General features: G+C 38.7%; 2 protein-coding genes across 2 annotated transcripts; both read left to right on the top strand.

Annotated features, from left to right (window-relative positions):
• The first annotated feature begins 46,346 nt into the window (after positions 1-46,346).
• LOC138868382 (uncharacterized) lies at positions 46,347-49,478 on the top strand. The gene is made up of 4 exons (XM_070145933.1): positions 46,347-46,767; positions 47,230-47,799; positions 47,989-49,111; positions 49,292-49,478. The coding sequence occupies exons 1-4, from the start codon at positions 46,347-46,349 to the stop codon at positions 49,476-49,478; spliced, it is 2,301 nt and encodes a 766-aa protein (XP_070002034.1).
• A 1,426-nt stretch (positions 49,479-50,904) lies between these two features.
• LOC138868381 (uncharacterized) lies at positions 50,905-59,819 on the top strand. The gene is made up of 3 exons (XM_070145932.1): positions 50,905-51,197; positions 51,345-51,555; positions 59,778-59,819. The coding sequence occupies exons 1-3, from the start codon at positions 50,905-50,907 to the stop codon at positions 59,817-59,819; spliced, it is 546 nt and encodes a 181-aa protein (XP_070002033.1).
• Positions 59,820-72,089: the final 12,270 nt, after the last annotated feature.

Here is a 72,089-nt window from a genome sequence, read left to right as displayed (position 1 = left end):
GGACTGTCCATCCGTCTGAGGGTGAAATGTTGTACTCAACTCTACCCGAGTACCTAACTCATACTGAACGACCCTCCAGAACCGTGATGTGAACTGAGTACCTCTATCTGAAATGATGGAAACCGGAATACCATGCAGACGAACAATCTCCTAGATATAGATCTCCGCCAACCGCTCCGAGGAATATATAGTACACATAGGAATAAAGTAAGAGGACTTGGTTAGCCGATCCACAATCACCCAAATAGCATCGAACTTTCTCAAAGTTCGTGGGAGCCCAACTACAAAGTCCATGGTGATCCGCTCCCACTTCCACTCCGGAATCTCTATCTGCTAAAGCAACCCACCCGGTCTCTGGTGCTCATACTTCACCTGCTGACAGTTGAGACACCGAGCTACGAATCCAACTATATCTTTCTTCATCCGCCTCTACCAATAGTGCTGTCTCAATTCTTGATACATCTTCACAGAACCCGGATGGATAGAATCCCGCGAACTATGGCCTCCTCTAGAATCAACTCTCGAAGCCCATCAATATTGGGTACACAAATCCGACCTTGCATCCTCAATACCCCATCATCACCAATAGTCACATCTCTAGCATCACCATGCTGAACCTTGTCCTTGAGGACAAGCAAATGAGGGTCATCATACTGTCGCTCCCTGATACGATCAAATAAGGAAAACCGAGAAACCACGCAAGCTAGAACCCGACTGGGCTCCGAAAGATCCAATATCACAAATTAGCTGGCTAAGGCCTGAATATCCATCGCCATAGGCCTCTCTGATGCTGGTAAATAAGCCAAACTCTCCACCCAGCGACTCAAAGCATCGGCCACCACATTGGCCTTGCCCGGGTGCTACAAAATAGTGATGTCATAGTCCTTCAGCTACTCTAACCACCTCCTCTGGCTCAAATTTTGATCCTTTTGCTTGAACAAGTGCTGCAAGCTCCGATGGTCAGTATAAATCTCACAAGGCACACTGTATAAGTAAGGGCGCCACATCTTCAGGGCGTGAACAATGGCATCTAACTCAAGGTCATAAACATGGTAGTTCTTCTCATGTATCTTCAATTGTCTGGACACGTAGGCAATCATCCTACCATCATGCATCAACACCGCTCTGAGGCCAACCCTCGAGGCTTCACAATAGACCATATAAGACCCTAAACCTATAGGCAGTATCAAAATTGGGGATGTGGTTAAAGCTGTCTTGAGCTTCTGAAAGCCCGCCTCACACTTCTCCGTCCACTGAAATGGAGCACCCTTCTGGGTCAACCTGGTCATAGGGGATGCAATTGATGAAAACCCCTCCACAAAACGACGTTAGTAACCCAGCAAGCCAAGGAAACTGCGGATCTCTATAGCTGAGGATAGCCTGGGCCAACTCTGCACGACCTCTATTTTCTTCGGATCTACCTGAATGCCCTCACTCGATACCACGTGGCCTAAAAATGCCACTAAATCCAACTAAAACTCACATTTCGAGAACTTAGCATATAACTCCTTCTCTCTCAGAGTCTAAAGCACAATCCTCAAGTGCTGCTCATGATCTTCCCGACTCCGAGAATACACCAGAATATCATCACTAAAGATAATGACGAACGAGTCAAGATACGGCCGGAACACACTGTGCATCAAATGCATAAAGGCTGTTGGGGCATTGGTCAGCCCAAATGACATAACAAGGAACTCATAATGACCATACCGAGTCCTGAAAGCAGTCTTCGGGATATATGGATCCCGAATCTCCAACTGATGGCAACCTGAGCGCAAATCAATCTTAGAAAACACTCGTGTGCCCTAAAGCTAGTCAAACAGATCATCAATACAAGGCAAAGGATAACGGTTCTTGACTGTCACTTTGTTTAACTGGCGATAATCAATACACATACGCATAGAACCATCCTTTTTCTTCACAAACAAGATACGAGCACCCCAAGGTGATACACTAGACCAAATAAAACCCTTATCAAGCAAATCCTGTAACTGATCCTTCAACTCAAGATGAGCCATACGATACGGAGGAATAGAAATGGGCTGACTGCCCGACAATAGATCAATGCCAAAATTAATATCTCTATCAGGCGACATGCTTGGAAGGCCAGCTGGAAACACATCAGGAAAATCCCGTACTACTGGACTGAATCAACTGAAGGTGTATCAATACTGACATCTCTCACATAAGCTAAATACGCGTCACATCCATTCTCAACCATACGCTGAGCTTTAAGAAAAGAAATAACTCTACTGGGAGTGTGATCTAAAGTACCCCTCCAATCAACACGCGGTACACCTGGCATAGCCAACGTCACGGTTTTGGCGTGACAATCAAGAATAGCATAATGGGCGACAACCAGTCCATGCCCAAGATAATATTGAAATCTACCATGCTGAGCAATAATAAATCGGCTCTGGTCTCAAAACCACTAAGAGCAACCAAACACGACCAATAAATGCGGTCCACAACAAGAGAATCTCCCACAGGAGTTGAAACATAAACAAGGGAACTCAAAGAATCTCGAGATACACCCAAATACGGAGTAAAATAAGAATACACATAAGAATAAGTGGAGCCTGGATCGAATAGAACCTATGCATCTCTGTGACAAACTAGTATAATACCTATAGAATTAGAGGCAACAGCCTCAGTACGGGCAGGAAGGGCATAGTATCGGGCCTAGACTCCCCCTCTAAGGTGACCTCTACCTCCCCGACCTCCACATCTAGTTGGATGAGTAGGTGGGGTAGCAACTGGAGCTGTAACCATAGCCTGAGAACTTTACGGGGCACGCTGTGGCTAAGAAGTTTGTAAGGTGCACCCCTCCCAAGTCTAGGGCAATCCCTCACCACGTGGCATGTGTCACCACACTCAAAACAAGCTTTGGGAGGGCGTGGTGGTTGTGACTGGCTCGGGCCAGGTCTGCTGGACTGACCTCTAAAAGCACCCCGCGCAGGAGGCGCGCTGGAAACCGGAGGTGCATAACAAGGCTCTTGAGGCCTAGGAGGAGCTGGAGCACCACTGGCTGCTAGAAGAGTTGAATAAATGGGGCGACTCATATAACCCCTACCGTGACGACCTGCAGCTAGGGTACAAACACCAGAAAAATGACCCGACTCTCGAGACCTCTTGGCCTCTCTCTCCTCTCTCTCTCTAGAATGCATACCCTCAATCCTTCTAGCAATGCTTACCACCTGCTGATAAGAAATATCCATCTCCAGCTCACGAGTCATGCTAGACCTGATGTTGGGAATAAGTCCCTCAATAAACTGGCGAACCCTCTCGCGGACAGTAGAGACTAAGGCTGGTGCATGTGATAACTAGGGATTTTGATATATTTTATACTCCTTCATGCTTAAGTTTTGATTAGAAATTTGTACAAAATAGTCCCAAAGGCTCACAAGTTGTGCTTGATTGCAGGTTTGATCAACAAGGTGACAAGGTATCAAAGATCAGCTCAAAAAAGGAGGGAAACTTGCACAAGTATCAAGACAAGACAAAGCTCAGCCAAAACAAGGCCAGTGCGACTGCACACCATTCTGTGTGGCCCGCACAAGTGAGGTTTAGAGAGGCTGCTATTCTGGCAAAAAGGCAATGCATCAGCATGAGGTTTTGTGTGATCCATACTGGGATCAATGCGGCCACACTCGATTTAGTGCGGTCCGCAGAGCCAAGGTTCAGAGAGTAGTCGGTTCCAAGTTTGAAGCCCAATGCGGTCCACGCTACATTTCATGCGGACCGCACTAGAAGCCATCGCGGTCGCACTCGATTCTGTGTGGTCCGTATTGCCTGACTTTAGAGAGCCGTTTATTCAAGTTCAGAGCCCTAGTGCGGCCGCACGTGATTTTGTACAGTCCGCACTAATCTCGCAGGGGTATTTTTGTCCAGATTTTTTAGCTTAGTATAAATAGCTTCTTTTCCCATTTTTAGGTCATTAGATAGTTTGTACTGAAGGCTGCTCTTGTGACTTTGATATTTTTAGCTATTTTGAGTAATTTTAGCTTCATTTAAACATTGAATCATCAAGTTTAATTTAGCAATTAATTAATATGAGTTTTTCTTCATCTATATCTTTATTTTCTTCTCTAATTAGGAGTAGCTAGACCCATAAGCTAGGGTTATGGCTCAACCCTAGTGTGGATAATTGATGGGTCTTGTGTTTTAGGGCTTGATTGACCATGGGTGTTTGATATTTGGACTAATTTCATGTTTGATTGCTGAATTAGTGGTTGCAAATACTAGTTTGTGTTTAGTTGATTTTGGCTCTTCTTGAGAAAGAGAGCCTAAGTCTTTGAAATTGGTCCAACAAGGAATTGGGGCGTACTCAAGAGATTGATAGCCACAACTAAAGGGTTAAACAAAGAGAGAGTAATACCCGACTTGAACCTTGATTGCTTGTGCAAATTTGCATACCCAATTGGTCTTGAAAAAGTCAATTCGGGTAAAATCACTCGAACTACTGAGAGGTGTAGAGTGAGTAGAATCGTGCAATGGTTATATCATACACCCCAAATGTGACAATCATGCCTTAGACTCAAGTATCCATCAATTGACCACCTAGGCGAAAGTCACTACCCTAATGCCTTTTATCCATTTGAACAAATCGCAATAGTTTAATATTAGATTATTTTAGTTTAATTGATCATTGTAGTTCTATATAATTAGAAGTTAATCAAAACCCAAAATGTTTAGAAGTGCAATTAAGAGCAAATACACATTTCCACTTTAGATAGACACCCGACTCCAACTTCTAGCTCCCTGTGGAAATCGATCCCGACCTTAATCGGGTAAAAGCTACTTCAACCTCTCTCGCTACTCAACAGTAGTGCGGGGTTGGCTTCGATTAGCATGCCTAACCAAACTGGTGTAACGGGCAGCATACTCTGAGACATTCATAGCACCCTAGTGTAAATGCTCAAACTCGGCACGCCATGCGTCCATGAGGCTCTGAGGAACATACTCTCTTAGAAACAGATCTGAAAACCGAGTCCAAGTCAGTGAAGCAGCCTTATCCGGACTGTCTAACTCATAGGTGCGCCACCACTCATAGGCGACTCCTCGAAGCTGGAAAGTAGTGAAGGAAACCCCGCTCAATCCTGATATACCTATGGTACGGAGAATGCGGTAACTCTCATCTAGAAATCCCAGAGCATCCTCCGATGCTAGACCGCTGAATACAGGAGTCTTGTACCTCTTGAACCTCTCAAGCCTCAGATGCTCTTCCTAGGAAGCCGCTGCCCTGTCCTCGGGCTGAACTAGCACTATAGGCGGTACAGGAATAATCTTAGGGACCTGCTCAACATGCACTCGCTGTTCATAAGTGTGGGCGGCAGGAGTCTGTGCTCTTCCCCTAGCCTAAGATATAGCAACAGCAAAGGGAAGTAACCCTGCCTGAGCCAGAGTGGTGTACAAGCTCATGAACTGTGCCAGAGTCTCCTGAAAGGCTGGAGTAGTAGTAGCAGTAGGCGTGTCAGGTGCCTGGACTCCGGTTGGAACTACTGGTGGTACCTCAGCGGTAGCTCGTGTAGGTGCTCTAGCTACACTATGTGAGCATCCTCGGCCTCTACCCCAGCCCCAGCCTCTAAAGGCTGTAGTAGGGGGTGCGGGTGCCTGATCATCTCGGGTAGCATGTGTCCTCACCATATGTGAGAGAATAGAAGATAGAAGTTTAGAGTTGTGATGTCAAAATATCGCACGACAAGGAAATCAAATGAAGTGAAATTTTCCTAACAGTTACATAGCCTCTTGTAGATAAGTACAGACTTCTCCGTACCGATCATTGAGACTCTAATAAACTGGCTTGTGATCTATGACTCATATGAACCTAGAGCTCTGATACCAACTTGTCATGACCCCGGTTCGCCCTCTGTGAACCATCGTGACAAGGTAAGCCTAAATTGCGGAAGAAAACCAAAATTTGCGGAAAGTAAAACAACTTTAAACAGTAATAAAGTAATAACAGTGTTTAAATGTGCTACTTGGCATACACCATATTCATCTCTCAGTACCAAAACATAAATCCAAGACCCGGAAACCCACTAATCACAAAATAAGAAGTACTACATAGCTCTAACTCCGAAATGTCTAAATAGAGCAGAAAAATACAGAAGGGCTAAATACTAAAAACCAGGAATAGAAAGGGACTTCTCAGTCTGCAGACGCGGCAGATGTACCTCAATGTCTCTAGGGCAGGCGCCTCCTCAAGGATGATAGGCCTAAGTAGCGTTACCTAGATCTGCACATGAAAAACATGCGCAGAAGGGGCATGAGTACACCACAACGGTACTTAGTAAGTGCCAAGCCTAACCTTGGTTGGGTAGTGATGAGGAAGGTTAGGGCCCTACTGAAGTTAAATAAATAATAAGATGACATGATAAGATAAACAGTACAATTGAGAACCTACAGTAAGAATCTACACCGGATAATAAGGAGTACAATAACGGAAATAGAAATAAAGGCAAACACCCGGAAGTACCACTCATAACAAGGATGATAGCCGGAGATCTGTTGGTATCCCGAGGATCTCTTGGTATCCTCAATGTATGCTAGGGATCTCTTGGTATCCTCAATATACGTGCCAAGGATCTCTTGGTATCCGGCACCTCAGTTCAGATTATAAATACATACAGGGGAATCTCCCGGGATGCCGTCCCGTAGTCCCAAAGTAAAAACATACAGCAGCAACATAAGAATACCCAATTAAGCTAAATTCAGTACCAAGTAAACAGTTAATTCTAGCCTAACATGCTTCACGTAATGCAATTAAGGAAGTTTAAGCAAATAGACAATTAAATCAACTAAACATGCTTCTCTAAACTAGCAACATGCTAAATTCACAAGTAGAATAAAACAGGAAAAAGAATTCAATTGAAATACTTAAGGAAAAACCGGATTTTCAACAATTAGCTCAAGTACGCACTCTCCACCTCACGTACAAGGCGTTTCAATTATCAAATATATCATATCCTAAGGGGAAGGTCCCCCACACAAGGTTAGACAAGCCACTTACCTCGAACCGGCTCAAAATCAATCTAAAACCACGCTATTGCCACGAGTACTCGACTCCAAATGGCCCAAATCTATTAAATTCAATTTTATAATGCAATTAACACTTCAAATAACTAATTCTACAATTAAATTCTAAGCTAATACGCGAAATTATGTAAAATGACCACGCCCCCCCCCCAGGCCCACATCTCGAAATCAGGTAAAATTTATATTTTCAGAAACCTCGCACTCTCACGAGTCCAGTCATATCAAGATTACCAAATTGGACCTCATTTTGTCCCTCAAATCATCACTCGAAGGTCTCCAATTCTACAAGTCCTAACCTTCCAATTACCATTGATTTTTCTTAATTTTTCATGCTTAAATTGATAAAAATCACTTCAATAACGAGTTTAGGGACCAAAGACCTTACCCCAATGAACTCCTCTGAAAATCCCTCTTGAAAAGTGCTCCCCAAGCTTCTTCCCGTTTTGAAAATATGAAAAATGGCTAAATTTTGTGAAGGCAAGAATTTATATGTTCTACCCAGTGACTTCTGTATTTGTGCAGTCCCGCTTCTGCGGAGCCAAGGTCGCATCTGCGACTTTTCATTTAATGGCCAATTTTCGCACATGTGGTCTTCAACTCGCAGATGCGGTTCCGCTTCAGCGGAAAATCTCCCGCATCTGCGGAACTTGCTGACCTCCCTCAATTTCACTTTTGCGGCCTGTTAGCCGCTTCTGCGGTGCCGCACCTGCGGAACCCAAACCGCAGCTGCGGTTATGACAGAACCAGCAGCTGAAGCTGCAACTAAAATTCCAAAATCTTTCCGTCAACCATCCGAAATCATCCCGAGGCCCCCGGGATCTCAACCAAAGGCACCAACAAGTCACAACCCACTATCAAAACTTGTACCAATCCTTAAAATACCTAAAATAACATCAAAACCTCGAATTAACCATGGATTCAAGCCTAAGAACTCCAAAATTCTCAAAATACGCTTTCGATCAAAAGGTCTATCAAAATTCGTCCGAATGACCGAAAATTTTGCACACACGTCACATTCAACACTATAGAACTACTCCAACTTCCGGAATTTCATTCCGACTCTCGGATCAAAATCTCACTATCAGACCGGAACTTCAAAAATTCAACTTTTCGGCATTTCAAGCTTAATTTAGCTATGAAGCTCCAAAACACAATCTGAATACGCCCCTAAGCTCGAAATCACCCAACAAAGCTATGGAACCATCGGATTTCCATTCCGAGTCCGTCTTCACATTGTTCCTACTACAGTCAACTTTCCAACACTTAAGCTCTCATTTAGGGACTAAGTGTCCCAAAACTGTCCGAAACTCAAAACCGAACATCCCGACAAATCAAAATACCAGAAATAAACTTGAGAAAAGCAGTTAATAGGGGATCGGGGCATTAATTCTTAAGACGACCGGCCGGGTCGTCACATTCATACCCTTTATAGTATATTGCAGCTATGGCATGTGGACATGGTATCCCCTTCAACATCCAAGTCCTACAACTACAAGTATTATTTCTTAGGCAAATAGTATGTTGATTTGTTCCCTCCTTAACCTGATATCCTATATCTCCATTAAAAAAATTGTACACCTCATTGACTTTTCAATATTTTCCTCTAAGACCTTTAATGCCATTCGAGAAATGTTGCATGAGCAAGTATTTGCAAATTCCCTTAACTTAGCTATTCTAGTCATCATCTCGACTCTTATTTCTTCAAGCAGGGTAATAATGGTTTTGTGCCTTGCAGCTAGGATCCATACATTAAAACTTTCAGCCATATTATTATCTATTGCATCACACTTGACTTCCACATTAAAATACACCTTACACCAAGTCTCTTGTTATAGTACAAAAGATCATCAACTATGTTCTTACCAAGCATACTGACTGCTTTAAGGTTTTTCCTGAGTTCAACCTCATATGTACTTCTGGCACACTTCAAGAACAACATCTTCCTTTGAATCCCTCTCCAATTCTTTGACCAATTTGCAAGGATGTGTCTGGCACACATCCTGTGCTCGCATGCTAGAATAATATCTTGAATTGCTGCTAGAAGTCCCTACAAAAGAGGAAATTAGTTAGTAATCAAACATGAAAACACAAAAAAGAATATCATACAGGATGGAATGATATACCTTTTGTATATCTGTAATCAAGGTGAAATCTCTGCCATCTTCTAATCCTAAATCATCTTTAAGCAAGGATACAAACCATGTCTATGCAATTTTGTTCTCATATTCCACTACTGCCCAAGCAAGTGGAAGCATTTGTTTGTTGGCATCCTTAGCTACAACAAGTAATAACTACCCTCTACTAACTCCCTTCAAGAAACAACCATCTAAACCTATGCATTTCCTGTACCCCATGAATGCATTCTTCAATGCACCAAAACAGACATAGAAACTTTGAAATACTGCCTTACCAGATTCATTAGCTTCACCAAGTTTTACCACACAAGTACTCTCAGGGTTGGTTCTTAATAATTCATTCATATAGTCAAGAATTCTTCCAAACTCAAGTATATGGTCCCCCATAATTTCTGTCAATACTTTGGCTCTTGCTCTCCTAGTTGTGGTCTTGCCAACATGCACTTTAAATTTCTTCCTTATTAACTCTTGTAACTTGAACACTCTTATGTTTGGTTGTTCAGCTATTTTATCTTTAAACACTTTAGCCAGGTATTTAGAATTGCACATGTAATTTCTGGTGTCCCTATTATACTTATGAACTGCATTATAAGTCCTAAGCACAAAATTATTACTTGAAGAGTCAAGGCTTGCATACAACAGCCATGAACAACTATCCTTGCACCTCACCCTGACTCTTGTGGGCTCATTCACATACTTTCCACCTAAACCCCTCTTTGAACAGCATACTTGGTTACTGCATCTCTAAATTCTTCAACATCTGCAAAAATCATACCCAACTGCCACACTTGGTAGAAGATCTTCTTCTTGGTAGATTTACCCTAACTTCTTCCCCATCTTCAAACCAACATTCATCTTCATCTATTTCAAAGCTACAAGCATCAGAACTTGGGTAATATGGTTCATCACCTCCTATCCTACCTTCTATACTATTTTACATGTTTCAATTTCATCAAACCCCAAATCTTGTCCAGCTACACCACATGGAACATTTTCAGGCTCAGCAGGAGCTCTTTCCTTTATTTTTCTTCTCTGGAAAGACTTTCTCTCAGCCTTAAATTCTATGAACTCTTCATGTTTATCATTACCATAATCCCCTATGTCATCACAAAAAAAAATCACTGTCTTCATCACTTGAACTATCTATTCACTTGAGTAATCAAATTCCTCCTCAGTTGAGGATGAATCAGGATTTGGATCTGCTGGAGGAGCTGCTGGATCAGTAGGTGTAGGTGAAATAGCTGCTGCACCATTTAAAGCCTCCTCATCAACCTCAATTTTTTTATTAGCACTTGCTTCAATAGTCACATTCCCTTTATTAAAGACTGAACTAGATTCCTCTACGCTCATGTACTGGACATATACTTCCAAAATAGCTTCATTTTGCAAGAACTGTGCAATTCTTGAAAGCTCTCTGTCGTTGTTTATATTTTCTATAATGCCACAGTTAGGTGGCCTAATACTAAATGTGCAACTGCTGTTGTACCCCAATTCTTTAATATAGTCCACCAACTCAAAATAAGATAAAGTATCCACATCAACATTCACATATTCTGTCATTACCCCACCCATATATCTTGGTTTTCTACTTTCAACCTCTAAGACTCTACCATGAAACAATCTCAAAGTCACAAATATAAACGCACCCATACCTGAATACAAGTAAAAGGGAACAAATAATTTTAGACAAATCCCCAACAACAAAATTATTCTGCCGAAAATAAGGCAGCACTAAAACACTTACCACCAAGAACACATCAGTGTAAAAACACGAAAATCCAAAGTATAAGTATCATAATCAACATGCAAACCCCTCAGTTTCAATCAAAATCTCATAATTTTGTACAGTGGCCGATTTTTTGACAAAACCCTAAACTACCAAAAATCAATTGAAGACGGTAAAGAACTAACCTTTAGTCTTGGTTTGTGACGAATAAATAGATAATAGTTCTGCGCTGACCTTGATTGTAATACCACATTATCAAATTAAACCCTAGATTGTAACTCCCTACTGAAATTGAACAAAACAAACCATAAAACAGAGATTACATACTTCTTTACATTATGTTAGAGCCGATTTTGCAATAGAATAAAGAGAAAATTATGATTTGAGTGATTTTATAGAAGGAATCGAAGAGGGGGATTGAGAATTTGGTTTGGACCGTCGAAAATGGGAGAGTATGAAAGGAAATAATGAAATAGGGTCGGGTTTAATTAATGAATGGGTTTAATTTAGTTTAGAATAAAAGGGATCTGATAAAATAAAAGGGAATTGGATGGGGCTCATTAGCGCGTGTATACACCGATAGTCTTATAGATGGGGGTTGGATTTAATTGAGCATATAATGCTAAATCAATTATGGTAAAAATAAGTTTAGAGGGGTAATAGGACCCCCGAAAAGAAAAAGTATGTAGTTGGTAAATGGGTCATAGAATGGGGTAGATTTTATGCATTATCAAACAAAAGAAACAGAGAAAAGTAATTAAATACTAATCCCTTGCATCTAATATGGCCGTTCTATATATTATGCTTGATTGCTTTCTAATATCCTAGGATTGTATCTACTCCGTTTTTCCTATATCAGTATTAGTATTATATTTTTGTATTTTCTTATTCTTCAATTTTTATTATTATTTGTTGTGTCCCCTTGCTTCGATTATCTTATTACTTTGTTATTTTGCTACTGTTAGTGTTCTTATCGTTAGTATTTTCAACATAACCTCTTTATTAATGTTCTCTTGTTCAAATCTGTCGAGAATTATTTTTCTTGAGCTGAGGGTCTTTCGGAAACAAGCTCTCTACTTTCACAAAATAGGGGTAAGGTCTACGTATATTTTACTCATCCCCAGACTACATAATGGGTGTGTTTGGTATAACGGAAGAAAATATTTTCTTGGAAAACAAGTAGTAATCTTATTCATTTTTCGGTGTTTCGTATGCAAATTAAGGAAAATGACTTCTCAAAAGTATTCATAAATAATTTAGATATAATAAACATGAAGCCATAAACTTTCAAACCAACAACCTTCCGAACCCACAAATTTCATAAACTTTCGAACCGCTAAACTTTCAAAACCGCGGAATTTCGAACCCGTAAACTTTCAAACACATAAACCTCCGAGCTCATAATTTTGGAACTTGTAAAATTTTGAATCTTTAAACCGATAAATAAAAAAATTAAAACTGAAATATATTTTTTTTCGGAGAGGATGGGGGGTGCAAGTGAGAGGGGTTGGGGTGGGTGCTGAGTGGTGCAGAAAAACGAAAAAAACAGAAATTTAAAATTACAAAAAAAAAAATTAAGGTAAAAAGAATTTTATTTTTGGGGTGGGATGGGGTGGGGTGGAGGGGTAGTAGGGTGGGTGGTAAAGGAAAAACTGAAATTTGAAAGAAAAAAAATAGAGGTGGGGTGGGTTGGTGAGGGTGGGGAAGGCTGAGAAGGAATTTTGGAAAATGTTTTCCCTTTCTCTTGACAAGGAAAACATTTTTCACCAATTGGAGGAAAATAAGTTAATAAGGAAAATAATTTTAAAAATATTTAAGCCAACCAAACATGAGAAAATTGAAAAATATTATATTTTCCTTCATACTAAACACACCCAATATAGGGATATACCGGGTATTTTGTTGTTGTTATTGTAATATCCTAGGATTAATTTTGATCATGTATGACTAGTAATGGAAACTTGTACTTCCATAATTCCATTACTTAGTTAATATCTTATATGGACAAAATATCACAAATTATATGCCCGATTTGATACTACTTACAGGTCAGCAAGGTATACGATTAATATATAAGATCAGATCTCATTTAGATATTTGGGATATTTGAACATATGCAAATTGGATTATATATTGGAAAAGGGGGATCTGTTGGATACTTGATCTAAATAAATTTGCAGAAAGTAGGGGAAAAGAACAAATCTGAATTTCATAGGGCAACATACTTTGCATTATTTCTACGGATAGAAATTCAGTTGTATTAAATTGATCTTCTTTCGGTGGGAATAGGACCTTCTTTAGAAGCAAACATAAAGAGAAGGCAGCATGATCTGTATTTGGCATTTTATTTTCCTTTTCTCCTTTCCAATTTTCTTGTATACAAATTTTTTGCTGTGAATACTAACATAGGTCCCGGGGGACGTGGTCTAATTTTTTTTTTTTTCAAATTCTTTTATTATACATAGGGACAGGGGAAATGGAAAAGTGGTTACAAGATAGAGAATTGAACTTTCACGATGAAAGTGAAAATTTAAATAACCAACCAATTAAATACTAAGATTCTCCCGATAATTAAAAACTTTATATCAAAATAAAGTTTTCAGATTAATCACCAGGGGCGAAAGTACACAATTTATGATTAGGAACAAGTACACCACTAACACCATCCCCGCACATGTAACTATTGTTCTTGGGGTTCACACATGTGGAAGGTGTTAGAGAATGTACTTGTTCATGGTCATCAATTTTGTAAGGGTTTCTTTTGGTCAAATACATATGCAGCCCCTCAAATTTGTCATATATTTTCATTTGGACACTTCAACTAAAGCTCGTTCTTATTGAACATTTGAACTCAAGCTTTAGTATGCCTATTAAACCGACGTTGCTGACATGGCAACATGCGTGTAACTCAAAAGAGAGTGTGATGGACCAAATTATTTTCTCTTTTCCTTTCATCTTCTCTCTTTCTTCACAACCATTTCCACCACCAAATCTTTGCCACCTACCTATTACCTCCATCACCATATGACAAAAGTGAAGTAGACAAGAAAATAAATCTCCTGATTCCATAATATGAACAATCAAATTTGTACATCATATTAGTAATTCAAATCAGTACAACTTCTGGAGTCATAAGTTCACAAGCTTCTAGAATTTTTACAAATAGAGTTTGAAATAAGTACAACTATCTCGAATGAAAAGAAAAGTAAAAGGGGGGAAGTGGAAGGGGACTTCAAGGTCTGCAGACGCCAACAGATCTACCTCGAGTCTCCAAGTCAGCTGATCCGAGATAATACACCTTACGGGCAACTGAGACCAGTACCAAAATCTGCACAAGAAATGAAGAGTATAGTATGAGTACAACCGACCCATCTACTCTGTAAGTGTTGAGTCTAACCTTGACGAGGTAGTGGCGAGGCTATAACACGCACCCACATAAATAAACCTGTGCAGATAATATATACGTACAATATAAGAACAATTAAAGGCTAAACATGTATTATTGGGAGGGGACATGCGAAAGGGGTACAAGATACGATAACTACAACAGGAAATAATAACCAGAACAGCTAATAAGCCTTTAGCCAGTAAAACGAATAAACGGAATGAACAAATCTGCACGACATCACCCTTCATGCTTTTACTCTCGAACTCACTATGAAACAATAATAATGGCACGACATCACCCTTCGTGTTTTTACTCTCACTTTCATCATAAATCAATATACACGGCACAACATCACCCTTCGTGCATTAACTCTCAAAATATGGCACGACATCACCTTTCGTGCATTAACTCTCAAAATATGGCGCGACATCACCCTTCGTGCATTAACTCTCAAAATACGGCACGACATCACCCTTCGTGTATTAACTCTCACAATATGGCATGGAATCACCCTCGTAGATTAACTCTCACAATATGGCACGACATCACCCTTCGTGCATTAACATTCTCCCTTACCATATAATAATGAACATATAACAACAGTGAGATAGAATGAACAAGAACAAGCCTTACGTCAAAATGGTTCCACAATACCAACCTCAACTTCCGAAACAATACTCAATTACCATAGGTAGTCCATAAATACGGAAAGAACGATCAATTTAGTAATTAAACAAGTCTAAGCATGGAAATCATGATCAAAGAAAGCAATAATTTACAAGAAACAGGTCTCACCCACATGCTTTAACCCAACAACTACACATAAGTACTCGTCACTTCACATATATGTTGTCCCCAACATCTAAACATGTAGCAAATAGACAAACAAGTCATAATCCTTCAAGTCAAGGTTAACCAGGATGCTTACCTCGCTCCAAAGATCAACTCAAAGCTTTACCAAAGCTTTACCTTTCAACAGGCCTCCGAACCAACAAAAGCTAGCAAATTACCAACCAAACGATTCAAAATAAGCCTTAAGAACTACCCACGGTTGCAAAAGATTCAATTTTTTTTAATGAAAAGGTCAACAAAAGTCAACTCCCGGTCCCGCTTGGTCCAAACCCGAAATTTAGACCAAAACCAGATAATCCATTCACCTCCGAGCCCGATTATGTAATTTATTTTAAAATCCGACCTCAATTTTAGGTCTAAACCCCAATTTTACAAAAATTCCTAATTCTACCCAACCCCCCCCCCAATTTCCACCATGAAAATCTTAGATTTTAGGTTGAAATCTTATGAAATGTAATGGAAAAGTAAAAGAAAGTAGGTTAGAATCACTTACCAATGGATTGGGGAAGAAGGGCTCTTGGAAAAATTGCCTATAGGGTTTTCTTGTTTTTAAAATTTGAAGAATGAGAGAAAATCCCGTCTAATTCGAATTTGACCAGTTGCAAATATTGCAATTGCAACCCTGGGTTCACACTTGCGAACCCCGCAAATGCGAGAAAACCTTCGCAAATGCGAAGTTCAAGCATTTCTGCTATCGTCGCATTTGCGATGATTTGTTTGCAAATGCGAACTGTGGCCTCCCGTAATTGGGACCCAAATTATCGCAAATGTGACCAAGTACCCCCCCCCCCCCCCACACACACACCATCCCACTTTGCAAAAGCGAAGTCTTGTTCGCATATGCGAACCTGAGGTTCCTAGCTACTCATCGCAAATGCGATTGTGACAGAGATCCTACTATATCGCAAATGCGAGGTCTGAGGCCTGCACCACTGAAGAACACCAGTTGTGTTTTCTAGGTCTAAACCACTTTGTAGCCTACCTGAAACTCGCCTGAGCCCTCGAGGCTCCAAATCAAACATGTAAAAAAGTCCAAAAATATCATACGAGCTTGTTCGCGCATTCAAATCGTCAAAATAACTCCTAGAACTATAAATCAGACATCAAATCAAATGAAAATTTTAAGAAAACTCATGAACTTCTATTTTAATAACCGAACATCTGAATCACGTCAAACCAACTCCGTTTCTCACCAAATTTGACAGACAAGTCATAAATATAGTAATAGACCTATACCGAGTTCCAGAACCAAAATATAGACCCGATATCAATAAAGTCAAACATTGGTCAAACTTTTAGATTCATTAAGCCTTCAAACTTTAATTTTTCAACAAAATACGAAAACTCGAGCTAGGGACCTCCGAATTCGATTCCTGACATACACAAGTCCTAAATCATGATACGGACCCATTGAGACCGTCAAAATATAGATCCAGGTATGTTTGCTCAAAACATTGACCGAGGTCAATCTAATCAGATTTTTAAGGAAAATTTTCATATTTTTTCAATTTTTAACATAAAAGTCTTCCGAAAAAACATCCTGACTGCGGATGCAATTCGAGAAAGGATAAAATAAGGTATTTGAGGCTTCAAAATACAGAATTAGGTTCTAAAACTCTAGATGACCTATCAGGTCATCACATCGTCAATGGCAGCAATTACGAATGTTGAGGTTTCTTCTTCCGGAATATCCTCAGGCCATGCTAAGTTGCCTTGCATTTCCAGTCTGGAATATCCTCAAATTGTCTTAAAGTACTGAGGGAAAGTAGCTGGTAATCGGAGATGAGAAAAAATTCACCGGCGAAAATTTCTGGTGGTTAGAAGTAGTCTCAATCGGAGGTTGTTGAAGAAACTTTCTGAAATAATAATAATTTCACATGTCATATATTGATTGGTCTTGTTTTGCCACCTAAGGTGATTGGGACTCACACACATTCTTGTTGTGAGAGGTTCTCAATTAGGTGTTCAATAGACATATATTTAACCTACATTAAGTGCTCAATAGGAACAAGCTTTAATTTGAGTGTCCAAATGAAAATATCTGGCAAGTTTGAAGGGCTGCATATGTAGTTGGCCTTTCTTTTTTTGAAAGAGAGAGAGAAGGCTCAAGATGAGAGAGACTGACCTAGAGGGAGATATATTAGACTCAACATGCTTATAATATGTAATCAGAGCAATATAAGCGGCTTGATAGGTTGATTTGGGGGAGGGGGTGGGGTGGGGGGAGACCGCAAAATAGCTAGCTGAGTTGAGAGAGACAGAGGGAGAGAGAGGAACCCAAAGCGATAGGACATAAGGAGAGGAGTTAGTTGTGCAACTATGCTCACCAGGCCAAATATTTACTCTGACACAATGTGAAAGAATTTGAGCATCTAACCCAAAATCTTGAGACAATAAACGGAGTGATCCGAACATGATAAACCGTTTTAGGAAAACCCTTACACAAATGATGAGGAAAAAGCACATTCTCTAAGAATTTTTTTCTGTGACGACTTTGATCGTTTCAGCATAGTCAGAAATACGTTTCAACGACTAAACTTATCTCAGCAACACTCCAATTACCTCTAATAACCTCTTGGGATGACTTTCGTAGTTTCTATGACAACTTTATAAGTCCCTGCAAATTGCAGTGTACACTTCTATATGATCGTTTCTATTCCCCCTCCCTCCAACCTCAATAGACTAAAGTTAATTTCTTGATAAGCTGGCGAATTAGGGTAACATAAATCAATGTTGCATCGATACTATGTAATAAAAATAACTTGGCACTTTTTGGCATGCCATAATGTCAATTATCACGTTTGAGATGTTTTACCGATTATCACTACTAGAAATTCGGCAAAAATCGACCAAGAAAAATTGACCAACTTTGGTCGGTCAAAAAACCGGCCAAAAACTGACCAAAGTTGGTCGGTTTCTCAAAATATTTTAATTTTTAATTTTTTTTTTTACGAAACCGACCAACTTTGGTCGGTTTTTTTCGTCGGTATTTACCGGATTTCTAGTAGTGTATGTGAAGAAAATAAAATTGGAGGTATGTGAATAAGTACTTACTAAACAAGCCCTTTAATTAGATGCATCTAATTAAAGCAACCAGTTATAGTTACGAGCTGCAAAGAATCACATATTAATCACAAATTGTGTATAAGTACATTGAGTGCAGAAAAAGGGCGTATTGGTCTTTTGAAATATCCGTGGAAATGATAGTCCCATGCACGAAAATTGAGAAGGCAAAAGATTAAAGGAAAAAGGAACAATTGCTAAAGTATATGGATTAATTAGATCAGGACTAAAAAGTATAAAAAAAAACATTATTTATAAGTACACTATTTAGGCCAAATACATAATTAAGCGGTCCTTAGTTGTCGCTAATTTTCATTTTTAAACCCAAGGTAAGGCTTGTTCCTAGTAGACACTCCAACGACATACAAAGTAGCTTTATCGACCATACATATGCAAAAGTATGTGCACAAACTAACTAAAAAGGGGACAACTCAGTAGTAAGCCATAGATTTTGAATATTTTCTCTTGGAATAATCACAAACAAGAACCCCTCCATGTAACTGCACAGCTTCATAACTGTTAATAACTCTCTCTTCAATTGCAGAAGCTGGTTTGAATTGAACAAGATTAGACTTCTGAGGTTGGTATTGTTGGTAATAGAAATTTTTACTATTAGTTATTTTAACAGCAGCAGAAGAAGGAGCAACGCTAGGCCTTCCTTTACTTCTTCCATAGAGTTGTTCATCTAGAAGAGCAAAGGCTTCTTGGCCTATTTTAGAAATGTCTTTTCTTGGTGCCATCTTAGAGTTGGCTGCAAAATTGCTTAGCAGTAGAAAGGAGAGAAGTTGGTTGTGTTTATTGTGAGGAATAATATGGATAGGACCCCTATTTATAGGCATTAGTAAGCCATTGTTTTAGTTATTTTATTATTTTGTTATTGTCACTATCTTTTTTCATGACTTTTCCACTATTGTATTATTTTTAAATACTATTGTACTTTGCTTGCGCCGATGGTCTATCGAAAATAATATCTTTATCTTTGCAAGAGTAGGGGTAAGATAATGTATACACTACCCTCCCCATACCTCACTTTTGGGATTATACTGGATCTTTTTTTTTTGGTTGTCGTTGTTGTTATTGTTTTGCATGAATAGTATAAAAGATACTTACACAATTTGGTCATTTAAAGATAATTATAGGTAACTCTATTAAACAACAGATATAACATGTAAACCACATTGATGGTGTATAATTTCATTAAAGTACCAGTGCATATATAACTTGAATCATTAAAGGATATTATTTTAAATGATCATTGTTGTGCCAACATCGCTGTCATCTCTATCGAATTTTTACACAATTTAAATAGTAGTATCATTTACGTAGATATTGAACTTTCTCTCTCTAGACATGAGCTCTCCTCGTAGCTGATATGGCGAGGAAGGTAAAATCTGGAGGAGGAGGGAGTACCGTACAACTCACTATAGCTCCGTACAGCTCACTACAGCGGGAAGAAAGCTAAAAAAGTTCTACTGTCATCGAAGGCGAAGAAATTTCAAAATGTCAATGCAATTCAAGGTATAGCTCCATTTGATTTGGATAGAACAATTGTGTCGACATCAACAATGGTGGAGAAAACGCCGGCAACGAAATCATGGGCAGATCAAACGGAGAAAGAGGTAAGTGAATCAGAATCAATCGGAAAACAAAGCCATGAAAAATTACCAAAAAATAGGGGGATATTGGAGTGGAACTGTAGGGAAAGGAGAACAGAGTGAAGGGTATGACCTAACTGGAAAGGGAGGGGAGCAATTGATGGAAAATGTGAAAATTACAATGGAGATCATAAAAGATGAGATAATCTACTGTAGATCTGCAGTAATTTATTACATCCTAGGTTCAAATCCACCACAAACCCTTACGGAGGGCTACTTCAAAAGAGTATGGAGATCACTGGGAATAGAAAAAATAGCCCAGATGAACTGAGGTGTGTTCATAGTAAGATTTCACTCATTGGAGAATATGGAGAAGGCGGTGGAGGAAGGAATTAGAATGTTTGACAAAAAGCCAATGTTGGTTAAACCATGGAGAACTGATATTAAATTTGACAAGCAGGTGGTTGATAAAATTCCTATGTGGATTAGATTGATGAATCTGGACATCAAATACTAGGGACAAAATGCTCTAACAAAAATTACAGGAATGATAGGCAACCCTCTAAAGCGGACAGAGCAACAACACAAAAAGAGAGGTTGCAATATACAAGAATTCTGGTTGAAGTTGAACCAAACCAGATGTATCCAGATATGGTGATGTTTGAGAATGAATGTGGAGCGATCATTAAGCAAGAGGTTAGTTATGAATAGAAACTAATATTTTTATAAAACATGTGGCAACTTTTGGCATGATATTAGAGAATGTAGAAAGCAATTAAGGCAGGACAAAGCAGGGGAGGAAATTAACAAAGAAACAAGCAACAAAAATACAAATGGCTAGAAGGAGAACGAGAAACCAGATGAACAACAACACAATGAAGCAAGGGACATTACTCCAACAGAAAATGGGAGTAACAAAGACAAGCAACAGGAAACACAGGGAACTAAGAACTAGGCAGGAAATAACAAAAAAGTGCTGGAAGCATGGCAAATGGTACAAGGGAAAAGAACATGGAGAAGTCGAGGAAATAATCAAAACACCTATGATGCAGTAACACAACTGAACAACAAGAACAATGGAAGGAATGAAGGTGAGGAGCAGTCTAAGGAAAGGCAGATGGATCCACAAGAAAATGGTAACAAATCAGGGAAGGATGGGGGACCTAACCCCCACCTTCCCAATGGATAGCATTGATTTCTGAAATACCAGGGGCCTAAACAGGACAACCAAACAGAAGTAAGTGAATATTTTCCTTCAAAGACAACAGGTTGGACTGTTTGGACTCTTGGAAATAAAGATTAAGAGATCTAAGGCAAATAAAGTTGCTCTTAATCTTTGCACAAGATGGTCTTATACTTTAAATCATTCTAAACATAATGCAGGAAGGATATAGATATTGTGGAGGCCTCAGATCTTCACTATAAAAGTGGAAATGGTGACAGAACAACTCGTACATAGTATCATAACTCACAGTAGCACAGAGAAGGTGATTATTGTGACAATGGTGTATGGATTCAACGATCCAACACTAAGGTCTAACTTGTGGGGGGACATAAGAATGATAGCTAATTAAATGGTAGGGTATGGGCAATTATGGGAGATTTCAACTCTATACTCAATTAAGAGGATAGAGTGGGAAGTAAGGTGACATATGAAGAAATAAAGGAGTTTAAGAAATGTGTAGAACAATGTGGACTACAAGAACTGAAATCATCGGAGTGTTTTTATACATGGAGTAATAAACAAGAAAGATAGGATAAACTGCTAAGTAGGATTGACAGGGTGATCACCAACATTGGCTGGGTGAATAAGCTACAAGCATCTGAGGTTCATTATATGCCAGCATGAGTATATGATCATAGTCCTGCAATGATCAAATGGGAGGGGATAGGCACACCTATGATGAAGATATTCAGATACTACAACATGTGGAGCATGGATAATTCCTTCATGACAAGAGTGGAGGAGAGCTAGAGACAACCAATAAAGGGGACAAAGATATTTAGAGTGGTAGAAAAATTAAACAAACTTAAAAAAGTTTTGCTAAAGTTAAATAAAGACAAGTTTGCAGAAGTGAAGAAATAGGAAGATGAAAGCATGAAGAAGCTGGTAGAGTGTCAAGAGAAAATACAAAAGGATCCCAAGAATGAAATGTTAGGCAAAGAGGAAGGAATTGACACAACAATACATATACTGGAAGGAAGTAAAAATAAACTACTTGCAGCAAAAGAGTAAAATACAATGGCTTAAATACGGAGACATGAACACGAGCTATTTTCACTCGATGATCAAGGGAAAGAGAGCAGCAAGCGGAATATTTACAATCCAGAACATGAAAGGAGAAACAGTTCAATCAACAGATGCAGCAGCTGATGCTTTTAGAGAATTCTATACAAGTCCACTGGGCACTAACAAGCAGAACAGAGATCATGTGGCAAGCCATATAGTCAAAGAAGGACAAATTGTCTCAGAAGAACAAAAGGAGCCAGCTGATAAGAGATTTTTCGCAAAAGGAAGTTAAAGAAGCACCATGGGATATAGAAAGGACAAAGGCACCAGGCCTTGATGGGTATGGTAATCAATTCTTCAAGGATAGCTGGACCATTGCAGGTGAGGATATCAATGCATCTGTGTTGGAATTTTTCCAATCTGGAAAAATGCTCAAAGCTCTTAACAGTACAATGATCACCCTCATACCAAAAACCTATCATGTTGTAACAGTTGAAGATTATAGACCTATAGCATGTTGTAATGTAGTGTACAAGTTATCTCAAAGATGTTGTGTAACAGATTGAAATTGGTGTTACCAGACATTATATCATGAAACCAAAGTACCTTTATGGCTGGGAGAACAATAGTGCAGAATCAAGACTTGGTCAGATTATATAATAGGAAACAAACCACTATAAGCTATTTGATCAAGGTGGATTTGAAGAAGGCATATGATTCCATTGAATGGAAGTTTGTGAAGGAAATAATGCATGCACTAAACTTCCCTAGGATCTTCATAAGGTGGATTATGGTATGTATAACATCAACCAGCTACAACATAAATTTAAATGGGGGATGCTATGTCAAAATAAACGAGAAGAGCGGATTAAGACAGGGGGGTCCAATCTCCCCTTTACTGTTTGTGATTTGTATGGAATACTTCACGCGCATCATGGGACATGTGGCTAAGCAAAAAGAATTTGCTTATCTTACAAAATGTAAAGGATTGAAGCTGACACACCTTTATTTTGCGGATGATATGATACTATTCAGTAAAGGAGATTATCCATCAGTAATGCTCATGCTAAGGGGACTCAAGTCCTTCTCGAATGCATCTGGTATGAAGTTAATGCAAATAAATCGAATATCTTCTGTGCGAATATGAATGGTAGATAGATAGAAGGCATATGTGAGCTAACAAGATATAAGAAAGGTAAAATCCCATTTAAATATCTTGGAGTGCCTATATCGTCAAAGAATTTAAGTGTTGTATATTGTGAAATGATGATACACAAGATACTAGTAAGGTTAAAAGGATGGAGATCCAAGAACTTATTGTATGCAGGGAGAACTCAATTGGTAAATACTGTGTTGTTGCACCTATACCCATACTGGGCATCCATCTTCCTACTACCAACAAGGATCATGAAGGACATTGTAGCTATATGTAGAAACTACTTATGGGATAGAAAAAGTGTCATGAATAAATCCCAACTAGTAGCATGGGACCTAGTCTGCCGACCAAAAAGAGAGGAAGGATTAGGAATACAAGAATATTTGGCATGGAATGAAGCACCATTGGCAAAATATGTATGGAATATAGAGCAAAAAAGTTATTCATTATGGGTTAAATGAGTAAATCACACACACACACACACACACTATATATATATATATATATATATATATATATATAAAGGGCAAAGACTGGTGGCAATACAAACCACCACAAGAAAGTGCATGGTATTGTAAGAAAATATGTGATATCAAAACAGTTTTTGTTGCGGGCTTTGAACAAAAAGGGTAGAAGGGGAAAATGAAGAGGTACACAGTAAATGAAGGATACCATTGGAGAAGAGAAGCAGCACCTAAATGGCCATATGCACAATGGATTTTGAATAAATTAAATGTTCCAAAATATTGTTTTATAGGCTGGTTGATCATGAGACAGAGGTTACTTACGAGGGACATGCTATATATGATGGGAGTGAGCCAGGAGAGAACATGTCTATTATATGGAATGCAGGATAAAATAATACATCATCTGTACTTCGAGTGCCATTTCTCCAGAAGATGCGTTGATGAACTATGCAGCTGGTTAGGAATAAAACTGAAACAACCACATATGCAGAGTATTTGGAGGAAAATGGAAAGATGTATAAAAAGAAGAATATGCCGAGGATTCGTGACCTCAATCATCACAGCAATAATGATATGGCGAGCAAGGAATGAAACTCTATGGAATCAGAAAGTACCATTACCAACAAAGATGTGGAAGAGCATAAAAGAGGATAGCAAATACAGACTACAACTCATAGAAGCCAACAGAAAGAAAAGGAAAGAAATAGAGTGGATCAATCAATTGTACAAATAGGAAAAAAGCAATGACTATGCAAGAGTGTAGGACTAGCTTCTAACTGGGCAAACCTACCTAGTAGGGATGCTCAAGGAGAAGAGAATAATGATATAGTTTTGACTTTGAGCTAGATAGGATAGCTTATAGATTATGGTAGGGAAATATCACTTGTAAATAACTTTGTCCGGTGGGGATTAATAAAAAAATTTCTTTCACAAAAAAAAATAATCATTTACATAAATATTATTTATTTTGACCAGCACTACACAAATTAATTAGAGTACAATTCAGAATGAAGAAACAACAATGACACAGAGGTGATTCGATATTTTTTACTTTCTTTTATATAGTAAATTGTCATCTTCGTAGGATAATTGATCAAATCACGTTAAATATTTGTATCTCTTTTATTATATTTCTCTTTTGCCGTCTAATTTATTGTCATAAAAAGTATGCGTGACAGCTCATTACTTTGATCCTAATATGCATTACATGCATCCTCTCGGTGCAAATATGCTATGAATCTTGGTTTAATGAAATTTGACCAAAATACAGTAATATTGACTAGGTAGCAACTAAAAATTACCTAATATTCGTATTACACTTGTTGATGATTGAAAAGCCTAACTCCATTATTAATGTAGTAAAAGTAAGAATAATCATGTGGAGGTGGCGACAATTACTATTAAAATCAGTATTTTACCTAACATTACTTTCTCAAGGAAATTAAGAAAAAGAAAAGACCGAAAACGATACATCGTATGTTGCGTGAATCACATTCCTTCTGAGCTTCAAATGTTAGTTAATATTCCTTTACTCCAAATTAAAAATAAATTAATTCATCATTAGAGGCATTAAGCATCTGATTAAATAAGTTGTTCCTAACCTTTCTAATCACCTTCTTGTGTACTTTAAACAAAAGAGACAGAGAAAAGTAATTAAATACTAGTCCCTTTGCATCTCTATGGGAGTTCTGTGGATATTGGTTTCTAGGGAATATTATGCTTTCTAATATCCTAGGATGGTATCTGCTCCGTCTTCCCCATATCATGTATTACTATTATTACAACAACAATGACCTAGTGAAATTTCATAAGTGAGGCATGTATTACTATTATTATTTTTATATTTTCTTATTTTTCGATTTCTATTATTATTTGTTGTGTCCCTTGGTTCGATTATCTTATTGCTTTATTATTTTGCTGTTATTAATGTTCTTGTCGTCAGTATTTTCAACATGGCCTTTTTATTACTGTTCTCTTGTTCAAATCTGCCGAGAATTGTTTTTTTTTTTTTTTAAGCTGAGGGCCTTTTGGAAACAATCTCTACTTATACAAGGTAGGATTAAAGTCTGCGTACACTTTACCCTCCCCAAACTACACAATGTAGGAATAGAGATTATTTAATTTGTTGTTCTTATTGTTGTTGTAATATCCTAAGATTAGTTTTGATCATATTTATATGACTAGTAATGGATATATCATATGTACTAGTAATTCCACTATCTAGCTAGCTAATATATTATATGGACAAATATCACAAATTATACGCTCGATTTGATACTACATACAGGTCACCAAGGCATATGATTAATTTATAAGAACATCCTCATTTAGTTATTTGGGTTATTTGAACATATGCAAATAGGAGTGTATAATTGGAAAAGGGGGATCTTCTGAAAGGGAATATGTTGGATACTTGATCTAAATAAATTTGCAGAAAGTTGGAGAACAATCTGAATTTTCTATGGATGAGGATGCAAATTCAGTAGTATTAAACTGATCTTCTTTTCGGTGGGAATAGGACCTTCTTTATAGAAGCATACATAAATAGAAGGCAGCGTGATCTGTATTTGGCATTTTATTTTCCTTTTTCCCTTTCCAAATTTCTTGGTTTACTAAATTTTTTGGTTAAAATCTCTTTACTCCTAGTTAGAAGTCTTCAAATCGAATCGTGAGAACAAAATTAAACTTCTTGTAAGGGAACATTTTACCCTGTAATGAGACTTTTCCACGAGAATTCGAATTAGTCAAACTAGTAAGTTCTAAGTTTCGAATACCGGAAAATAAAAGTAGGAAACATGGGCTGAACAAAACATTGAAAATTTTAGAAAAGTAGACGGGAAGGGAAAAAATTTTCCTTCCAATTTTCACAGGAAGAATTTGAGCATTTAATACAATTTAGATAGTCCGGGCAAAGCGGAGAATATTGAAGATGACGTCGAATTATCTAGTGGACCCATTCACTCGTTCCGAGTCCATGAACGCCCGAGGAATGCATGCTAAGAGTTTCATGATATTTAACAATTGACTAGAAGATGTTTGGAGATTCACTTGGACGACTCATGCACAGAATATCATGTTTGGAGTCTTAAGAACTGAAGAATCAAGAACCCAAGCCAAACCTGTGACGCGATTTCTGTTGGGATTGAAGTGTGGTAGTGTGAATGAGAAATGAGGGAAGAAGGTGAAAAAGCAACTTACTTTGGCTTTTGCATTTTGTCCCTCATCGATTAAAAACAAGTATTTTGTTGGGTATAAATATAGAAGCACTTCCTTAAGCTCTTAAAATGAGCTAAGAGGAAGGGGCCTTGCACCGTTGTCGTCGTTGCTCGCTCGGCTCGGCTTCGGATGATATGATTGATTGACTTAATTTTTTGGAACAAAATGAAATTAATTAATTAAATAGTAATATTTTATATTAATATTTTGAGTGACCATTATTTGTAATGGTGGATTAAATTAATTTCCGTCTTTAATTCTATTTTAAATATTCCCGCGTTAAACAACCACCAGAGAAGCTGCATTTCACGAATAGCCACATGCAGTGTGAACAACCACTTTCACACCCTTTCAATTCAGAAATTCGTTGGCTATAAATAGGCAGTCATTCCTTCAGAATTTTTTATCCTGAAATCTTCTGATTCATCTCCTTCTTCTTTCTGTATCATTACTTTCAAAACTAATTAAATCGATCGTGTGATTTGCACCATTAGTTTGAGTTCGCTGATAACTTAGTGGTTTGAAGTGCCGCTACCACTAAGTTGGATGTTCCGTTCTATCCTGGGAAGAATTTATCCGTTAACCTTGGGCAACAGTGAGGGAATAAGATTCTTTAAGGATACACATGGAATTTGTGGGCTCGGGACATACTACTGCCAATTTCTGTTCATTTATTTTTACTGGTTTAATCACTTACAAATTCAGAACTTCTAACAAGCTTAAAGAAACTTATTTATATATATATCCTTTTTGTTCTGATTTTCAAAGTGTCTGTGGCTTTCTACTCCTAACTTTACTGTTTATTGGAGATTAAAAATCTATGTATTTTTTCTACTTCTAATCAGTTTGAAGAATAATCTCTTCACTGTGTTAAAATCAGTTTGAAGAATAATCTCTTCACTATGTTGTCTTGGGTTGAAGGATTAACTACTTCACCATTTACTGAATCTGTTTGTGTCATATTGACAGAAATGACTAACGGAGAGGAACAAATTGATCCTGATGTGATTGTTACTGCTACCACAGTTTCGGGGATGCCAGGTCCTAGCCGTCCTACTGCACCTGCAACGGCTATGCCACCAGCGGAAAAGCCGGGGAAATTTTCTGGTGATGACTTTAAGAGATGGCAGCAAAAGATGTTCTTTTATCTGACCACTCTAAGTCTGCAAAGGTTCATTAAAGAAAATGTTCCAGTCGTGTCTGAAGGAACCCCTAATAACAAGCGCTTCCTTGTTACTGAGGCTTGGAAGCACTCTGATTTCCTGTGCAAAAATTACATTTTAAGTGGGCTGGAAGATGACCTGTACAACGTTTATAGCGTCATGAAAACATCAAGAAAATTATGGAATGATCTTGAAAAGAAGTACAAGACTGAAGATACTGGATTAAAGAAGTTTGTGGCCGCCAAATTTCTGGATTTCAAAATGATTGACGGTAAATCTGTCATAACGCAAGTCCAAGAATTGCAAGTTATTGTTCATGACCTCCTTACTGAAGGTATAAAATAAGTCAATATTTTTATTCGAGATATTGATTATTGTACTAATTATAAATTTATGATTGAAGGTATGGTCATAAATGAAGCGTTTCAAGTTGCGGCATTTATTGAAAAGCTGCCTCCGCTATGGAAGGACTTTAAGAATTACTTGAAACATAAGCACAAAGAGATGATGCTTGAACACCTTATTGTTCGTCTACGGATTGAAGAGGACAACAAGGCTGCTGAGAAGAAATCTCGTGGAAATTCAACAATAATGGGTGCAAATATTGTTGAGGAAGCTTCAACGAGTAAAAAGAGAAAGAAGTCGTTTGGACCAAAGAATTATCCAAGCAAGAAGAGGTTCAAAGGTAATTGCCACAACTCTAGAAAGGTTGGACACAAGGCTACTGAATGTCATGCACCAAAGAAGGACAAGAAGAAAACACAAGCAAACATGATTGAGAAGAATGATGAAATAGACGACCATGCTTTCAAAATGCAACCTAGTCGAAAATCCTAGAGAATGGTGGATTGATTCGGGAGAAACTCGACATGTTTGTACTAACAAGGAGTTGTTTACCTCTTATGCTCCTGCTGGACCCAACGAGACAGTGTTTATGGCAAACTCCGCTACTACAAAAATTGAAGGAACGGGCAAGGTAGATTTGAAGATGACTTCGGGAAAGATTGTGACTCTAAAAGATGTTCTTCATGTTCCTGAAATGCGAAAGAATTTAGTCTCGACATCACTTCTAGTCAAGAATGGCTTTAAGTGTATTTTTGTTTTCGTCAAGGTTGTAGTTAGTAAGAATGAAATGTATGTAGGAAAAGGTTACCTAACTGAGGGCCTTTTTAAACTCAATGTAATTGCCATTGATATGAATAAAATTTTAGCTTCTTCTTACTTGCTTGAGTCAAATAATTTATGGCATGAACGTTTAGGCCATGTAAACTTCAAAACTTTGCAAAAAAAGATTAGTTTGGAAGTATTGCCTAAGTTTGAATGCAATAACTCGAAATGTCAAATATGTGTGGAATCAAAGTATGTTAAGCATCCTTATAAGTCAGTTGAAAGTAATTCAAATCCTTTAGACTTAATTCACACGGATATTTGCGATATGAAGTCAATACCATCTCGCGGTGGGAAAAAGTATTTCATAACTTTCATTGACGATAGTATTAGATATTGCTATATTTACTTACTTAATAGTAAAGACGAAGTAATAGATGCATTCAAGCAATACAAAAATGAAGTTGAAACGCAATTAAACAAAAAGATCAAAATGATAAGAAGTGATAGAGGCGGTGAATATGAATCTCCTTTTGAAGAAATATGTTTGGAAAATGACATTATTCACCAAACAACTGCTCCTTACTCACCGCAATCTAATGGAATTGCGGAAAGAAAGAATAAAACGTTAAAGGAGATGATGAACGCCTTGTTAATAAGTTCTGGTTTACCTCAGAACTTATAGGGGGAAGCTATTCTTACAGCTAATCGAATACTGAATCGAGTTCTCCATAGCAAAACACAATCCATTCCATATGAAAATGGAAAGGAAGGAAACCCAACTTAAAATATTTTAAAGTGTGGGGGTGTTTGACTAAAGTGTAAGTTCCTAAACCCAAAAAGGTAAAAATAGGACCAAAAACTGTTGATTGCGTTTTCGTAGGATATGCAACAAATAGTAAGGCATATTAGTTTCTGGTTCATAAATCAGAAAATCCCGACATTCATATTAATATGGTAATTGAATTAGATAATGCTAAATTTTTTGAGAATATTTATCCGTATAAAATGGAATGTGAGTCGTCTAATGAAAAATCTAAGCGACCTCGGGAAGAAGAAAAGGAAAGTACGTTTGATGAGGAAAATCCAAGACGTAGTAAACGTCAAAGGACAACTACTTCCTTTGGACCAGATTTTCTGGCATTCTTATTGGAAAATGAGCCTCAAACGTTCAAAGAAGCAATGTCTTCCTCGGAAGCATAATATTGGAAAGAGGCAGTCAATAGTGAGATAGAATCCATATTAAGTAATCATAATTGGGAATTGGTTGATCTTCCTCCGGAAAATAAACCTTTGGGTTCTAAATGGATTTTCAAAAGGAAAATGAAAGCTGATGGTACTATTGACAAATATAAGGCAAGATTAGTTGTCAAAGGGTTTAGACAACGAGAAGGTCTTGATTACTTTGACACATACTCGTCGGTATCAAGGATTACATCTATCTGGGTGTTAATAGCGTTAGCCGCCGTGTATGGCCTTCAAATCCATCAGATGGATGTAAAGGTGGCCTTCTTAAATGGAGATTTAGAGGAAGAAATCTATATGGAACAACCTGAAGGGTTTGTAGTTGCATGAAAAGAAAAGAAGGTGTGTCGACCTGTTAAGTCACTTTACGGACTAAAACAAGCACCAAAACAATGGCATGCGAAATTTAACCAAACAATGTTGTCAGATGGTTTCAAGATTAATGAGTGTGACAAATATATTTACATTAAGAAAATACTCCAAATCAAATAGTCATTGTTTGTTTATATGTGGATGATATGTTGATAATGAGTAACGATATTGCTAACATAAATGCTACTAAGCGCATGCTTACTAGTAAGTTTGATATGAAAGACTTAGGAGTTGCCGATTTAATTTTGGGAATTAAGATCCTACAGACTCCTCAAGGTATAGCTTTGTCTCAATCTTATTATATTAAAATGGTTCTTGAAAAGTTCAAATATTTGGACTTTAAAGAAGCAAAAACGCCAATTGATTTAAACCATATTCTTATAAAGAATAAAGGTGAAAGCAAATCCCAATTGGAATATGCTTGAGTGTTGGGAAGTTTGATGTACATTATGAATTGTACACGACATGATATAGCTTGTGCAATAAGCAAGCTTAGTCGATACACAAGTAATCCCAACCAAGCTCATTGGATAGCAATGAAACGAGTTTTGGGATATTTGAAATATACTCAAGACTATGCATTGCATTACAATAATTATCCCGCAGTTATTGAGGGATATAGTGATGCAAATTGGATCACCTAATCAACGGAAACAAAATCCACAAGTGGATACATTTTTACCATTGGTGGAGGAGCAGTATCTTTGAAGTCGTCCAAACAGACATGCATCGCTCGCTCTACAATGGAGTCTGAGTTTATAGCTTTAGACAAGGCCGGTAAAGAAGTTGAATGGCTCCGGAATTTCTTAGAAGACATTCCTTTTTGGCCCAAACCTTTGGCCCATGTATGCATACATTGCGACAGTCAAGAAGCAATAGGAAGGGCTGAGAGCGTTATGTATAACGGAAAATCTCGTCACATTCGACGAAGGCATAATACCATTAGACAACTACTCTCTAGTGGAATTATCATAATTGACTATGTAAAGTCAAAAGATAATGTATCGGATCCACTTACAAAAGGCCTACCTAGAGAGGCGGTTGAGAAGTCATCAAAGGGAATGGGACTATGGCCGAGGACAAGTCACTATGGTGTTAATTCTACCTAGAAGACTGGAGATCCCAAGATCTAGGTTCAAGGAGATCAAACAAAGTCATTAGTGACGGTTCAACATTGTCAAATAAAATTTTGGTCCATTCTCGTGATGCAGACAATGTTCAGTACCAAGGATAAAGCGTTACGACTTTTTAATGATTTCTAGGTTTGATATGGGGTATATCAAATAGTGTATCTACGGGATAACACGTTTAGGAATCACCTACATAAGTGTGAAGTATAAGCCGTTTCAAAGAGAATGCTGTAAGGCCAGTTCTCTACGCACTTATGAAACCAGGCGGTGTTCATGGCTAAAACGAACACAACAATGAGAACCAAAAGATGGATAAGGATTAATTGTGTGACATATGTTGTCTAGGTATACACTAAAGCTCGACGGTTCAAAGATATCAAATTTACCAATTCACCGAGTATATCCGATATATGCTCACTACGGAAAGTTCAAAGGGAAACCTACTTATCCCGATGCAATTAGTCCTTAGTTGCGAATCACACAAAAATTTTCATGCATGTTCATCATTCCCCATTCATGTGGGGGCTTGTTGGAGTTGAAGTGTGGTAGTGTGAATGGGAAATGATAGAAGAAGGTGAAAAGGCAACTTATTTTGGCTTTTGCACTTTGTCCCTCATCGGTTAAAGACAAGTATTTTGTTGGGTATAAATATAGAAGCACTTCCTTAAGCTCTTAAAAGGAGCTAAGAGGAAGGGGCCTCGCATCGTCGTCATCGTCGCTCACTCGGCTTCGGCTTCGGATTTGGATTCGGTCAATTGATATGATTGATTGACTTAATTTTTTGAACCAACAAAATAAAATTAATTAATTAATTAAATAGTAATATTTTATATTATTATTTTGAGTGACCGTAATTTGTAACGGTGGATTAACTTAATTTCCGTCTTTATTTCTATTTTAAATATTCTCGTGTTAAACAACCACCAGAGAGGCTACATTTCATGAATAGCCACTTGCAGTGTGAACAGCCACTTTCAAACCCTTTCAATCCAGAAATTCGTTGGCTATAAATAGGCAGTCATTCCTTCAGAATTTTTTTATCTTGAAATCTTCTGATTCATCTCCTTCTTCTTTCTGCATCACTACTTTCAAAACTAAGTAAGTCGATCGTGTGATTTGCACCATTAGTTTGAGTTCGCTGATAACTTAGTGGTTTGAAGTGTCGCTACCGCTAAGTTGGAAGTTCCGTTCTATCCTGAGAAGAATTTATCCGTTAACTTTGGGCAATAGTGAGGGGATAGGATTCTTTAAGGAATTTTTGGGCTCGGGACATACTACTGCCAATTTTTGTTCATTTATTTTTACTGGTTTAGTCACTTATAAATTCAGAACTTCTAACAGTTTCACCAACCGTTGGCTAATGGTTCAAGAGGGGCCTGAAGAGCTGAAGAAAATAAGCTTCTGAAATTCGACACTGTTCAGCTGTGTATTACGGTTTGGCAAGACGAGTTTTTTTTTTGGAAAATTAACTTTGAAACTTTACCCTATTTTACCCATTGGTTATTTATAATAGCTAGCCTAGGATTATTTCATTATGCACTTAGCATATTTTGACATAAGAAAATTTTTGAGAGAGATTTGGAACATCTTGGTTCGAGTTCGACTTTGGATTAGTTGTTTTCATGAATTGGGTTCTTGAAGGTAATCTTGTTCTCCTTTTTTTATATCTAGGGTTCCTAATTTGTCGTTCTTCAGAGGGGATCGGACAATTTTCAATTGTTGCTTGAGAATTCACTTAAGGTTCTAAATTTCTTCTACATTTCATTATTCAGATTACCTTTGATTATCTTCATCAAATCTATCATTAGTTTTGCTTTAATTATTATAATTTTTATATTCCGATGTTTAGTTTATCTCCGATCAAATCAACATCCAATGCAAAATCTTAATACAATATTAGAGTAGTGGCTCAAGATATTATAGACATTCTTTGAAAATCCTTACAAAATTATGATTAGGGAGAAGTACATCCACTAACACATTCCCGCACATGTAATTATTGTTCGTGAGGTTCACACATGCAGGAGGTGTTATAGAATGTACATGTTCATGGTCATCGATCGATTATATAAGGGTTTCTTTTTTGAAAGAGAGAGAGAGAGGAGGCTCAACACGAGAGAGACTAAACTAGAGGGAGACAGATTAGGCTCAACATGCTTATAATATGTGATTAGAGCCATACTAGTGGCTTGATAGATTGACTTGGGGGGGGGGGGGGATGGGGAGGGTACACAAAGCAGATGGCTGAGTTGAGAGAAAGAGAGGAACCCATAGCGATAGGACATATGGAGAGAAGGTAGTTGTGCAACTATGCTCACCAAGCCAAATGTTTGCTCTGATTCAATGTGAAAGAATTTGAGTATCTAACCCAAAATTTTAAGACAATAAATGGAGTGACCAGAATATTATAAATCCTTTTAGAAAAACACTTACACAATCGATGCGGAACAAAATATTCTTTAACAATATTTTTTTTTCTACACGACTTTAATTGCCTTTTGTGGTGACTAACTAATTTCTTCTGAAGGCTTTTCAGCGTAGTCAGAAATATGTTTCAACGACTGTACTTATCTCAATGACGCTCCAATTACCTCTAATAATCTCTTGGGATGACTTTTGCAGTTTACATGACAACTTTAAAAGTCGCTACAATTGTAATGCACACTTCTTTATGATCTTTTCTATTTTCCCTCCCCTCCCCCCTCCCCAACCCCAATCCCCCAACAGACTAAAGCTAGTTTCTTGATACACCAACAAATCAGGTACACATAAATCAATGTTGCATCGACACTCTGTAAGAACAATAACTTGGTACTTTTTGGCATGCTTTAATGTCAATTGTCACTTTTGAGATATTTTACTTATTATGTGAAGAAAATAAAGTTACAGCTATGGGAATACATACTTATTAAACAAGCTCTTTCAACGAACAACGTAGCATCATCACCTTATTTTTGGAAATTCTCTTACTCTTTTTCGGAATTAGAGTTTGGTCATGAAAATTTTAAATTTCACTTGAAATTGAATTTTGAAATTTTTCGAAAATTTAAAAAACTCCAAAAAGTTGTTTTCCAAAATTCACTTCAATCACTCACAAAATTTAAAAAATAATTCCAAATTATATTCATGTCTAAACATGATCCTAATTTTCAAATATCATTTTCACTTATTTTTTTCTTACTTTTTTCGGAATTTCATAATTCTTATGTCCAAACGCCCACTAAGTACATTGAAAGTACAGAATAAGGGCATATTGGTCTTTGAAATATCCATGAGAATGATAGAGTCCCATGCCCGAAAAGTAGGAAGGCAAAAGTGTAATAGAAAAGGAACAATTACTGAAGTATACGGATTAATTGGATCAGGACTAAAAAGTATTAAAAAGGCATAATTTATAAGTACACTATTTAGGCTAAATACATAATTAAGCAGCCCCTAGTTGTCGCTAATTTTTATTCTGAGACACGATTTAAGACTTGTTCCTACTAGACAATCCAACGACATACAAAGTAGCTTTATCGACCAAATATATGCAAAAGTATGTGCACAAACTAACTAAAAAGGGACAACTCAGTAATAAGCCATAGCTTTTGAATATTTTCTCTTAGAATAATCAGAAATAAGAACCCCTCCATGTAACCGCATGTCAAATTGAGCTACTTTGAAAGAGCTAATACACATTCCTACACATGCAAACATGTATCCTTCGTATTGATTTAATTATCAACTGAACGTAGCAGATTTACAGAGAAGAGGAAGAAGAAGACTACATAGAGAAATTGAGATCAGTATATTCTAGAATCTCTATGTTTCTAACTAACTAACTAACTAATACAGAGATTCTAACATATATTCTTATACACCATCTTTCTCCTCTACTTTGCCTGTTTACAAATTGCCCCCTTTCATTTACTTCTATCTCCTATTTAGTCCCTATTGTTGTAATACTTCCACTCAAGCTGGTAAGTGGAAGACATCTTCTACTCCTAGCTTGGATAATATGGACTGATGTTGTGCTGCACTCAAGCCTTTTGTCATCAGGTTCGCTAGTTGCATTTTTGTAGGTATGTACTGAGTTGCAATTAGCCTATTCTTGAGCTTTTCCCTGACGAAGCGGCAATCTATTTTAATATGATTAGCCCGCTCGTAAAATATAGGATTTGCAGCTATTTGCATAGCTGTCTTGCCATCACAATGCAAGTTTACTAGTACCTCCACTTTGTTTCCCAATTCTTCCAACAATCCAACCATCCAAATAGTCTTTGCCACTACAGCTGCCATACTTCTATACTCTACTTCTGTCGAGCTTCTACTAATTGTCTGTTGCTTCTTGGACTTCCATGATAATAAAGAATCCCCAAGCTTCACAACATACGCTGTCATAGACCTTCTTGTGTTGGGGAAAATTGCCCAGTCTGAATCACAGAAGGTTGTAAATGTTGATGCCTGTCCTCTTCTCAACAATATGTCCAATCCAGTTTGATGTATCTTACCACCCTCAGGGCTGCATCTAGATGAGACTTCTTAGGTTGCTGCATGAATTGGCTCAACACCTGCACTGCAAAGCAGATGTCTGGTCTTGTGATTGTAAGGTAAATTAGCTTTCCAATAAGTCGTTGATAGGCTCCTACATCTTCAAGTTGAGAATCATCTGTTCTTCCAACATAACTGTCATAATCAACTATTGTTAATTTCTGATTCAACTCAATAGGAGTTGCTACTGGTTTGCAACCACTCATCCATACATTAGTGATTAACTCCAATGCATATTTTCTCTGATTCAACAACACTCCTTTCTTTGATCCTTGACTTCAATTCCCAGAAAATATCTTAGTTCCCCTAGGTCTTTTACCTTAAAGGAACTATGCAGAGTTTCCTTTATTTGGTCAATGAGGGACTGCTTACTCCCAATTATTAAGAGATCGTCAACATAGACTAGGACTATTACAATGTCCCCTTTATGCCTCTTGGTAAATAAGGAATGATCATGGGAACTCTGAGTGTATCCAGCATGTACGAGTGCATTTGTATGTTTGATATTCCATTGTCTAGATGTCTGTTTCAATCCATAAAGGGATTTCAATAATCTACATACCTTGTACTCCCCCTGTTTGTGAAATCCCTGAGGAAAATCCATATAAACCTCTTCAAATAAATCTCCTTGTAGGAAGGCATTGTTGACATCCATTTGAAACAAGGGCCAATTTCTGGAAGCTACAATATTGATCACAGTTCTCACAGTCACCATTTTGGCCACTAGAGAGAAAGTTTTATGATAATCTAATCTTTGTTGTTATGTATAGCCCTTGGCAACCAACCTTGCTTGAACTTATCTATTTTTTCATTGGCCTTGTGCTTAATTTTGTAGACCCATTTTAAACCAATGGGTTGTATTCCAGTAGGGAGGTCTACTATCTCTTATGTATTATTTTCTTCAAGAGCTTGAATCTCTTGTTCCATTGCAGTGACCCAATTCTAATCTTTAACAGCATCCTTGAAGGATTTTGGCTCAATATGGGCTAAGAATACTCCCAGGTATGACTGATATGCTGGTGATAGATGATGGTAAGCAAGGTGGGAAGATAATGGATATTTGCAGCTATTTGATGTTTTGGTTTGAACTACATAATCTCTGTGCCAAATTGGAGGAGTTGAGTTCCTTTGAGGTCTAGCATATCTTGTAGGTCGAGATAGTTGTGACTCTGTGATAACAGAAGGTTGAGCTGGATCAGCTGGTTGAATTTCTGGTTCAGCTGGGACACTTATAGGTGAGACTCCAGGAATTGTTGGCTCAATCACTTCATCCACAACCTCTGTCTCATCTTCAAATTGATGGAATTCTGGTTCAACATCACAAGGAGTAGGACATGGAGTAATGAAGCTATCTTCAGGGTTGTTGTCATGATCCTGTTGATCCTGTGCTGGTACACAAGGTGTAGAGATGTTGTCAACAAGCCTTTCTTGCTGTGTTGATCAAGGATGAATAGGTGGAGTGTCTGGTGATAGTAGTTAAGTATTAGCAGGACTTTGAGTGAACATATCATCTTCATCACTGTCAATGTCTTTAAATGGGAAGATATGTTCCTTGAAGGTAACATCTCTACTGAAAGGAAAACTTTTATCGTCTAAGTCATATAGCTTGTACCCTTTTTGAGTATCAGAATAACCAAGGAATACTGTTTTCTTGGTTTTAGGTTGCATAACTCAAACATCCAAAGACGCTGAGATGGTCAATATTGGGTTGTTTCTTATACAACAACTCATATGGAGTCTTTCCTTGCAATACTGGTGTAGGCAGTCTATTTATTAAATAGACTGCTGTTCTCGTACACTCTCCCCAAAACTTAATAGGGACTCCATTCTGAAATTTCAAAGCTCTTGCCAATTTCAAAATGTGTCTGTGCTTTCTTTCCACAATGCCATTTTATTGTGGTGTGTAAGCACGACTACTTTGATGTACAATACTAAGTGAAGCCAACAGTTCATTGCATTTAGAATTGGAAAACTCTGAACCATTATCAGATCTCAAAATCTCCACAGTAGCAGCAAACTCATTCTTTATTATGGAAAGAAAAGTTTTCAACACAACTATCACTTCACATTTGGAATGTATTAGACAAACCCAAGTGTACCTACTAAGATCATCCACAATAGTGACAAAATATTGCTTCCTATCATATGTAGGCACCTTATAGGGCCCCCAAACATCTAGATGAATTAACTGGAAGATAGATGTTGAACTAGTAGTGTAAGCACATAATTTTTGACCCACGCATTAGAATTACCTTTAATGGTCCTAGTATTTTTAGGATATCTATTTGAACTTATTTCTATACGATTTCACTTTATTATTAAATTCAATTTAAAAAAAATACAAAAACAATAATAAATATATGTATATAGTTTCATGTTTTATCTTATTTCTATTTAGTTTAGGCTATTAAGATTTTTATAGCCATATATTTTATTTTTACTATGATTTTCACTCTTACTTTTTATTTTATATAAAACATGATATATTAAAAAATATATAGTTTCATATTATAACATAGTTTATTTAATTAATTAAAATTAGTTTATTTTTAATTTAAAAAAGATTGGGTTGGCTATTTAATGGACTTTTAAAAATTGAAGAAGTACAAAATCTTATCCCAATTTTACACAAGTAGAAGCCCAAAATCGGGCAGCCCATTCCATTCCATAACCCCAACCCTTTGGCCTGCCGGATCGACCCATCTACCCCCCCATTTTACCCTTTAATCTCGGCCATCCATTCACCAAATCCAACAGTCCACATTATTTCCCCACACCCAAATACAAACTCAGTTATATCACTCCAATCTCTAACCCTAAAGACTAAACCAACCGTACCCTCTTCTCCCTCACACCTTCTGCTACCATAACCCAGCCCAAACCTCACCATAAACGAACCCCCATGGTCCCCCCTCCTCTCCTTTCTCTCTTCCACGTCATCATGACCATAACGATCTCTGTCAGAAGAAATTCCATTTTTCCCCTTTCCACGCGCTCTTGCTTCCCTTGGATGGAATTCGAATTAGTGGTAGACGTAGGATTTGAAAACTTTAAATCCTAGTCTTTCATTTGTCTTAGAACCATCCAGAAAGGAGAACAAGAGGGGATTTTCGTTTGGGGGCAGGGGATTTTCGGAACTTATTGAAGGGCAAATTCGGGTTTTTGGAGAGATTTCTTATTGAAGAAGGAGAAGTTTCGAGAGGGAGCTATATATTTGGGGTCTGGACAGAGATGGGTTTTTTTTTTCTTTTTTTTTTTGGGTTTTATTTTTTTCGGAGAAAATTGACGAAAAGAAAGGAGGCTTTGTTCTTAGCTTTTGAATTTTTATTTTCTATTTTCCTTTGAATTCCATAGAGAAGATATAAAAAAATACCAAAAAATTTCAATTCTGTCGTTTTTCTTAATTTGTTACAAAGGCCAGAAAATTCAAAAAGAAAGGGTTTCGTTCTTCTTCTGGAATTCAACTGAGGTATTAGGAGTTTGATTGACTGGACTTGTCATTCGAAGTCGAGTTCGCTGTTCCTGTTCAATCTAGTTGCTGCTTTTCTCGTTCGGATTTTGGATTCAGAGCATTGTCGCTGGTTCTCATAATTATCCGCTACTAAGAAGGAACTCGCATTCTCAGGTTCATTCCCACTATTCATCTATCTTAGTTTTCATAGTAAATTTAGCCGGAAGAGCCATTTTAGGACCGGTTTGTTGGTATCATGTTTTAATCTATTAGATACATAGTTATGTTAGCAGGGGTTTGTTAATCCCGTTTTGATTTAATCTGTGCCATTGTGATTGTTAGTCTCTTTTAGTAGCTTGTTCGTATTTTGGAAATGAATTATGTTTCAATTTTCTTGGATCTTATACTGTCGTAATGTTATAATAGAGAGTGTTGTGCTTGATTGTTTGAATATTGTTCCAAACATAGTGTCGATAATGACTATTCTTTCAAAGTTAAGCAAAGTTCTGTTACCTTGGACCTATCTCACAAAGTTCCGTTAAGATTTAAGCTACTTGCCATGATTTGCTCATTTTAGACATAGACAAATGATATGTAAAGCAAGCTTCTGCAGCTATGTATGTGTTTAGCACTGCTCTGGATTGAATACAACTATCTGTTGATGTTGCTGATGACCCTACGTGAAGTGTCTTACTTTGTCATTTAATTTAAGCCCTCATCATACCCTACAATTTACTTAACATCTCTTGAACTTTCTGTTGAAAACTATTATTGGAAGATGGAAACATATGGAACAGTGACATTTAACTTGCCTAATATTTGTTCTAGTTAATTTCTGAATGAGTATTACGTGAACAACATTTAAAATGGATTTGTTTAGTCTCATGAAAGTTCTGGGCGGGTTAGCAATCTTTGAATGGCTCTTCCAAATGGCTATAATTTGCATTTCTTTAACTCATAGTAACTATTATTTTAGTTTTGTTTAGTTCATATTTTCTATGAATGCTCAATACTTTATACCAGATGATTTGTCTTGTTAATTACTGTTGTTTGACTGTGAGTTTTATTGAATTATGGATATTGGGACCGTGGGAATGGGGGAAGGCCGAAACCCATTAGCAATTGATTTGTCTTCATGCTTTAGTTATTGGGCTCGGTCTAATAATAAAAATGAGAAGTTGAGAAAGGAATGAGCATGATTTAGAATTTTCTTCTACCTTATTTAGTTTTCTTTCATTTGTTTATTTAATTACATTGTCCGCTAAGAACATGCTTCGGCCGATCACATTTGGGTAGGCAAGCCTTAGGATTTTTGTTGGTTTTGAGGCAAGAGGTCGTTCCCTTAGTTACATTTATCCGGGGAATGCCCCGAAGGACTTGCATATATTTTATTCCGGGGAATGTCCCGAAGTACTTGTATTTGGAGACCTAAAGTAGAACTCGTAGTATTTTATTTTCATTTTTATTTTTAGTTCTTCTTTTATTATGTGGGAACAACCTCGAGCCTCTTGTGTGTTTATTTTTCCGTTTCTGTGTTTTTACCTTAATTCGAATATCCTAAAAAGTCAACTTGATCATGTATGCAACCGTGATTTTTACGGGACTTGGGGAGTGACTAACACCTTTTCCCCGAGTCAAATGACCCCCCTTACCTGAATCTCTGGTGCGGACTTGGTTTTAGAGTCTGAAATATTTTAAGAGGAAAAAATTATTTTTAAAAAAAACGGTGACCTGGCACACCGAAATCGAAGTCAGGTGGCGACTCTGAGTTATTTCCTTTTGAACAATCTTTTGTCACTTTCAAAATTGAAAAGCCCTTTCGGACTTTGCGAAATCCTTTTATTATTTTTAAGAGGGTTAGTGAGGTTTGGTTAAAAAGGGGGGTGTGACATCTCTGGCGACTCTGCTGGGGACTTGCAGGTCCGAGCTAGTACTTGATCTTGTTGGATTTTAGGATATTCGGTTGAGGTTTTTATGTGTTTCGTTTGTTTTATTTGATTTTATTTTGTTTATTTCGTTTTATTTGCTAGTTACTTATTTGTTTACAGTTTTTTTAATGTGTTACTGCTTTATAAACTGTCATCATTTGCATAACCATAGGTCTTCTTTCTGCAACAAGTCTCGGAGTACGTGTCGCGTGCACGAACACTTTGTTGAGTTACCCTTAATTTAGGAGGGGGAGTTGTCGGACATATGGAGTGGATGGAAAGCTTGAGCAGCCACCATCGATCATACACTCCCCCGAATTGCGTTGTTAGTGAACCCCAAACTTAGGTCAGCCTTTAGGTCATTTTTATTTGCATCATGTTATTCGGACCTAGTAGGGCTCGGTCCCAGGCACAGTGTCCCTTTATAGGAAGCCTATCCAAATTTTGTCAAAATGGGCCCGTGGCCCAAAAAGACATTCGATCATTCCCATGTGATATATGTTGCATCTTTGAGGGTAAAAAGGTCATTTGGCGGACCGATGTTTGGGAAAGAAAGGTGAAAATGAAGCAAGTAGGGCTCAGTTATATTTTTCTTTCACGACTTTTTCAAGAAAATACAAAAGAAATTTTAAAATAGAAAATCCAAAAAAAAAAAATTACACTTTTCCATTATTTTCCCAAAAATTCAAAAAAAAATGAATAAAAAATGAAAAATCCAAAAAAGATTTTACACTTTCACTATTTTCCAAAAAAATTCAAAAATGAAAATGAAAAAGAAAATCCAAAAAGATTTTACATTTTCCATCATTTTCAAAAAAAAAAAAAAGACAAAAGACAAAAAAAATATTTTTCTAAATTAGTGTCATTTCTTAAGCTTTCTCCCATATCTAATCTTCCCGAACTACGCGAACCTGATTCTCGTCTTCTGGGGTGGGATACGTAGGCAACCAACATAGGGTCCGGTCTTCCTAGTAGGTCCTAGGTTCTTGGCTTCTGGGGTCGTAGCCAAATCTTGCATGTATAGCCATATTTGACCACATTGGCCGTTTTTGCAAAATAGAAGTGTTTTATCAAAGTAGTTTGTTATCTCTTGTCTTAGGATCTTGAGTCTACAATAAAGTGTCCTCTTAATTCTAAGGTTCATTCCTGTCAAATTTGCATATCTAGCCACTTTTGGCCACATCGACCATTCTTGCAAAGTAGGATTATTTTCGCAAGGGTGGCTCAATTACCCATGTCTTAGGATGTTGAGTTTATAACTCGGTGTCATATCACTTTAAGGTCCAATCATGGCGTGTTTGCGTCCCTAGCCACATTTGGCCAGATCAGCCATGTTTGCAAAAAAAAGGGTCCATTTCTGCAAAGTAATCTTTAAGACCATGATTGTCGGTATTAGAGTCATGTAAGCTTTAAATGGAGTATTTCTCATGCATTAGGGGTCAACTTTGTCAAGTTTACGCTAATAGCTACTTTCAGCCACTTAGGCCATTTTGCAAATATAGCCAAGTTGTGTCCTGCATTTGTCCACTAGGAAATGTGTTAGGGTCACGTAGTGTCCCGAGTCGCTAACCATGTTTGCTTCATTTAGGTATGGACCTGCTGATTCAATCCAAAGTGCTGATGATAGTAAAGATTCCTAGGAAGTTGATCAAGTGGTGGAAAATGTTTTCATCGTTAGAGCAGCATTTGTTAATGCAGAAATTGGGCACTCTAACTTCCCTTCTTGAGATCACACCCCTCCCAGACTTAGTGGAGGCGATGCTAACTTATTGGGATCCGCAAAATTTGATTTTCAGATTTGGAGAGTGTGAGATGACTCCTACTTTGGCGGAAATGTCTGGTCTCACTCGTTTAAGCTATATAGGCAAGGACACGATACTTCCCCGAGACCACTCTAGTACAAGATTCCTCAGCGACCTGGGCCTGAAAGATAATAAGCATTTAAAATGTCTTGAGCAGTCCTGGATATCCTTGGATTATTTGTTTGCTAGATTTGGACCACAGGATAGTTTTGGCATCTTTTGGGATGAGTTCTGCACAACCAAGGCAAAGTGGCAAAGACGTCGCCTCGAAGCTTTCAGCCTTGCTTTGTTGGGATTATTGGTTTTTCCATTAGATGAGAGGTAAATTAGCACCCGTCTGCAGTTAGTGGTAATGGCACTATTTCATGAGAGGTAACGCAAAACCGTTACTGTTGTGCCGATGATCTTAGCAGAGTTGTATCGAGCCCTGAGTGAGGTTAGGGGAGGTGTCAGATATTTTGAAGGAAGTAACCTTTTGCTACAGTTGTGGATGATGGAGCATTTGCACAGCGCTTCCTTACTTTGTCCCATCGAGCGTGCCTTGAGGGATCGGGTGGTATGCATCGAACGTAGGATGAAATCTCCTAGGTTTACATACCCAGTAGGCGTCCTGGCTTGGATTGAGTTCCTTGGTTCGAGGACAAATGGGAATGTTTTGTGGGCTTACATTTGGCTACCTTTGGATGATATCTTGGTAGGGTGCCTCATGCAGCCTTTCCTGATGCTGATAGGACTTAAGTGTATCAGACTGTATACTCCCGTTAGGGTAATGCGGCAATTGGGCAGAAGACAAGAGGAGCCTCCAACTTTGAATCTTCGGAGGCATATCATAAATTTTAGCAAAAAAGCGGCTGATGAAATCAAGTATGTGCAATACTGGAACAATGCAAAGAGGATGAAGAAAAATATATTAGTAGACAACGTTGGTAGGCCGAGTGTACTCAGGAGTACTTGATTTGGTTACAGTCCGTCCCGACAGGGGTCAACACCCCATTGCCAGCACAACTTAGGGGTCGGGCAATTCAGACAGATGATTTTGAGGAGGCATCGGACCAAGATCCCTGGGATAAGCTTGAGTTGATAAAGTCTCAGTTAGCGGGATTGGCAGCGAACGTGGAGCAGCATGGCCAGTATTTGTTTAGGGTCGACATTCAGGATGCGGGGGCACACACCAAGGCCTTTATTCCCAGCATTGGTGTTTCTTTACGAGGCATGTTACAGAGTTTGAGCATGACGGACAGCCCAGGACCATCCCTGTCAGGACAATCGCATTCAGGAGCAGCTTGAGGAGTCATTCTATTTAGGTGTTTTGAGATTGTCTTATGTTGTCTTTTTCTTTCGTGTCTTGTCTAGAAGTACCGAGTCCTTTAGGTAGTGTCAGAGTCTGTCGTAGTGTAGTTGAGTCTGTCATGTCTTTCATTATCATGTTTCCCTTTGTATTTTAATATCAAAATGTTTTAAATGAAAAATCCCAAAAAGATTTTGTTTTCAATTTATTTTCCACCACTTCTCCAGAACTACGCTTGGTCTGATTCATGAGGGATATGATACGTAGGCAACCCACATCGGATTCGATCAAATAATTTTTGGTTCAAAATAAAAAGAGAAAGAAAAAGAAAAGAGTGATAAGAGGTGTTGGAAAAGAAAGAGAAGAAAGGATTGAAATGAGCAAATTGGGATGATGCCATATAACCCTGCGACCCTCAAAGCCATTTTAGAACCGTTAATTGTTGCTAGGTGCATTGCACGTAATGTGATATTATTATTTGATAAATGCTCTAACGCTAACATGGTGGTTTTGTGTTGTTATCCTCTATTATCTCTATTAAGTTTCAGGAAGGTGGTTAGTTTGTTGCCATCCTGGCAAGTCATCCATACAACACCCGATCAAAGCGACAAACATTCATGGTTAGCAAGGAAATAGACACTGGAGTTGTAGACCCAACAAGGGAGATTGTTGAGTTGGAATCGGAACTGCAAGAGGAGGTTCGGAGGTTGAAGCATCAGATGGAAGAAATGTATCAAGCCTGGATTAAGGGACATCCTCCACCCTCGTTCCCTACCAACTACACAGAAAACCCTGCTTCCATTCCACCACTCTCTCAATCCCAGATGACCAATACCATTGATCTTTCCCCACAACATGCACCTGGCTTTACCCCTTACCACAACTACCCCGGCACTTCAGCCCAAATAGTTCATGCTCCGCCAGCCAAAACAACCTCATACCCTACTCCGACATCTGCTCCTATTTTTGTACCCCCTCCATAAGCTACCCTCCACCGATCCTCTAATGAGCCCGCATTCCCCGCTATAGATGCCCACTACTATGCACCGGAGCCCACCTTCAAAGTCCTAGATCCTTACTCTTACAATCCCCAATTTGAGCCTCATGTTGAAACTGACAAACCACCTAAGAACGCAGAGCAAGAAGAGATGTTTAGGAAGGTACAAAGTCTAGAGCAATCATTGAGAAATATGAAAGGGTTGGGAAACCAAGTGAGTGTGGCCTATAAGGATTTGTGTTTGTTCCCCGATGTCCAATTGCCTGCCGGGTTCAAGATGCCCAAGTTTGACTTGTATGACGGACATGGGGATCCTGTAGCTCATCTAAGAGGTTATTGCAGTAAATGAGAGGCGCCGGGGGAAAATATGAATTACTAATGGCATACTTCAGCCAAAGTCTGAGTGGGGCATCTTAGAATGGTACACCCGCCAGGACGCCAGCAGGTGGTACACCTGGGACGATATGGCTCAGGCCTTTGCCCGACACTTTCAGTACAATATAGACATTGTTCCAGACCGCCTATCTCTGACCAAGGTGGAAAAGAAACCCAGTGAAAGCTTTAGAGAATATGGGTTCCGATGGAGGGAGCAAGCTGCACGAGTCAATCCTCTGATGGAAGAGGACGAGATGGTTAAATACTTTATTCAAGCCCTGGAGCCCACTTACTATGGCCACTTGATCTCAGCCATTGGTAAGTCTTTCAATGACGTGGCGAAGATGGGAGAAATGGTGGAAGAGGGGCTCAAGTTGAGTAAGATCATGAGCTATTCTGCTATAAAAGCAACCACCCAGGCAATCCAGAGTGGTACCGGAAGTTTGGTAGGCAAGAAGAAGAAGGAATATGTCGCTATGTTTGTCTCCGCATCATGGCATGGCCAGAGGGGTTCACCTCATCAGTACACCCATCCTCGACCCCGACCTCAAACCTACGCCTAAGCTCCATATAATCCACCTCAACATTACTTTTCCCCGCAAAACCCCCAATACTCAGCCAGGCCATCCCAATACCTTGTTCACCATACACAGTCATATGCTCAACCCCCTCTTTACCCGTAATGGTGTGCTCCAGCTCCAAAAAATATCTACCCAGCTCCACAAAATACCTATCCACCCCTACAGCCCTATCAAAACCCCACTGGTTCAAATTTTCGATCAAGGCCAGAGTATAGGAGAGAGAGGCAACAACGAAAACAAACTTTTACCCCGCTTGGAGAGTCCTATGCTAGTCTGTTTCAAAGGTTAAGGCAGTTGGATGTCTTGAAGCCGATTGAGTCAAAGATACCAAATCCCCCTCCAAAGAACCTCGATTATTCCCTAAGATGCGCCTATTGTTCTGATGCTCTAGGGCATGACATAGAGAAGTGTTGGCATTTGAAATGGGCAATTCAGGAGCTCATTGATACAAACCAAATTATAGTCCAAAGCTCAGATACGCCAAACATCAACCAAAACCCTTTGTCAACCCATGCAAAGACACATATGATTGAAATAGTTCATAAGGATGGGGAGCCCAAGAAGTCTTCTAAGTCCGTCATGATGATTCGGGCCAGTGAAAGAAATTTGGTTAAAGCTCCAGACTCTACCAAAGCAAAGCTCTTGACAGTCGAAGGGGTGACAGAGAAGCCAAGTTCACTCAGTTCGAAACCACCAGTGTTGGTCGTGAAAGGGCTATCGAAAGATATCAGGGCAAGTTTGGAAAGTTCAAAAGTGGTAGTACCAGGGATTCCAAGTAAGCCTGTCATAGTTGTGAAAGGGGCTCCTATTACCACTATCATTATTAGACCAGTAACCCAGCTGCTAGTGGTCGATGCCAAGGCTGTTCCATGGAATTATAAACAAGTGATAGTGACAAACAAAGGAAAAGAAATAAAGGAAGAAGTTAATGAAACTGGAGGATTGACTTATTCTGGGAGATGTTTCACCCAAGAAGAATTAAGGAAAGCCAAGCCATTCAAGGATAGCCAAATGCCAGTAAAGAAATCGGTTACCGAGGAAGAGGCTGAGGAGTTCCTGCAAAAGATGAAAGTGCAGGATTATTCCATTGTGGGGCAGTTGAGGAAAACACCAGCTCAGATTTCTCTTTTGTCTTTGTTGATACATTCAGATGAACATTGCAAGGTCTTGATAAAGATTTTGAATGAGGCACATGTTCCTGATAAGATCACAGTGAACCACTTGGAAAAGATAGCTAGCGAGATCTTCAAAGCAAACAGGATCACTTTCTCGGACGATGAACTTCCTATGGAGGGAACAGAACACAACCGAGCTCTTTATCTCACAGTGAAGTGCGAACATTCTGTTGTCTCAAGGGTTTTGGTTGATAATGGATCTAGTGCGAATATTTGTCCCTTGTCTACCCTACAAAAACTGAAGTTTGGCACCGAAAGAATCCACTTGAATAGTGTATGTGTCCGAGGCTTTGATGTGGGAGGCAAAGATTCTGTTGGAGATATAATGCTCGAATTGTCGATAGGTCCAGTTGAGTTTATCATGGAATTCCAAGTGTTAGATGTGACTGTCTCCTACAATATGTTGTTGGGCAGGCCTTGGATACATGCTGCTAAGGCAATCCCATCTTCTCTGCACCAAATGGTGAAGTTTGAATGGGACATGCAGGAAATAGTTGTGCACGGTGACGAAGACTTATCAGCTTATAATGATACAATTGTTCTGTTCATCGAAGCTGAAGATGATAAGGTACCTTGGGTCTATCAGACTTTCGAAACAGTGTCTGTTGAGAAAATTCCTGAGGGAAAATGCATTCCGGGTCCTAAGCTATCCTCCGCGTCCGTCATGGTTGCGAAGGAAATGTTGAAGAATGGTTTTGTACCAGGCAAGGATTTGGGCCCATCTCTGCAGGGTATTGTGCATCCAGTGCGCCCCAGTGGAAATCCTGGTACATTTGGTTTGGGATTCATGCCCACAGAGAAGGACATGAAAAGGGTTAAAAATCTGAAACAGAAGGTATGGTCGCTCCCCAAGCCCGTCCCACACATCTCTAAGTCTTTTGTCAAGCCAGGGATCGAAAAACCTCCAACCTCCTCAATCCCAAAACCTGTGGTCGATGTTGATGAAGAGCTGATTAAGAGGTTCCAAAGTCTGTTCGAAGAGGTCATTATGGTAGAAGTTGGTGAAGGCTCTAGTAAAGCAAATGTGCAGCTCGTTGGCCCAAACGTGAAGCTTAGAAATTGGGAAGCCACTTCTCTCTCCACCAGGAAGGAGTTTTGGTAGTTTGCTTTGTTTTCCTTTCTGTTGTTTGGGTTATTCCAGGGTTGTAATACATATTTTTAGTTTTTTCTTGTTTTGATGTTCAAACCCTTCTATCCTTTTATTTTCAATGAAATGAAATTTTCCGTTTTCCGTTATTCTTAATAGTGTTTTATTTTGTTCATTTTTCTTTTGTACAGTTCTTTTTATGCTGGTTGCAGTGACATGATATGCATGAAGAATTTTCAGCCGAATCTTAAAAGCCAATCTAATCCTGAAATAACAATCCAAGAAGTAGAATCTGATGATGAAACAGAATATGATGACAAAGCAGCATTTGAGGAAATCAGTAAAGAGCTAAAACAATTTGAAGAAAAAAAAAACTAATTTGAGTGAGACCGAAGCAATCAATTTAGGGGACCAGGATGATGTTAGGGAAACCAAGATAAGTGTGCATTTAGAACCGCAAGTTAAGGAGGAAATAATCAAAATATTGTTTGAGTACAAAGATGTCTTTGCATGGTCATATGATGATATGTCGGGCCTGAGCACTGATCTGGTAGTTCATAAATTGCCAACTGATCCAACATGCCCTCCTGTCAAGCAAAAGTTGTGAAAGTTCAAGACTGATATGAGTGTGAAGATCAAAGAAGAAATCACAAAGCAACTTACTGCAAAGGTCATTCGAGTCACTCGATATCCTACTTGGTTAGCCAATGTTGTGCCAGTACCAAAGAAGGATGGTAAGACCAGGGTCTGTGTTGATTACCGTGATCTTAACAAAGCAAGCCCGAAGGATAATTTTCCATTGCGGAACATTCACATTCTGATCGATAATTGTGCCAAGCATGAGATTGGGTCTTTTGTGGACTGTTATGCGGGATATCACCAGATCTTGATGGATGAGGAAGATGCTGAAAAGACAGCATTCATCACACCATGGGGAAGATACTGTTATCGGGTAATGCCATTTGGTTTGAAGAATGCTGGGGCAACTTACATGAGGGCAATGACCACTATATTTCACGACATGATACATAGGGAGATCGAGGTTTATGTAGATGATGTGATCATAAAGTCAAAGAAGTAGTCTGACCATGTCAAGTACCTGAGGATGTTTTTCCAAAGGCTCCGCAGGTACAACCTCAAGCTCAATCCAGCAAAATGTGCATTTGGTGTCCCGTCTGGGAAACTGCTAAGATTCGTGGTCAGTCGACGAGGTATTGAGTTAGACCCGTCGAAGATCAAAGCTATTCAAGAGTTAACGCCGCCAAAGAACAAAACAGAGGTGATGAGTTTGCTTGGAAGGTTAAATTACATCAGCAGGTTTATTGCTCAGATCACGACAACTTGTGAGCCCATTTTTAAGCTGCTGAAGAAGAATGTTGCGGTCAAGTGGACTGATGAATGTCAAGAAGCATTTGATAAGATTAAGATATACCTGTCGAATCCACCTGTATTGGTCCCACCAGAGCCTAGAAGACCTTTATTTCTCTCTTTGACAGTCTTGGATAATTCTTTTGGCTGTGTATTGAGTCAACATGACATCACGGGAAAGAAGGAGCAAGCAATCTATTATCTCAGTAAGAAGTTCACTCCCTATGAGGTTAAGTACACTCTGCTTGAGAGGACATGTTGCGCCCTGACTTGGGTGGCACAAAAGTTGAAGCATTATCTGTCGTCCTACACTACTTACCTCATTTCCCACATGGATCCTCTAAAGTATATCTTTCAGAAGCCTATGCCCACGGGAAGACTAGCGAAGTGGCAGATTTTACTTACAGAGTTTGACATCATCTATGTGACTCGGACCATGATGAAAGCCCAAGCCTTGGTCGACCACTTAGCCGAGAATACGGTGGATGATGAATATGAGCCACTGAAGACTTATTTTCCTAATGAAGAGGTCATGAGTGTTGACGAGATTGACCATGATGAAAAGGCGGGTTGGAAACTCTTTTTTGATGGAGTTGCTAACATGAAAGGTGTCGGAATAGGGGTTGTACTTATCTCTGAAACAGGGCAACACTACCTTGTAACAGCCCAGCTTCGATTTTATTGCACCAACTATATGGCTAAGTACGAAGCATGCATTCTGGGTTTGAGGTTAGCTATAGACATGGGAGTCTAGGAAATACTTGTTCCGGGAGATTCAGATTTGTTGGTTCACCAGATTCAAGGAGAATGGGAGACTCGAGATTTGAAGCTCACACCGTACCGACAGTGCCTGCATGATCTTTGCCAATGATTCAGGTCGGTCGAATTTAGACATATTCCCAGGATTCATAATGAGATTGTTGATGCCTTGGCTACTCTGGCGTCAATGTTACATCATCCAGACAAGGCTTATGTTGACCCCGTGCATATCCAAGTTTATGATCAACATGCTTATTGTAATGTGATGGAAGAAGAAATCAATGGCGAACCTTGGTTCCACGATATCAATGAATACATCAGGTTGGGGGTATATCCATTACATGCTACAGGTGACCAAAAGAGAACCATTCGATGTCTGGCTAGTGGATTTTTTTTAGTGGAGGAATCTTGTACAAGAGGACTCCGGACTTAGGACTGCTGAGGTGCATAGATGCTAAAGAAGCTTCAACTATCATGGCTGAAGTACATTCTGGAGTTTGCGGGCCGCATATGAACGAGTATGTTTTGGCAAAGAAGATACTTTGAGAAGGTTATTATTGGCTCACCATGGAACGGGATTGTATCAATTTTGTTCGCAAATGTCAACAATGCCAGGTACACGGTGATTTAATTCATTCTCCCCCATCCGGGTTACACACAATGGCTGCACCTTGGCCTTTTGTTGCTTGGGGCATGGATGTTATTGGACCAATTGAGCCGGCAGCGTCAAACGGGCATAGATTCATTCTGGTGGCCATTGATTACTTTACCAAGTGGGTCGAAGTTGTAACTTTCAAGTCCGTGACCAAGAAGGCAGTAGTGGATTTTGTTCATTCAAATATCATTTGTCGGTTTGGAATTCCCAAGGTGATCATCACAAACAATACTGCTAATCTAAATAGTCATTTGATGAAAGAGGTATGCCAACAGTTCAAGATCATGCATCGGAACTCCACCCCGTATCGCCCCAAGGCAAATGGAGTTGTTGAGGTTGCTAACAAGAACGTAAAGAAGATACTTCGTAAGATGGTTCAAGGTTCTAGGTAGTGGCATGAAAAGTTGCCTTTTGCCTTACTGGGTTATCGCACTACTGTTCGCACTTCAGTAGGTGCAACTCCTTATCTGATGGTATATGGAACTGAGGCAGTTATACCTAGAGAAGTTGAGATTTCATCCCTTCGGATCGTTGCAGAAGCTGAAATTGATGATGATGAGTGGGTCAAAACCCGGCTAGAGCAGTTGAGTTTGATTGATGAGAAAAGATTGGCTGCAGTATGTCATGGTCAATTGTATCAGAAGAGAATGGATAGAGCATACAACAAAAAGGTGCGTCCTCGAAGATTTGAAGTGGGCCAGATGGTATTGAAACGCATCCTTCCTCATCAGGTGGAAGCCAAAGGCAAGTTCGCCCCAAACTGGCAGGGGCCATTCGTTGTGACAAGAGTGTTGCCCAATGATGCTTTGTATTTAACAGACATAGAAGGCAAATATGTAGATATGACTATCAATTCTGATGCAGTTAAGAGGTACTATGTATGATTTCTTTGCTTACCTTCAGTTGTATTTTGTACTTGGCATGTTCAAAAATGAAATGACGAGGGCATTTTGTTCCGCTACCCAAACACTTCCATCCTTTGTTACCCCTTTTGAGCTTTATTTATTTTCTTTCATACCCCTCTTTTGGAATTAATAACAGAATTAGAGAACTAAAAAAATGAATGAATGAATGAAAAATAAGAAGAATGAAAAAGAAAGAAAAAGAAGAAGAAAAAAGAGAAAAGAAAAAAAAAAGAAAGAAAGAAGAGAAAAAAAAAGAAAAAAAGAGAAAAAAAGAAATAAAAAAAAAAAAAGAAGAAAAAAAGAGAGAGAAAAAACAACTTCCTTTTGAACTACGTTCGACCTGATTCCTTTTAAGGATACGTAGGCAGCCTTACGGTTCGGTCTCATCAAAAGAAAATTTAAAATTCCCCAGACCCAAAGAAACTGGGGCAGAAGTTTTGGTTTTGAAAAGATCTGATTCCAAAAGTTGTAATTTTGACCCCTTTTCATCTTAAGTTAGTTTGAGCCTTCATGCCACCCTTTCTTTCTAACCTTGTCCAAAAGCCTACATTACGATCCAAAGAAAGACCTTTCGATCAATCTTTGAGGATGCCAGGTCAAGCGAGATAGAGGTATGATTTACATCATGGGTAACACTTTGTTCATGGGCGCAGGAGAGAAAATTTAAAATGAGAGAGTCTTATTGGTGAAAACCCCCACGGGCACCATAAAGGCGATGGTGAGTTGAGAGAAAATTTAAAATGAGAGATTCTTATTGGTGAAAACCCTCGCGGGCACCGTAAGGCGATGGTGAGTTGAGGGATGAACAAATGAGAGAGGCTTGTTGGTGAAAACCCTTCAGGGCACTACAAGTCGAATGAGGCTCATGACTTTACAGAGAAATTGGACCATTGAAAGCCCGGTTTTTAAAGTATGAAGACATGACATGAACTGAAAATATGATTGGTTGGACGGATTAGGCTGATCAGTCCAAATTGCATGTCATGATCATTGGAGCTGGCTGCTTCCCTCAGATAAGTCTTCTTTTCTCATTCTTCTTCATATAGTCATCTCTGCTCAAAATTTTCCTTTGTTCCTTTTGTCAAAAATTATTCACTTTGCTCTTTGAGTCTATCTTAATGGGTCTCTTTTGAGTCAGCCCTTGTTGAACAAGCAGGAAAGGATTTCATAGCCTACTACCAGCTTCTAAATTGCACAAAACGGAGTCCGGCCAGACACATCACAATTGACTTGATTTTGAATAAGCAGTATGGTGATAACTGAGGTTCAGGCAATCATGTGAATCTTGAATTTTGAGAAAATAGAAGGATTCAACAACTTTCAAAATGAAAACACAATGTGACAAGTGAGTGTGAGAGATTCAGGTCATGCAGAGATTTTGTGGTCCAGTTCTAATCAAAAGGTCAAACAACTTCTTGCTATCCCAAAGCAGCTAATCAGAATGAAGCATTGCAGTAGCGGAAGCAGACACTCAGCAAGAATGTCACAAACTAACCACCCCATTTTCAAACTAACAAGATTTTATTTGTCTGAAACATGGGCAAGAAAATTTTTAAATCCACAGGGACCTCCCATGAAAAAGCATGGTCCAGGGAGCAAGAAATTATGTTCAGAATCCTCAAAGATGAGAGCATGGCTCAGGTAAGTTCATTCTTAGTTTTCAGGACCCTCCTGGATAATGGGATTTAATTTAAAATTTTCAGGACCCTCCTGGATAATGGGATTTAATTCAAAAGCTTTCAGGACCCTCCTGGATAATGAGATTTAATTTAAAATTTTAAGGACCCTCTTGGATAATGGGATTTAGTTTTTAAATTCTCAGGACCTTTCTGGATAATGCGATTTAATTTAAAATTTTCAGGACCCTCCTGGATAATGGGATTTAGTTTTTAAATTTTAAGGACCCTCCTGGATAATGGGATTTAGTTTTTAAATTTTCAGGACCCTCCTGGATAATGAAATTTAATTTAAAATTTTCAGGACCCTCCTGGATAATGGGATTTAATTTAAAATTTTCAGGACCCCCCTGGATAATGTGATTTAGTTTTTAAATTCTCAGGACCTTCCTGGATAATGCGATTTAATTTAAAATTTTCAGGACCCTCCTGGATAATGGGATTTAGTTTTTAAATTCTCAGGACCCTCCTGGATAATGAGATTTAGTTTTTAAATTTTCAGGACCCTCCTGGATAATGGGATTTAGTTTTAAAGCCTTCAGGACCCTCCTGGATAATGGAATTTAATTTTTAAATTTTCAGGACCCTCCTGGATAATGGAATTTAATTTTAAAAGTTTTCAGGACCCTCCTGGATAATGGGGTTTAATTTAAAAGTTTTCAGGACCCTCCTAGATAATTTGATTTAATTTAAAAGCTTTCAGGATCCTCCTAGATAATGAGATTTAATTTTAAAAGTTTTCAGTACCCTCCTGGATAATGGAATTTAGTTTTAAATCCTTCTGGACCCTCCTGGATAATGGGATTTAATTTTTAAATTTTCAGGACCCTCCTGGATAATGAAATTTAATTTTAAAAGTTTTCAGGACCCTCCTGGATAATGGGGTTTAATTTAAAAGTTTTCAGGACCCTCATGGATAATTTGATTTAATTTAAAAGCTTTCAGGATCCTCCTAGATAATGGGATTTAATTTTAAAAGTTTTTAGGACCCTCCTTGATAATGGGATTTGATTTTAAAAGTTTTCAGGACGCTCCTGGATAATGGATTTAGTATTTAAATTTTCAGGACCCTCCTGGATAATGGGATTTAATTTTAAAAGCCCTCAGGAACCTCCTGGATAATGGGATTTAGTTTTTAGATTTTTAGGACCCTCCTGGATAATGGGATTTAATTTTAAGTTTTAGCGTAAGTTCTCCCTTTAGAAAATATAATTTAGCCTTAAAGTTATCACTCTTAAGATGAGATTCAATTTGAAGTTTTCAGGGCCCTCCTGGATAATGGGATTTAGCTTTTAAATTCTTAGAGCTCTGTAGGTAACATGATCCAATTAACACTCACAAATATGCCTAGATCCCAAACTGGGGCAGAAAAATTTCTTTTGTTTTGACTGTTTTGTAGCAATCAGGCACCCAACTGGATAATGAGGGAATACAGTTTTAAGTTTTAGCAATCAGGTGCCCACCTGGATAACGAGGGAATACAGTTTCAAGTTTTAGCAATCAGGCGCCCAACTGGATAACGAGGGAACACAATTCAAGTTTTGGAAATCAGGCACACACCTGGAGAACGAGGGAACTCATTTTATACCAAAGTCAAGCTATTGGCAGGCGCCCACCTGGAGAACGAGGGAATTCATTTCAGAGTTACTTCAATTCGCAAATTCAAGAAGTATCAGGAGCCCGCCTGAAGAACATGGTTCATTTTTCAGTTGCATATTGAAGATCAAGTAGAGATTCACGGAAGATTCAAGATAAGAAGTAGATAGGATCTTGTATTTTCCTTTTACTTTTGCTGTAATTTTTCCTTTTATTTTTTATGTAATGGCAGGAACCGCGGACCGGAACCTCGACGACACTTCACTCGACTCTCCACCTCGGTACTCCATTGCTCCTCACACTCTGAGCTACACGTGACCTGATTCCTTTATAGTCAAGGATATGTAGGCAGCTCAGATACCAGGGCTCGGTTACAATCTTTTTTAGCCAACTTTATTTTCTTTTGAATAAGTGTCGGGTCATAAATCAATTACGTTGCTTATTGTTCTTTGCTCCGAAAACTCTTTGTGTTTCCAAACAAAGAGGGACAGCTGTAAGACGTAATTTTTGACCCACGCATTAGAATTACCTTTAATGGTCCTAGTATTTTTAGGATATCTATTTAAACTTATTTCTATAAGATTTCACTTTATTATTAAATTCAATATAAAAGAATACAAAAATAATAATAAATATATGTATATAGTTTCATGTTTTATCTTATTTCTATTTAGTTTAGGCTATTAAGATTTTTATAGCCATATATTTTATTTTACTATGATTTTCACTCTTACTTTTTATTTTATATAAAACATGATATATTAAAAAATATATAGTTTCATATTATTACATAGTTTATTTAATTAATTGAAATTAGTTTAGTTTTAATTTAAAAAAGATTGGGTTGGCTATTTAATGGACTTTTAAAAATTGAAGAAGTACAAAATCTTGGCCCAATTTTACACAAGTAGAAGCCCAAAATCGGGCAGCCCATTCCCTTCCTTAACCCCAATCCTTTGACCCGCCGGATCGACCCATCTACCTGCCCATTTTACCCTTTAATCTCGGCCATCCATTCACCAAATCCAACGGCCCACATTATATCCACACACCCAAATACAAACTCAGTTATATCACTCCAACCCCTAACCCTAAAGACTAAACCAGCCGCACCCTCTTCTCCCTCACACCTTCTGCTGCCATAACCCAGCACAAACCTCACCATAAATGAACCCTCATGGTCCCCCCTCCTCTCCTTTCTCTCTTCCACGTCCTCAAAACCATATTGATCTCTGTCAGAAGAAGATATTTCATTTTTCCCCTTTCCACGCGCTCTTGCTTCCCTTGGATGGAATTCGGATTAATGGTAGACGTAGGATTTGAAAACTTTAAATCCTAGTCTTCCATTTGTCTCAGAACCATCCAGAAACAAGAACAAGAGGGGATTTTCGTTTGGGGGCAGGGGAATTTCTGAATTTATTGAAGGGCAAATTCGGGTTTTTAGAGAGATTTCTTGTTGGAGAAGGAGAAGCTTCGAGAGGAAGCTATATATTTGGGGTCTGGACAGAGATGGGTTTTTTTTTTCTTTTTTTGGGTTTTGTTTTTTTCGGAGAAAATTGACGAAAAGAGAGGAGGCTTTGTTCTTAGCTTTTGGATTTTTGTTTCCTGTTTTCCTTTGAATTCCATAGAGAAGATATAAAAAAATACCAAAAAATTTTAATTCTGTCGTTTTTCTTAATTTGTTACAAAGGCCAGAAAATTCAAAAAGAAAGGGTTTCGTTCTTCTTCTGAAATTCAACTGAGGTATTAGGAGTTTGATTGACTGGACTTGCCGTTCGAAGTCGAGTTCGCGGTTCCTGTTCAATCTAGTTGCTGCTTTTCTCGTTCGGATTTTGGATTCAGAGCATTGTAGCTGGTTCTCTTAATTATCCGCTATTAAGAAGGAACTCGCATTCTCAGGTTCATTCCCATTATCCCATCTATCTTAGTTTTCATTGCAAATTTAGCCGGAAGAGCCATTTTGAGACCGGTTTGTTGGTATCATGTTTTAATCAATTAGATATAGAGTTATGTTAGCAGGGGTTTGTTAATCCCGTTTCGATTTAATCTGTGCCATTGTGATTGTTAGTCTCTTTCAGTAGCTTGTTCGTATTTTGGAAATGAATTGTGTTTCAATTTTCTTGGATCTTATACTGTCGTAATGTTATCATAGAGAGTGTTGTGCTTGATTGTTTGAATATTGTTCCAAACATAGTGTCGATAATGACTATTCTTTCAAAGTTAAGCAAAGTTCTAATACCTTGGACCTATCTCACAAAGTTCCGTTAAGATTTAAGCTACTTGCCATGATTTGCTCATTTTAGACATAGACAAATGATATGTAAAGCAAGCTTCTGCAGCTATGTATGTGTTCAGTGCTGCTCTGGATTGAATACAACTATCTGTTGATGTTGCTGATGACACTACGTGAAGTGTCTTACTTTTTCATTTAATTTAAGCCCTCGTCATACCCTACCATTTACTTAACGTCTCTTGAACTTTCTGTTAAAAACTATTATGGAAACATATGGAACAGTGACATTTAACTTGCCTAATATATGTTCTAGTTAACTTCTGAATGAGTATTACGTGAACAACATTTAAAATGGATTTGTTTAGTCTTATGAAAGTTCTGGGCGGGTTAGCAATCTTTGAATGGCTCTTCCAAATGGCTATAATTTGCATTTCTTTAACTCGTAGTAACTATTATTTTAGTTTTGTTTAGTTCATATTTTCTATGAATACTCAATACTTTATGTCAGATGATTTGTCTTGTTAATTACTGTTGTTTGACTGTGAGTTCGATTGAATTATGGATATTGGGACCGTGGGAATGGGGAAAGGCCGAATCCCATTAGCAATTGATTTGTCTCCATGCTTTAGTTACTGGGCTCGGTCTAATTATAAAAATGAGAAGTTGAGAAAGGAATGAGCATGATTTAGAATTTTCTTCTACCTTATTTAGTTTTCTTTCATTTGTTTATTTAATTACATTGTCCGCTAGGAACATGCTTCGGCCGATCACATTTGGGTAGGCAAGCCTTAGGATTTTTGTTGGTTTTGAGGCAAGAGATCGTTCCCTTAGTTACATTTATCCGGGGAATGCCCCAAAGGACTTGCATATATTTTATTCCGGGGAATGCCCCGAAGTACTTGTATTTAGAGACCTAAAGTAGAACTCGTACTATTTTATTTTCATTTTTATTTTTATTTCTTCTTTTATTAGGTGGGAACAACCTCGAGCCTCTTGTGTGTTTATTTTCCCGTTTCTATGTTTTTACCTTAATTCGAATATCCTAAAAAGTCAACTTGATCATGTACGCAACCGTGATTTTCACGGGACTTGGGGAGTGCCTAACACCTTCTCCCCGAGTCAAGTGAACCCCCTTACCTGAATCTCTGGTGCAGACTTGGTTTTAGAGTCTGAAATATTTTAAAAGGAAAAAATCATTTAAAAAAACGGTGACCTGGCACACCGAAATCGAAGTCAGGTGGCGACTCTGAGTTATTTCCTTTTGAACAATCTTTTGTCACTTTCAAAATTGAAAAACCCTTTCGGGCTTTGCGAAATCCTTTTATTATTTTTAAGAGGGATAGTGAGGTTTGGTTAAAAAAGGGGGTGTGACAAGTAGTACTTATGGAAATTGTAATCTACATTATTTTGCCAAGGGGCATAAATCACAGCCACTAACTTCACTACTGCTAATTTTATTCTTTATGCTTGGAATTTGCTGAACAGTCCTCATGGCTGCATGTCCCAACCTCAGATATCAAAGACTAGATTCTAATTCGTTTCTCTAAATTACACCAGCTAACATTGACATTGCTGCTTTCTTATTCAACAAGTACAAGCCTGCTGGCTCTTTACCAATCCTCGGTACCTTCCCACTTAAGAGTTCCTGAAACAGACAGAAATTAGGGTAGAAGCTAACCCAACATCTGAGATCCCTAGTAAGCTTTGACACTAACAGTAGATTGAACTTAAAATCAAGTACGTGTAACACATTCTTTACCTACTGATCTGCTAAAATGTATGCATTTTCAGTATGTTCTATCTTTGCTCTTATTCTAGTTGGTAATTGCACTCCTTGTTACTCTGATCCTCCATACTCTTAACATTACTCAGGACCTCTTTATTGTGAGTAACGTGATGTATAACTCCTGAATCTATTATCCAATCTACCATTGAAGCACTAGAAAATAGGAAAATTATATTTGTAATGTTGGATGAGCATTGTCCAACTTGTGGTTTGTTTAGTAGTCCCACTAGCTGATTCTATTGATCCTCAGTTAGCACATGTCCTTAAAATTGATTCACAGTTGACCCCAACTCTTCAGTGCTCGCTGCATTAGCATAGGTCTTTGGTCCTCCACTCTGAAACTTCTTTTTGCTTTTGAAATCTGCTCGATAACCAATATTTTGTAGCAATTTTCTTTCAAGTGTCCTTTTGTAGCCACAGAGCTCACAGACCAACCCAAACTTCTTAGGCTTGAATCACTGAGTCATTCCTGCCATCATAGTGAGGGGATGTCTGTTTGTGTCACCAACTCTTAGTGATCTCTGACTTTCCTCCTGAATTACTATTGCATAGGCCTCGTTTACTGAAATAACTAGTCTCCTCATGAGAACATTGCTCCTAACATTGTTATAGATCTCATTCAGACCCTTAAGAAACTACAGTAGCCTAATTTTCTCTAGAAGTTCAAGTGAAAGTCTAGACTCCTCACAATCACAGGAAGACTTAGGGGCTAGCACATTTAATTCATTCCACGAATTACTCATTCTAGAATAATAGGTTGTTACTGAATATGTACCTTGTTTTAGAGTAGCTATTTCTATCCATAAGTGATAAATTCTCGTTAAACTGCATCTGTCAAACTTCTCTTTGAAATCACTCCATACTTTCTTTGCATTTGATGCAAACACAATTCCCGGCATCAATTCATTTGCAACTGTGCTGCCAATCCACGAGAGCACAATTGCATTATATTTCTCCCACTGTTCTGCGAGCTCTCCTTTATACATAAGTTTGACACATGTTCCATCCACAAATCCCAGCTTACATTTTACCCTCAGAGCTAATTTCACCGCCCTGCTCCACAAGGCATAATTTTTTGGCCCTGTGAGCTTTATTAGGACTAATACTAACCTAGGAGCATCCGAAGCTTAAAGAAAGAGTGGATTATTGTGTTCAAGTAGAGTTACCTCATTTCCTGCCATGTCTATCAAGTGTGAGCTCCGTCAGAACTTGATTATCTAGGAATTCTTCTCCAATTGTCGGAATCTTAGTCGGAACCCTAATTGTTAGATCGCGTCTCTAATACCATGTCAAATTGAGCTAAATTGAGGGAGCTAATACACATTCCTACACATGCAAACATGTATCCTTCTCATTGATTCAATTATCAACTGAATGTAGCAAATTTACAGAGAAGAGGAAGAAGAAGACTAGAGAGAGAAATTGAGATCGGTATATTCTAGAATCTCTATGTTTCTAACTAACTAATTAATACAGAGATTATAATATATATTCTTATACACCGTCTTTCTCCTCTACTTTGTTTATTTACAAATTGCCTTCTTTCATTTACTTCTATCTCCTACTTAGTCCCTATTGTTGTAATACTGCATAGCTTCATAACTGTTAATAACTCTTTCTTCAATTGCATAAGCTAGTTTGAACTGAACAACATTAGACTTTTGAGGTTGGTATTGTTGGTGATAGAAATTTATACTATTAGTTGTTTTAACAGCAGCAGCAGAAGGAGGAACACTAGGCCTTCCTTTACTTCTTCCATAGAATTGTTCATCTAGAAGAGCAAAGGCTTCTTGGCCTATTTTGGAAAGGTCTTTCTTTGGTGCCATATTCTGAGAGTTGGCTGCAAAAACTAATGTGTGAAAAGTTGGTATTTTGGTTAGTAGTAGAAAGGTGAGAAGTTGGTTGTGTTTATTGTGACTTTTCTTATTCATTAAAAATATTGTTGCGAGTGTAAGATATATTTGGTCTTTTTGAACTACCAAGTTTCTCTTTGCTAATAATTGGAGTTCACTATTTCATTTTAGACAGCTCATTATAAGAAGTTTTAATGCTTCTTACCAAAAAGAATTTTATTTTCAGATTCGAACTCGATACTTTCTGTTAATAATAAAGTAACCTTTATCATTCCACCACCCTCTTTGATGATGTTTAACGTGCTTTTTATAAAATTTCACGCAAACGTAAGTGATTATTCAAAAATATTTTTTGTATTCAACAAATCTTTTCCAAGAGGTGTATTTTTTTAATATCATAACATTTAAAAGGAGCATATCTAAAGTACTTTATGTGATTCTGAATTAGCATACACAAAAAGAGAGTAAGGTCGACATCTCTAAAATAAACAGATAAAACATATTTGGTATAGCATAAAAGTAAATTAAATAACACCCTTGTGGCAAAAAAGAGGTTGTGTTGGGAGCACTTTAATTGGACCCCGAATATGAAATTGTCTTATTAAGGAGCACTTTACTCCCCAATATTGAGTTTCCAGCGCGAATTTGAATTTAATTGGACCCCAATACATGTAGCAGACACTGCGTACGAAACAAAACAAAAACACCCTTGTGAATCTTTGCAAAATCACACTAAGATCAGAGGGCTTTTGGAGCACTTTGCATCTTGAGGAGACCCATTGCACATTAAGTATATGGAAATGATACTTCTACAAAGAATGAGATTTTCAATGACGATCTAGCTAGGTCACTACAAAAACACAACTGTATTTGTGGCGAATGAAACATTCGACAGCAATGACGGAGCCACCTTATAGGAAGGGGTGTCAAATGATACCCCTTCGGGAAAAAATACACTGTGTAGGCAGGTGAATTTTTTTTAGGTAAATAGACTATTTCCACGGCTCGAGCTCATGACCTCCTGGTCACATGATAGCAACTGGTAAAATACAATAAATGATATGTAACCTGAAAGAAACAGTAATAAGTACAATTACAGTTTGAAATAAGTACAACTGTCTCTAATGAAAGGAATAGTAAATAGGGAAGGAGGAAGGAGACTTCAAGGTCCGCGGACGCCAGCAGATCTACCTCGAGTCTCCAAATGCTAACTTGAGCTGATACGCCTCACGGATAGCTGGGACCAATATCAAAATTTGCACAAGAAGTACAGAGTATAGTATTAGTATAACCGACCCAATGTACTCCGTAAGTGTCGAGCCTAATCTCGACGAAGTAGTGACGAGGCTATTACAGGACACCCACATAATTAAACCTGTGCAGACAACAATATACGTACAACATAACAACAAATAAGCATGTACTAGTGGGAGGGGACATGCGAAAGGGGTACAAGATACGATAACTACAGCAGGGAATGATAACAAGTAGCAGCCAAAAAGCCTTCAACCAATAAAACGAATAAACATAATGAATAAGGCTGCACGGTATCATCCTTCGTGCTTTTACTCTCAACCTCACCATAAAACAGTAATATTGGCACGGCATCACACTTCGTGCTTTAACTCTCAATTACGGCACGACATCACCGTTCATGCTTTTACTTTCAATTTCATCATATAACAATAAATACGGTACGACATCACTCTTCGTGGTTTTACTCTCAATTTCATCATGTAACAATAAATACGGCACGGCGTTACCCTTCGTGCTTTACAACTTTCCTTTACCATGTAAGAATGAACAAATAACAATAAGGAGATAGAACAAACAAGAACAAACCTTACGTTAAGAATAGTTCCACAATTCCAACCTCAACTTCAGAAACAATACTCAATTATCACAGATAGCCCATAAATGCGAAATGAATGATCAATTCAATAATTAACGAGTCTAAGCATGAATATCGTGATCAAAGAAAGAAAGAAATTACAAAAAACAAGTCTCACCCGCATGCTTTGACCCAACAACAATGCATAGGTAATTGTCACCTCACATGTATGTTGTATCCAACATTTAAACAAGTATCAAGTAGGCAAACAAGTCCTAATCCCTAAAGCCAAGGTTAACCACGACACTTACGTTGCTCCACAAATTAACTCAAAGCTCAATCACGGCTTTGCCTTTCGAACAAGCCTCCGAACCAATCAAATCTAGCAAATAATCAACCAAATAATTCAAAATAAGCCTTAGGAACTATCCACGATTGCAAAAGATTCAATTTAGATCATTATTAAAGAAATTCAACAAAAGTCAACTTCCAGACATGCTTGGTCCAAACCCGAAATTTGGACCGAACTCGATTACCCATTCACCCTCGAGCCTGGTTATGTAATTTGTTTTAAAATCCAACCTCAATTTGAAATTTAAATCCCAATTTTACCAAAAATCCCTAATTCTACCCACACCACAAGTGTCTACCATAAAAATCCTAGATTTTAGGTTGAAATCTTATGAAATGTAATGAAAAAGTGAAAAACATATATGTTAGAATCACTTACCAATGAATTGGGAAGAAGAGCTCTTGGGAAAATCTCCTCTAGGGTTTCTAGGTTTCAAAATTTGAAAGAATGAGAGAAATCCCGTCTAACTCAGCTTTTGACCAGGCGCAGATGTCACAATTGCGACCTGGGATTTGCAATTGCATACCCCGGAAATGCGAAAAAGCCATTGCAATTGCGAAGCCTTCACACCTCTGCTATTATTGCATTTGCAATGATTTGTTCGCAAATGCGAACTCTAGTCCTCCGTAATTGCGACCCTTCTTTATCACAAATGCGAGCCTTAGCTGACCCATCCCTCTTTGCAATTGTGGCCAAGACAGAAAATTGGGTCCTTCGCAATTGCGAACACTAACCTCGCAATTGCAAGGTCCGAGACCTGCACCAGAACAGATTTGCACCAGCTATTTTCTAAGTCCAAACTCACTTTGTAGCCTATCTGAAACTCACCCGAGCCCTAGGGGATCCAAACCAAATATGCACACGAGTCCAAAAACATCATACAAACTTGCTTGTGCGATAAAATTGTCAAAATAAGACCTAGAACTATGATTCGGACACTAAATCAAAATGAAATTTTCAAGAAACTTTAGAATTGCTATTTTAATAACAGAATGTTTGAATCATGTCAAACTAACTCTATTTTTCACCAAATTTGACAGTGTGATGACCCAGATTTCCCACCTTCGGGAATTGTGATGGCGCCTACTCGTGAAAGCTAGGAAAGCCGACAGTTACAATTTTACTACCCCTATTATTAACCAATAAGAAATACGAAAGTAATATAATAGTGCCACAACTCAAGTACATAGCTACCTAATGGATCTGGTATCACAATTCACGAACGACTAAGATTTACTACAAATAGAAGTCTGAAAGAAGTATAACTGTTCTCGAAATAGAAGAGACAGAAGAAACTAAAGCGGGGAATTGGGACTTCATGCTCTGAGAATGCCAGCATATCTACCTTGGTCTCATAGGACTGAAGGCAGCAACCTCAAGCTACTCACAAGGTCCGGCACCGAAATCTGCACAAAAAGTGGAGATATCAGTACAACCGATCCCATATACTGGTAAGTGTAGAGCCTAACCTCAGCGAAGTAGTGACGAGGCTAGGAAACGACAACCATATAAACCTATGTAGTTAAATCATATACGGGCAAAACAATAATAACAGAAAATAACAGATAAGGATGGGAAGGGAAACATTCTGTGGGGATTATCAAATTCTAACAGTAATTCAACAAAGAAGCATAATGAACACCATATTTGTATCCACAGGGAATCACCCTTCATGATTTTGCTCTCGTTCTCACCATAAGAAACAACAGAAATGGAACGGCATCACCCTTCGTGCATTAACTCTCATAATCGTGGCACGGCATCACCCTTCATGCATTAACGCTCACTCATAATATCATACGCGGCATCACCCTTCGTGCTTTACACTCTTCCTCACCTAAACAATAGAAACAATACATCCCGGCAAGGGAATCAACAATAGAAACAATAACATCCCGGTAAAGGAATCAACAATAGAAACAATAATATCCCGGCAAAGGAATTAGCTATAACCAATCTCGTTTCAACAGTTAACTCCATGAAATAAGTCTCAATTTGAGTGAATACTCAACAATGGTCAATTACCAAGAAAAATATCTCAAATCTTGTTCAACATGGATAATCATCAATTTAAGCATGAATAGAACATATTAAGAATCACAATGGTCACAGTTTAAGACTTACTTGCATGCTCGACACCAACGTATCGATACTCGTCACCACACTTATACGCCGTACTCAACACTAACATGTAGCAAATAAGATAACAACTTTTATTCCTTCAAGCTAATGTTAGACCAAACATTTACCTCGATCCCACGGACAAAACCAAGCCTTAATTACCGCTTTACCTCTCGGTCCCACTTCTAATCCGCTTGTATCTAGTCATAATTTACATAATAACATCAATAAATTCTAAATACAACAATTCTAATGCATGAATATATATTTCCCAATGTTTTCCCAAAAAGTCAAAAATCGACCCCGTGCCTGCTTGGTCAAAACTCGAAATTCGAACCAAAACCCGACTACCCATTCTCCCACGAACCCAAATATGCAATTGGTTTTGTAATCCGACCTCAAATTGAGATCCAAATGCCCAAATTTCGAAATTCCTAATTTCTACACAAGAACACCCAATTTTCCATGAAAACCCCTAGATTTTGAGATGAAATCATGTAAAAAGATGAAATAGATTGAAGAAAAAGAGTTAAGATTCATCTATCTATGATTTGGGGAAGAACTTGCTCTAGGAAAATCGCCCTTTGGAGTTTAGGTTTTGAAATTTTGAAGAATGAAGTGAAAATCCTGTCTAAAATCTCACTTAACATGCTGTAGTTATCGCAATTGCGATAAGGCCTTCCCCGGATGATACAAGATGGTGATATCATAGTATTTCAATAGCTCCAACCACCTCCTCTGCCTCAAATTTAGTTCCTTCTGCTTGAAAAAGTACTGTAGACTCTTGTGATCTGTGAACACCTCACATGACACGCCATATAAATACTGTATCCAAATCTTCAGCGCGTCAACAATAGCTGCTAGCTCCAAATCATGAACTGGATTATTCTTCTCGTAAACAATGGAAAAACTAACACCAGCGCCGTAGTCAAAGTTGTCTTGAGATTCTAAAAGCTCACCTTACACTCATCCGACCACCTGAACTGGGCACCCTTCTGGGTCAACCTGGTCATCGGGGCTGCTATAGATGAAAACCCCTCTACAAACCTACAGTAATAACCCGCCAAACCTAAGAAATTCCAGATCTCTGAGCTGATGTGGGTCTAGGCCAGTCCTTGACTGCCTCTATCTTCTTTGGATCCACCTGAACACCCTCTACTGATACAACATGACCCAAGAAGGCAACTGAGCTCAACAAAAACTCACACTTTGAAAACTTAGCATACAACTGACTGTCTCTCAAAGTCTGAAAAACGACTCGAAGATACTGCTCATGCTCCTCTCGGCTGCGGGAGTGGATCAAAATATCATCAATGAAGACAATCACGAAGGAATCCAGATACTGCCTGAACACTCAGTTCATCAAATCCATGAATGTTGTTGGGGCATTTGTCAATCCAAATGACATCACCAGAAACTTGTAATACCCGTACCGATTGCAAAAAGTTGTCTTAGGGACATCGGATGCCCTAATCCTCAACTGGTGGTAGCCAGATCTCAAATCAATCTTCGAGAACACTTTGGTACCCTGAAACTGATCAAACAAGTCACCAATCCTCGGCAATGGATACTTATTCATGATGGTGATTTTGTTCAACTGCCGATAATAAATACACAATCTCATCGATCCATCATTTTTCTTAAGAAACAACATTGGCGCAGAGAATACACTATTCATCAAATTCATGAATGTTGTTGGGGCATTGGTTATCCCGAAAGACATAACAAGAAACTCATAATGACCATATCTGGTCCTAAAAGCAGTTTTAAGAATATATGAATCCCTTATCTTCAATTGGTGATAACCCAAACGGAGATCAATCTTGGAGAACACCCTCGCTCCCTGAAGCTGATCAAATAAATCATCAATGCAAGGCAAAGGATACTTGTTCTTGATTGTTACTTTGTTCAATTGCCTATAATCAATGCACATTCTCATCGTGCCATCCTTCTTCTTCACAAACAAAACCGGTGCACCCCAAGGGGACACACTAGGCCGAATGAACCCCTTATCTAGGAGTTCCTGAAGTTGTTCTTTCAACTCCTTCAACTCTGCTGGTCCCATACGATATGGCGGAATAGAAATAGGCTGAGTGTCCGGCACCATGTCAATACCAAAATCAATATCCCTGTCCGGTGGCATGCCCGGTAGGTCTGTAGGAAAAACATTTGTCAATCCAAAAGTTGATATCCCTGTCGGGTGGCATCCCCGGCAGGTTTGTAGGAAAAACCGCTGGAAACTCCCGAACAACTAGCACGAAATCCACAGAAGGAACCTCAGCACTAGAATCATGAACATATGCCAAGTAAGCCAAACACCCCTTTTCAACTATACGCCGAGCCTTCATATAATAAATAACCCATACTAACAAAATGGCCAGGAGTCCATCTCCACTCCAATCGAGGCAAACCTGGAAAGGCAAAGGTCACGATCTTGGCATGACAGTCCAATATAGCGTGATAAGGTGACAACCAATACATCCCCAAAATAACATCGAAATCAACCATATCAAGGAGTAGAAGGTATACACTAGTCTCAAGACTCCCAATAACAACCATGCACAAATGATAGACACTGTCTACAACAATAAAATCACCTACCAGTATGGACATATATACAGGAGCAGTCAAAGAATCACGAGGCACAACCAAATACGAAGCAAAATAAGTAGACACATAGGAGTATATAGACCCGGGATCAAATAAAACTGATGCATCTACTGCAAATTGAAACTGTACATGTGATAATGGCATCAGATGCCTCAGCCTAGGCCTGGCTGGGAAAGCATAATATCAGGGTTGGGCCCCACCACTCTGAACTACATCCATGGGACGGCCTCCTACTGGCCGGCCTCTACCTCTAGCATCCTGACCTCCACCTCTAACACCTATGCCTCCACCTCTAGCTGTCTGACCCCTGTCCCTAGCTGGCTGAGCGGGAGGTGGAACACTCGATTCTTGAACTATGGCACGAGAACCCTGATGTTGAGAACTGCTCGATGCTCGAGGGCAAAATCTAGCAATGTGCCTCGGATAGCCACAAGTATAATAAGTCCTCAGCTGCTGGGACTGGTGACCCTGAAGCTGGCCCTGACGGCCTAAGTAACCACCCTGAAAACTCTGGAGTGGAGATGCACTGATAGGAGCTGGTGATGCACTGTAGGATAGCTAATCTGAATACTGCATATGAGAACCACGGCCACCTGGAGCACCATGAGAAGCCTGAAGTGCTGAATGAAACGGCCTGGAAGGATGGCCCCTACCAAAAGAATCCCTGCCTCTAGACGAGGCATCACTCAACCTACCAGAATGACGAGGCCTCTTGTCAGACCCCTAACCATTCCCTTAGCTAGAACCATCTCAACCTGCCTGGCCACATTGGCCGCATCCTGAAAAGAAATCTTCCTCCCTATCTTCTTATCCATCTGCAATCGAATAGGATGAGCGAGTCCCTCAATGAACCTCCTCACTCTCTCTCTCTCTATAGGGAGTATAAGAAGAGCATGACGAGGCAAATCAATAAACCTAGTCTTATAGTGGGTGACAGTCATAGAACCCTACTGGAGGTGCTCAAACTGCCTCTGATAATCCTCTCTCTAGGTGATCGGGAGAAACTTATCCAAAAATAGCTAAGAGAACTGATCCCAAGTCAGATCTAGTGATCCAGCTGGTCTGGCCAAACAATAATCCCTCCACCACTTCTTTGCGGAACCTGACATATGAAAAGCAGCAAAGTCGACCACATTGGTCTCCACTACCCCCATGTTCCGCAGAACCTCGTGACAACTCTCCAAATAATCCTGGAGATCCTTTGAAGATGTACTGCCATAGGTAGTAGTAAAAAGCTTGGTGAACCTGTCCCGCCTCCACAAGGCATTAGCAGACATAGATAATCCATCACTTGTCTGTGCCACAACACCCGGCAGAACTACCCCAACTAGCTGAGCTGCTGGAGTCTGAAACAGGGGAGCCATCTTCTCCAGAGTGCGAGTAACAGGAGTCTGGGCTCTTAAGTGACAGGAAATATGCCTGCCTGAGTGACACAATCCATAAGGTCCACTAGCCGGACCAGAGCATCCTGGAGTACCGAGGTGGCGATGAGCCCCTCTGGAACCTGAGTTGGCCCTGCTGGAACTGACTAGGCCAGAACCTCATCCTAAAACTCTACCTGAGGCTTTGTTGCTGGTGCTGCTACTTGAGCTCTAGGCTGAGCCCTTCCTCTACCTCGGCTTCTAGCACGACCTCGGCCTCTGCCCCTCGTAGAACCTGCCACTGGGGGCTCGAGCTACTGGTCAGCTGATGAAGCAGTACGTGTTCTCACCATATGCAAAAGAACAGAGTGAAAGTTCAATTAGCATTGATAAATCAAGTCGCACAACAAAAGGGAATAGATGCGAAGTTTTCCAAAACTATGTAGCCTCTAAAGGATAAGTACAGACGTCTCCGTACCGATCTCTCAGACTCTACCTAGTTTGTTTGTGAATTGTGAGACCAAGGTAACCTAGAGCTCTGATACCAACTTGTCACGATCCGGATTTCCCACCTGCGGGAATCGTGATGGCACCTACTCGTGAAAGCTAGGTAAGTCGACAATTACAGTTTTACTACCCTTATTATTAACCAAACATGGACAGATAATAGTTAAAACAAAATAACTAAGAAATGTGGAAGTAATATAATAGTGCCACAACTTAAGTACATAGCTACCTCATAGATCTGGTGTCACAATCCACGAACGACTAAGATTTACTATAAATAGAAGTCTGAAAGAAGTACAACTATTCTCGAAATAGAAAAGACAGAAGAAACTAAATCGGGGAAAGGGGACTTCAGGCTCTGCGAATGCCAGCACATCTACTGTTCTCTCCTAGGACTGAAGGCAGCAACCTCAAGCTACTCACAAGGTCCAGCACCGAAATCTGCACAAAAAGTGGAGAGTGCAGTATTAGTACAACCGACCCCATGTACTGGAAAGTATCGAGCCTAACCTCGGCGAAGTAGTGACGAGGCTAGGACACGACAACCATATAAACCTGTGCAGTTAAATCATATACGGGAAGAACAATAATAACAGAAAATAACAGATAAGGATGGGAAAGGGGAAACATGTTGCAGGGAATATCAAATTCTAATATAATTCAACAGATAAACATAATGAGACACCATATTTGTATCAACAGGGAAAATGAAACAGTAATACTTGCACGGAATCACCCTTCGTACATTAACTCTCATAATCGTGGCACGACATCATCCTTCGTGTATTAGCTCTCAAATCAAGGCATGGCATCACCCTTCGTGCATTAACACTCACAATATTGGTACGGCATTACCTTCGTGCATTAACACTCACTCACAATATCATGCACGGAATCACCATTCGTGCTTTACACTCTTCCTCACCCAAACAATAGAAATAATACATCCTGGCAAGGGAATCAACAATAGAAACAATAACATCATGGTAAGGGAATCAACAATAGAAACAATAACATCCTGGCAAGGGAATGGACTATAACCAATCGCGTTTCAACAGTTAACTCCACGAAATAAGTCTCAACTTGAGTCAATACTCAACAATGGTCAATTACTAAGAAAATATATCAAGTCTTGTTCAACATGGATAATCATCAATTTAAGCATGAATAGTACATATTAAGAATCACAATGGTCACAATTTAAGACTCACTTGCATGCTCGACACCAACGTATAGATACTCATCACCATACCTATACGTCATACTCAACACTAACATATAGCAAATAGGACAACAAATCCTATTCCCTCAATCTAAGGTTAGACCAAACACTTACCTCGATCCCACAGTCAAAATCAAGCCTCAATTACCGCTTT

The sequence above is a fragment of the Nicotiana sylvestris genome, chromosome 5, assembly GCF_000393655.2.
Source record: "Nicotiana sylvestris chromosome 5, ASM39365v2, whole genome shotgun sequence".
NCBI classification, from domain to species: domain Eukaryota; kingdom Viridiplantae; phylum Streptophyta; class Magnoliopsida; order Solanales; family Solanaceae; genus Nicotiana; species Nicotiana sylvestris.
The sequence above is the reverse complement of the archived record's forward strand: the minus strand, read 5'-3'. Positions and strand labels throughout refer to the sequence as shown.

Excerpts from the sequence above, each read along its gene's own strand:
- LOC138868382 (XM_070145933.1), top strand. The coding sequence starts at position 46,347 with ATGGCTCAGGCCTTTGCCCGACACTTTCAGTACAATATAGACATTGTT. Across the intron at positions 47,800-47,988 it reads ATTGACTTATTCTGGGAGAT|ATGAACATTGCAAGGTCTTG; the intron begins GTTTCACCCAAG and ends TGATACATTCAG. Across the intron at positions 49,112-49,291 it reads TCCACCAGGAAGGAGTTTTG|TTCTTTTTATGCTGGTTGCA; the intron begins GTAGTTTGCTTT and ends TCTTTTGTACAG.
- LOC138868381 (XM_070145932.1), top strand. The coding sequence starts at position 50,905 with ATGATGAAAGCCCAAGCCTTGGTCGACCACTTAGCCGAGAATACGGTG. Across the intron at positions 51,198-51,344 it reads GCATGCATTCTGGGTTTGAG|GTCGGTCGAATTTAGACATA; the intron begins GTTAGCTATAGA and ends CCAATGATTCAG. Across the intron at positions 51,556-59,777 it reads ATGAATACATCAGGTTGGGG|TCCTCATGGCTGCATGTCCC; the intron begins GTATATCCATTA and ends TTTGCTGAACAG.